Source organism: Podarcis cretensis, assembly GCF_951804945.1.
Source record: "Podarcis cretensis genome assembly, chromosome: 3".
Taxonomy (NCBI): domain Eukaryota; kingdom Metazoa; phylum Chordata; class Lepidosauria; order Squamata; family Lacertidae; genus Podarcis; species Podarcis cretensis.
The window spans coordinates 117,924,768-117,987,265 of NC_137172.1; the positions used below are offsets into that span (position 1 = coordinate 117,924,768).

The following is a 62,498-nucleotide window of genomic DNA, read 5'->3' on the forward strand; positions in this document are numbered from 1 at the left end:
GCTGGGCCCGGGGGTAACCAGAGCAACGCAGTCTAGGTCTGGTCCTGAATCCAAGGGTTCCGCAAGGAGTCAGTTCGACAGGGCCAAGGCAGGACACGAGGCAGGAAACCAGACAAGGTCAGGCACAGGATCACAGGCAGGTTCTGGCAAACAGCAACGTTGCTCCCGCAACCTGGGGCAGGGTCCAACAGCCTTTTATCTCTGTCAGGGTAACGGCCGGTCCTGATCCCCCGGTGACTCACCTCCCTGTCTCGCCCGAAGGCGAGCACTCCTCCTGTGAGTACTCAGGTCTCTCCTTCTCTCAGACCTCAGTCTCTGCAGCTCGGGAGATGTCGGTAGACCCAGGGGCCACCTCAGCCTCTCCTGACCCAACAGGTAGTGGAAGCAGCTGTAAGTGATTGCCCATGTTACAGATAAATCTAGGTATGAGGCTGCTCAGTCACCCAGCTCATCGGGCAGAGCCCACGGGTCCCTGCGGAATAAAGGAAGGATTCCAGCCAACTGGAGCAAATAGCTGTAGACCAAAGTTTATTGCGCAATAGGTTCAAAGAGGAAATTTGAACCCTGAGGATGGGGTGACAAAGACTTTTAAAACTTTCCCACCATATCCCAGAATACAGTTCATACAGCATCATTGCTACATCACTGACATGTCACAAAAGGGGAGGGGTTAACTTTGGCAAACATGTCCAGACAAGTCCTTGGTACAAGATTAGCATAAGCAGACATGGCAGGGGCAAGACTCAGGTATAAGATTAGCATAGACAAATATGTCTGAAGTACCCACCACCCAAAAGTACAATAGAACTTCCTTTGCATGTCTGGAGCCTGAGGCAAGTCAGGTGATGAGATTTGGCTTCCCTTGGCTAACAATGAGCCCAGCAATTGTCACCTCTGGGAACTTCCTGGAGTCCTTTTTCAAAGGGAAAATAGATTTGGAATGGAGAAAACTGGCAAAGGAGTTGATTTTATATTATTTTTAAAGCTAGGTAACTTCCCTAAGCTGTCAAGTTGAAAGGATACATTCAGGCATAATATTTGTATTATGTATTATGTGCAGGGACGCGGGTGGCGCTGTGGGTAAAACCTCAGCGCCTAGGGCTTGCCAATCGCATGGTCGGCAGATCGAATCCCCGTGGCGGGGTGAGCTCCCGTCTTTCGGTCCCAGCTCCTGCCCACCAGCAGTTCGAAAGCACTCGTAAGTGCAAGTAGATAAATAGGTACCGCTTTATAGCGGGAAGGTAAACGGCGTTTCCGTGTGCTGCGCTGGTGCAGGCTCGCCAGAGCAGCTTCGTCACGCTGGCCACGTGACCCGGAAGTGTCTGCGGACAGCGCTGGCTCCCGGCCTATAGAGTGAGATGAGCGCACAACCCTAGAGTCTGTCAAGACTGGCCCGTATGGGCAGGGGTACCTTTACCTTTTTTATGTATTATGTATTATGTATTATGTACTTTAAAGATGTGCCCCCCCCGTAATTTTCATAACACCCAGCTGGAGGCAACGAGGTAACCCCCGCATCTGGAGCCAGGGCAGGCTCAGGCCCCTGACTTGGCCCAGCTGGTGCTTGTTGCAGGGGAACCTGTGCAGACTGGGGATCTTCAGGATCAGGCCTCAGGCTTGGTTCAGACGCCACCTGAGGCAAAGGATCCGGTGCGGACTGAGAGTCCTCTGGCTCCAAGTCCAAGCCCGAGTCCCAGGCCATCACACTAGTGGTTATTCATTGATAGTCTCTAATCCCATCCCCGGTGCATTCTGAATTTCATTCTAACTTCCAGTTTCTCCCACTGCATACCTAATGCTGAAATGGACCAAACCAGTCAGGACTGGAACGGGCCACTGAAAGTAATAAGAGTTCAGTGTGGTTTCTTCACATGGAGGATTAATAATGGTTTTGTTTCCTTGACCCGGTGGTTTGGGACTAAAGTACTTTACATTCTGGCACATGAGGTTTTGATAGATGTTGCAGTGAAGTCTGGGTGACATCAGAATAAAAATGTCTGTGATTCCAGAAGAGGAAATCCCAGAAGACTTGTGATTTCCAAGAACTGTTCATTGCTTTGTAGCTATATCATAGCATCGTCAATCGGTATGAATTGTTCTTTGTATACTAGCTCTCTCAGATGAGAAAGAGAAAGTTTGGGGATCATGTTTCTTTAACCAAGTGGGGGGAAATGTAGTATCTGGCAAGCTCAGTGTGTGTGTGTGTGTGTGTGTGTGTGTGTGTGTGAGAGAGAGAGAGAGAGAGAGAGAGAGAGAGAGAGAGAGAGAGAGAATACAATGGAATAAGATAAGAGGAAAGAAATCTTTGGAAGAAATTTAAAGTGTAAACAGTCATTCACTTTGGGTTGGCTGATTTTCTTTTGATCCTTATTACACATATGGTCTTTCCAAACCACATTTAGATAACATTTTAAATCATTCAAACAATGAAATGCATGTTCCTCATTAGCAACCTATGTCCATGTAGACTCCAACTCTCATACAGCCTTGTTCCACATTTGGGTAGGGTCTTGGGCCATTAAAACCCTGCATGCTCCTCACCAGCATCCTAAATCCATGTGCAGCCCAACTCTCTGTCTGTCCGGGGCCTGGACTGCAGCAGGAGTCAGTGCAAAATGACAGTGAGGAGTCTCCTTTCACAAGATGAGAGCAAAATGTGCACCGAGGTTGTCTGTAGTATACAAAGCACTGAGCCCAACTATCAGAGACAATCTGTTAAGCTGGCTTTGCTAATAAGTAAACATCTTCAGCTTTGTTTATTAGGCATGTGTGTTTTTGAACACAGTTTTATTTTATGGCCAGCCTCCCATGCTCAGGCTGCTGTAAGGGATGTAATGGATCTGGATATCCTAGTCCACTTTATTCTCAACAATAGTGTTATCAGATAGCTGCAACCATCTCTCCGTTGCCATAGTACAGAAAACAAAACCCCTTCAGAAGCAGTTGAACTGCTGCCTGGTTTTGCAATGTGCTTATCCAGTATAGAGCTCAGCGGTGGAAATGCAGGGGGACCCTGGTTTCCTGGCATCTTTTAGTTTAGCCTTATGAAATCCTCATCTGTCTCTCATTACCTCTTAACAAAATGTGTTTTCCTTTATTCTTCATTTCTAAGGGTAGTTCAGTACCATGGTCAGCACAGTAAGCTGTGCAACCATTAAGGAGAACTAAAACATGTTAAGGAAAGATGTGACTGAAGAAATTGGTATGGTTTCATCATCTGCAATTGTCTGAAATAAACAGATAGATGTAAGTAGGCAGCTGTATCTGCAAGAAACTGGATTCTTAACTACAAAAGGGCACATGGCAAAGTGTTAGTTTCTGCTATATGCAAGAACCACGTATTGAATTGAGCCTCTATATGATCGATGGATGAGGTGAAGAAGAACCTGCTCCACGATGCTCAGGAAGATTCACGCAATATTTCACCCCAACTCCCGCAGGAGAAGCCTGTCCGATGGAATCCCTACTTTTGATGGCTCTGCAGTCCGGTTGATCCGTAGCACTTCTATGTATGTGCTTGGAGATGAGGATAACAAATTCAGTGAGCCTTTGAAAAAAAGCAAAAGTACCACCAGCCTGGATTCAGTTGCCTGCCTCCATCTGAAGGAAGAAGAACGGGCATGGATGTACTCAAAGACTCAAGACTGTTTGCAGTACTTGCAAGATTTGCTAGCTTTGAGGAAAAAATACATTGAGAGCATCAAAGATCTGAAGTCCAGTGACAGGGCATCTGATATTTCCTCCGTGTCTACAAAATCTTCCAAGACGAGACAAAAGTCACCAGCCACACCTCCACAAATACAGTCTTCCAAGGTAGGAGCTATTGTATCACATGGTTAAGAAAACATTGCTTATATGTATGATAAAATAAAGGCCCATAAAGGTTTAAAAATCATGTAATTAGAAAATCACTATATAACATTTGGATAAGATATAAACATCTCCTAGAAAGGAAAACACCCAGATAGCTTTCACCAATGAAAGCTAAGGCCCCAAAAAAGTTAAATATGGAGAATAAATGGTTGAGATACTCTGACCTTTTGCTTGAGGATAATGAAGGATTTAAATTAGGACCATTTGATCAAATCAAAGACAAGGTGGATTGGCTTCAAGATTATCAGATCAATGAATTATTTAAGCTTGACAAGAAAAATGGTTTTGCAACGGAAAAAACCAAATTGGAAACGGAGTTGTTAGATACCAATGTTAAAAATTTGTCTAAGATGTATAATTTACTGTTGGAATGGCATACAAAGGATGAACAAGTGAAATCTGTGATGATAGATTGGGCAAGAGATTTTGGTCACAATATAATGATGGAAGATTGGGAAAGGTTGTGGGAAGTATAATAATAATGTGCACAAGAGAAGCGAGACCCACAAATGTGATGTGTTTCTCTCTGTAATACCTTCATTGGGTCTATCCCCCGTTCAGTTTTTCACACACATCCATTACACAGAAGTATCAAATACAACTTACACTTCATTCACCCAACCCTAACCCTTTCCATCAATCTAGAGAGACGGCGACTGCTTGGTTTAAAAAACAAACAAAAGCAAAATTCTGAGCAGCCGAAATGAGAAACTTTCTCAGCAGGTGAGGCCATGACTGCAGGGAGTCTAATTTCAGGAAAGTGAAGCCATGCTTTTTTACAGCCAGTAGCTAAGGAGGCATCGACAACTATAGATTGTATTTAATGCCCTCTCCTTTGGAGAAGTTTCTCTCTTCCTGTTCTTCACTCGAAAAAAACACACCATTAGTTTTATGTAAATCAATGTGTTCCATGCTTTAATTTCTTTATTAGCATGGCAGCTGCTCTCAGATTGTTTTTTAAAAAGGCTTTCATTTCACAAGCAGGTATGTTATTAGGTGTGGTATTGAGTAGATTACTCCTTTGCAGCAGTGCCAATAGTGATTTAAAGTGCTATAGGCACACTAAACAGCATCCTAACAGGGTGATTACTATATTTGTTTACTCAGAAGTAAGTCCCACTATGGCCAATGGAACTCTTTTTTTTTTGAAAAGTTTTTGTTAAAATAATTCAACATTAATACACACATATTGCGAATATACAAGCATACAAACATACATTTCATACAATCCTTAAAAATATTCAAACATACCCACACTCAATCCCAGATAATTCCTTTTCCCATCACCATCTACCACCCCTCACCCCACCTTTGTGATAGACTTCCAATCTACTCAATTGCAATTTCTTTCCACTTCTATTACTTTCTTTCACACACCTTTAACCTAATTTCATGCTTCTATTACACATTGTTATCCATCTTATTTAGTATTTCAGTATTTAAAACGGAACTTGTTTATTCTAATAGGAGTTCTGATTTTTCAATATGGTTTTGCAAGTATCCTTTAAACACCTTCCAGTCCCTGTCTATCTTCTCTTTTGAGATCCTTCCAATTTCTCCCATTGTTTTGGATATATTGTAATACTCCAATAATTTGGCAAGCCACTCTATTTTTGTTGGTATAATACCACTTTTTCAATTTTTCGCAATCAATAGCCTTGCGGCTACTGTTGCGTACGAACATAATGTCTTGTCTTCTTCCTTTAGACTTCCTGGTACTATTCCCAATAGAAAAACTTCTGGTGTTTTCCTAAATGAGTATCTAAACATTTTCTTTCATTTTGTTATATATTGTTTCCCAAAATTGTTTGATGTTTAAACAATTCCACCACATATGTATCATAGTACCTTTTCCAGTGTTGCATCGCCAATGGAACTCACTGGTAAGTGTTTATAGGGTTTATAGGGTTGCTGCCCACATGTGGAAAAAACATGATGTAACCACTGAAACCCTTAAAATGTGCTCTTGCACTATTTAAAAAGGACAATACAGTACAGAACCACTATTTCTGGGTGCCTGAGCCTATCCAAGAGGCTCTCACTAATATATACATCTCACACACTTGCTTACACTCACTTGTCACCTTCAGTAATGCTTTGCATGTCACAGCCTGATAGGAAAAGGGAAAGGGAAATGCAGCCACAGAGATGGATATTCAACATGAATACTTCAGCCTGGAGCCAGCTGGAAAGGGGAAATGGTGCTTTTCCAGAAATATTGGGACCCTGCTGGCAATGGTGCATAGATGTGGCTACAAGTAATTTATACCATGCTCCCAGTGGGTAGCATGAATAAATCTGGTAAACTTTAGCAGTAATAGTTAGGAAACATTGTGTGTGTTTGTGTGTGTATGTGTGTCTCAAAGCTGTAATCTAATTCGAACATATGTGGGAGTAAGACCCATAGAACTGAATGGGTCTTACTTTGACAAAACAGGTATAGGATTGCATTGTAAACTGTGCATGATTAGTTATCCTTGAAACAGCCTATTAGGTAATTATTATTATTCACAGTTTACAGAAAACAAAGTGAGATTGGGCAGCAGTGGCTTCATTATGAGTTTCCCCAGCCACTCTGGACGGCTCCCAATCAAATGTTATAAACAGTACAGCATTAAATATTAAAAACGTCCCTGAACAGAGCTGCCTTCAGATGTATTTTAAAGATAGGATAGCTGCTTATTTCCTTCACATTTGAAGGGAGGGTGTTCCACAGGATGGGCGCCACTACCGAGAAGGCCCTCTGTCTGGTTCCCTGTAACCTCACTTCTCGCAGTGAGGGAACTGCCAGAAGGCCCTTGGTGCTGGATCTCAGTGTCCGGGCTGAACGATGGGGCTAGAGATGCTCCTTCTGGTATACAGGACCGAGGCCGTTTAGGGCTTTAAAGCTCAGCACCAACACATTGAATTGTGCTCGGAAACGTACTGGGAGCCAATGTAGGTCTTTCACTACACGGAGAACCTAAGTGGTTCTCCAAGCTCACATAGGTACTGTATGTACAGAAGGAATGAGAGTAGGCTCCAGGATTCCTGTTTTAAGTAATTATTTCTGCAGCTGTGCTCCTATATTCATTTCTTCATCTAATCCCCCTTCAAGTTGATCTACACAATCAAGCAGAACCACAATAGAGGGTCATTCAACATCAAGTGATCCAACTTTCTTACTTCATGTCATCCAATTTTCTGAATAGTTTGTTTATTTGTTGAATGCTCAAAACTAAGTTTAAATCTAAAATTTTAGCTTTTTATCTCATCCCATTTTTGAATTATGAGGGTTAGAATCTTTTTTTTAAAAAATGACAATTTTGGCCTTGTCACACTACACAAAAAGCTTAAAAGCTCAGCCCAGCATTGAGACATATCAAAACTAAAACCACCAATCTCTTCAGAACTTCATGGGCTTTAATATGATATGTCACAATAAGGACTTACTTTAAATTTTAAAGTTAAGTTACAAAATGCTGGGTTGAGCTTTTAAGGCCAAAATTGTTGTCTTTTTGAAAAGGTTTAACTAAAAGCTGTTGATTGTGATTCAGCAGGAAATGCTCTTCCCAAAATGGAAAAGTGGCGATGGGAAATCACTTAATGAATTTTTCCTGCAGTAATGCAGTTGTCAATAAGAGAGTCTGTGTACTGGTCCAGTAAACGCTTCCACTGCCCAACCAGCAACAGTTCTCTTTGCAGAGCATTGATTAAGTCCAGTGCAGAGATTCTTGTTGCAGTCCAAGCTTCAGAGTCTCAGCAGCAAAGAAATAATGACACAGGGAAGCCTGTCTTTCCAAAGACAGGTTTATTGCAGAAAGATAACAGAAACACCTCCGGAGCTTTCAGACATTTTTTTTTTCACGCCCCCACAGGCAGAGAAAACAAACACTCTTTATATAATGAGCAACTTAACAACTTAACGAGCTTGACTACTTAAAGTCACATGACATTGCTAACTTGCCAGCGTCTAAGGTTTCACACCCTAACACCCCCTCTCGCTGGCAATACAAAAACAAAATTACTTCAGACCCATTTCTTCACAAAAGTTTTCATGCCGCTGAAACCCAAGCGGTTTTGTAAAACCATCAGCTTGATTTTCATGACTGGGACAGTAATTTAATTTAACAATTCCTGCTTTTACCGTTTGACAAACATTTTGAAAGCGGATATCCAAATGTTTTGTACGACCTTTAAACTGCCCATTTTGTGCTAACTTAAGACACGGTTGATTATCACCCCATGCAGTGATTGGAGTGATGGCCTTTTCATACATCTCTTGTGCCAAGCATTTGTAAAATTCTAGATCTCTACATAACTCAGATAAGGCACAGAACTCAGCTTCTGTTGACGACAAAGCAATTAGGTTCTGTTTCTTGGATCTCCACCCAATCAGAGAGTTACCAAATTTTATTACACAGCCAGACACTGATTTTCTATCCTTTAAATTTGCCCAATCACTATCTGCCCAACAAGTAATCTGTGCTTGTCCTTCAGAAGATAATTCAAGGCAAAAATCTTTGGTGTATTGTAAATATCGTAACACTCTTTGAATTACTTTCCATGCATTTACACTAGGTTTTGAAGCTTCTCTGCTGAGTAAGTTAACAGCGTAAGCAATGTCTGGTCTACTCCATTGCGAAAGATGAAGTAAGCTTCCCAGTGCTGACTGAAAGATTTCAGCACGCTTGAATTCAGCACTATCCTTGAACTCATTGTCTTTTACAAAACCCATTTCCATTGGTGTTCTAACACCTACACACTCCGTCATGCCAAACCTTTTCAACATTTGCAATATCTTGCCTTTTTAATTCAGTAGAAAACTGTCATTTTTGGTCCTATCTATCTGAACACCAAGGTAGACCTTTACATCACCAAGATTCTTAACTTTGAAGTGTTTATTTAACTCTTTGGTTAGTTTTTTTACTTGTTCTTGTGTCTTTGAAATATAAATCAGGTCATCTACATAAACAAGCAAAGATTCTTGGGCATCTCCTGAACCTCTGAAATATAAGCAATTGTCAGCCTTGCTCCTGCTAAAACCAATGCCTACCAAAACGTCATTCAAACACTCATTCCAATTATGAGCAGATTGCTTGAGTCCATAAATAGATTTATGTAGTTTCCATACCTGATTTGATTTACCAACTTTCAATCCTGGCGGTAGCTCCATATAGAGCTCTTCAGCCAAGTCTGAATGAAGATAAGCTGTAGAGACATCAAATTGATTCACTTTGAACCCTTTCTGAGCAGCAACTGCTAATAGTGCCCGAAGGGTTTCACTCCTTGAAGTGGGTGCATAGACTTCGGAATAATGTAACCCCTTTCTTTGCGTAAAACCTCGAGCTACAAGCCCTGCTTTGTACTCTGGTTTCCCCATCGCTGTTGTCTTTATCCTGTACACCCACCTACAACTTACTGCCTTGGTACCTTCTGGCAGTTTGGTGATGGAAAACACACCCAGTTCTTTCATAGAATTCAACTCTTTTTGCATGGCCTCACGCCACCTACTGGCCTCCTCCTGGGGTAATTGCTCAACCTCCTCAAAACTTTCAGGTTCGCAATTTGCCAAACCAGCCCAAACACTAATAGCTTGGTACCTTTCAGGAGGTTTACCTTTGTTGGTACTCTTGGAACACCTTAACAGTTCCTGTGATGTTCCTTCAGTTTCCCCCTCTGACCCAGAATCACTAGTCGTCACCTGTTTGTCACTAGTAGTTGAAGAACTTTCTGATTCTGACTTTACACGTCTCTCTTGCTGTACGGGTGAACTTTTAGAGCTAGAAGATTCTGACTTTACAGACTTGGGTGAACTAGATGATTTCTCACCCTCGTCCTCAGACTCAAATTCCTCAGCCTGTTCTGGAACTAATACCTGCCCTGGGGCCTGAGTTTCATTGTTACTGTTCACCACATCAAATAGTATGTCAGGATTTCCATGAATTTTATTCCAACCATCCTGTTCACAAAATTCCGCACTTCTGCTGATTGTGATTTTTGTTTGATTGCCTTCTACATTCACAAATCTCCAACCTTTTGTGTTTGCTTGATAACCACAGAAAAACATTTCTTTAGATCTAGGATCGCCTTTCCTACGTTGTGCCCTAGGCACCAGCACATAAGCACGACATCCAAAAACTCTTAGATGATCAATTTTTGGTTTTTTCCCAAATAGCATGAAGTAAGGAGTGTTGCCTACTGTGCTATTGTACACTCTGTTAAAAGTATAATTCTCATACAGTGCAGTCTCAGCCCAAAACCGCTGTGGAAGTCCAGAATCAAACAGCAAAGCAGCAATGGCTTCCTGTAATGTTCGAAATTTTCTTTCGGCAACTGCATTCTCCTGTGGTGAATAGGGATTGGTAAGTCTATGAACTATACCTTTCCTTTTTAACCACGTCTCCAGCGTGTGGTTCACATATTCCCCACCACGATCTGATTGTATTTTACGCACTCTGGTGTCAAATTTACATTCAACTTCTTCAATCCAATCCATCAGGATGGAAGCTGCTTGTGATTTTTCTTTCAGAAAGAAAACCCAACTAGCCCTTGAAAAATCATCCACCAAAATTTGCATAAATCTCGCACCTCCAAGCGATTTGACTGGCATAGGGCCACACACGTCTGTGTACACAAGTTCAAAGGGTTTCTTGCTTACTCTATCAGATCTAGGATAGTTACATGTCTTAACCTTAGCATATTTACAAGCACAACAATCCAGAAAATTTGGACAGGGTTTAATGTTACACTCCTCAGCTAAATCTGGCATCTTGCCTACATACTTAAAGCATATCTGAGCTAACCTTCTGTGCAGTAGATGTGCACAACCTGTATGAGGAGCCTTATTTACACACTTAGCTTGCACTTCACCTGTTGAACATCTACCTGCTGCTAACTGCTCTTCATCCAAAACAAAAAGCCCATCCTCACAGGGAATTTTAACTAGCTCCTTCCCCTGTTTCAAAATGGTGCACACATCATTTTCAAACTCAACCTTAAAACCACTTTTTACCAGGCATGACACACTCAAAAGTCCATTCTTCATTCCTGGGAGAACGAAAACAGGAAGGTTAGTTTGCAAACAATTAACATAAATTGTGCCTTTAAGGTTCATTTCTCGTTTACTATTGTCTGCTATAGTCACAGTTTTTGCAACTGGCAATGTCTTGCAGTTCATCAAGCTGCCACTAGATGTCGCTGGAACTAAACTGTGACTTGCTCCACTGTCAATTATCCACTTCAAGGGTTTGTTGGCTCCTTTTAGGACTCTGTTGTGCTGCCATTGCAGATAGTCCCTTATCAGCACCTGCTCCCCCTCTGGATCGTTGATTCTTGTAGTTCTCACTTCATCTTCCCCTGCAGCTCCGGAAACTGACCTTGGACTGTTGAAATTCCTGTTGCTTTTCTGGACACTTTGCTATCAAATGAAACCTGCTGCCACATCGAAAACATGACTTGCTGGCCATAGCAGACACTTGTGAGGCTTCCTTACAGCTCTGCCTGCTAGTTCCCCCACGCTGGGAATTATCTGAACATCCAACCGTTGGGGTATTTGAATTATCAATACGTTTTCGATGATGTTGATATTCTTGCTCACACAATCTACCAGTCACATAATTCATATTCAGCTGGTCCTCTGGCAAAACTTGTAACATTAGTACTAAGTTTTCAAACCCTGCATGCAGACTGCTAAGCAGAGTATAAACTTTAATATTTTCAGGAAAATTCACACCTAGAGATGACAGTCGGTTGAAATACTCAGTCATCTGTGACGTGTGTTCAACCACACTATCCCCTGGCTTCAGTTTCAACTCATACGAAGCACGTATAATGTTCACCTTCTCTCCGGGCGTGGCTCTATGGTGAATTCGCCTAAGAGCTTCCAAAATTTCAAATGCAGACCTTAAATTTTCCACATGAGGTAATTGGGAATTGTCTATCGATACCATCAACATGCATCTAGCTTTAGTGTCCATTTTATCATGTTCCCTGTTCTGAGCATGTGCAGCAGCCTGTTGCTCTGCTGTGGCATCTGCTGCAAAAGCCACAAACAGCTTTCGCCTCTGGACATAGTCAGCCCACACTTCTTTGGCTTCCAACCAGACTTGAGCCCTCTTAGACCACTGCACATAATTAGCAGAGTTCAACTTTGTAAAGGAAATTTTCCACTGCCATTCTTGGGGTCGGCTGCTACTCCCTCTGTGTGCCCTTGCTTCTCTTTCCCCTTGGGATTTGATTTACTCACTTTTCAAATGCCTCCAGCCTCCTCTGAAGCCTTTTAAACTTTTTTCCCTCCGTCTCTTCACTAGCAACCTACCACCGTCCTCTGTTTTTATTAACAAAACAAAAACACAACGGGAGGTCAAGCTAGCCTTTTGCAGCTAATGAAGCTGTAAATCTTCACTTACGCAGCTCTCTCAACTTTCTGCAGCCTCTCAGTTCCTTTAAGAGCTGGATTTACGACCAAGCCGGTCTTCTCTCATCCGAAAGCTGCTTTCACTTTCTCTGCACACAATACAGCTGTAGAAACGTAGAAGGATCCATAACCTAAGAGAGTCTGTGTACTGGTCCAGTAAACGCTTCCACTGCGCAACCAGCAACAGTTCTCTTTGCAGAGCATTGATTAAGTCCAGTGCAGGGATTCTTGTTGCAGTCCAAGCTTCAGAGTCTCAGCAGCAAAGAAATAACGACACAGGGAAGCCTGTCTTTCCAAAGACAGGTTTATTGCAGAAAGATAACAGAAACACCTCCGGATCTTTCAGACATTTTTTTTTTCACGCCCCCACAGGCAGAGAAAACAAACACTCTTTATATAATGAGCAACTTAACAACTTAACAAGCTTGACTACTTAAAGTCACATGACATTGCTAACTTGCCAGCGTCTAAGGTTTCACACCCTAAAAGTCAAGAGTGCCAGGACTTTGGCAGAAAAATAGGTGGCAGCTGTAGATATGAAGCTGCATCGGTGCCTTGAGAAATGGTTCGTTAAAGCAACCCACATGGTGGTAGAACATTTGAGAATATAAGTGAACCCTGAACTCACAATTTCCATCACATTGGCGATCTGAGCCAGAGCACAGCATTATTTTGATGGAATCCAACTCCCCAAATTAAGCTTAAAAAACAACTTTAAAATGCAGGCCAAAGACAAATAAGTAGCAATGGGTTCAAAGAACAATTTAGCCATTGATCAGAGATTGTTTTGTTGAAGAACATTTGCAAGTCCGCTTCCACCATTTTGGTTGTGCGTTTTGTATCCTTGGATATTGGGTTGTTCTTTGCAACAGCAAAGTCTATTTGTTCAAACCAAACTCCTGTCATATTATTCTGTTCAACAGATCTCAGCAGAGAGAAAAGCCTCACAGCTCAATTCAGACGTAACCGAGGCAATAGCTTATTTTGACTCAATTATTGCCGAACTAGATGCAGAAAGGCATCGGAAAATTGTGGTGAGGGATCATCCGCCACACGCAGATGTTGATTTTGATGGTAAGTAGGCATACAATGCAGGGAGCTGCTGAGTGACCACAGACAAATGACACATGAAAATAAAATAAAATCTATCATCATAAAGCCATGCTGTTCATGAACAAATTTAAAGTTAAACCCCATATCGTAAAAGCTTTCAAAGCTGCTTGACTGGCAGAAATGTAACCGGTGTACTGTTTTACAAGCAACTAGCTCCTGCCAACCTAGCAGTTCAAAAGCACGTCAAAGTGGAAGTAGATAAATAGGTACCGCTCTGGCGGGAAGGTAAACAGCGTTTCCGTGTGCTGCTCTGGTTCTCCAGAAGCAGCTTAGTCATGCTGGCCACATGACCCGGAAGCTGTATGCCGGATCCCTCGGCCAGTAAAGCGAGATGAGCGCCGCAACCCCAGAGTCATCCAGGACTGGACCTAATGGTCAGGGTCCCTTTACCTTTACCTTTATGCTGGAGGAAAAGGAAGAAAGCTTGTTTGGCTTGGAGTATGCCAGGAGCAGCTGAAAAATTATGCAGCTGGCCATTATGTAAGTAACAAGAGTAACAGGTTATGTAAGTACAAGAGTAACAGGTTGGTGCTGCCAGAAGCAGGCCAAGGAAAACAAGGTGCTTTTTTCTTTGGTCAGCAAGACTTCCAGGGTCGTTCAACATACTATTGTTAAAAGAAATCTTGGCTTAATGTTGCAGGTGAACATGGCCAATGTTATGGGGTGATGTGAGCACCCTTCGAAAATGCTTTCAGAAAGATCTTTCTTTGTTAAAACTTTATGCTGCTGTGAAGGTGTATTCATTCCAACTTTGGTTCCCTCTTTAGTCATTGCGAGCTCACGGGAGCACAGCTTGCATTCCAACTGGATTCTACGTGCCCCTCGGAAATGTTCCCAAGAGACTGTCCAAGGAGGAAAGACGACAAGCCAATCGGAGAGAAACAGCCATGGAAGAACAATTTGCTCCAGAAAGAAACTAGAAAGATACCCAATATATCTACCTAAGGCTGTGGAGGGAGCATTCAATACTTTGAAGTTTAAACCCAAAGTGTGCCCCAAAGTACTGCTCTGATCTGGAAGTAAAATGAAATACCCAACGTGGAGTTCCTTACATATGAGGGCAGACTAAACAATCAAGGGCCTTTATGCATAATTGGGGTTTATTTTGCATGAAACACTTGACATAATAGCTATTTTTTGATGCATGTGGCTCACAGTTCTTCCCTTGAGATTGCACTTCAACGGAAGGGCACTGAACTTCCTAAATGCAGTATTTTATAGGCTGGAAACTGTGACATTTCATGCCCCCACCCCGCAAATCACACATCTGTTTCTAACTGTCCTTACCATGTAGAATTTAATAGTACAGGTGTCACGATGACCTCTTGGACCTTTCCGGTAATGTTGTGAGATATGGGCAAGACAACACCTCTTTCCTCGTGGTCATACAATTTTGTCAACTTTGTTTATATTGTGGTGTGTGTGTGTGTGTTTTAAAAAAATATTTGATGGCCAACCATGCAATACCCAGCTAAACAACCCTAAAACTGGAATACCCAGCTAGGATTTGTTTTTTTAAGTGGCAAAGAGCAGCCGGACTACCTGTATTCTTACAATGTTGTGAACCTCTTAAATAAATACTTTTTTATGTTAACATTTATAACCTGCTTTTCCTGATGATTGTTGGCCTTTTTTGTTGTATGCTCTCCCTTCTTCTGTTGGAGCACAAATGAAGATATTCATGAAGCAAATGCATGCCTATACATAAAGGTAAAGGGACCCCTGACCATTAGGTCCAGTCGTGACCGACTCTGGGGTTGCGGCGCTCATCTCGCTTTATTGGCCTATACATACCCATCCACTAGGTGTGGACAGGAGCCCAAATCCAAATAGGAAACATTAAATTTGTCCCAAGAACCCAAAAGGGCTTTAGGACACAGTCCTACATTCATTCATTTATTTCCCCCCAAATAATTTTTATTTGATTTAAGTGTAGAATTGTAACAGTACAAAATACATATCCATATTTAGAGATTTCCCACCTGGAATATAAAATATTCTGAGAGCTATTGTTCTGCCATCAAGATGCTTTCGTGATCCCCCCCCCCCGCATTGAGGTAAAAAAAAGTGAAAAATAAGTGAAAAATGTTTTTTCAAACATGCAAAAACAGAGAGAAGCAGACTTAAGCACTCTTCTTATCTTCTTCTATCATCACACACACAGATTTGTTTCAGGATATTTTACTACCTTGAAATACAATGGAATTTAACATGGAGTAGTCAAACATCCCAAAAATCAATTTTCCACATTCGTCTTATTATACAGGTGTTTTAAGTTTCTTATAAAATAACAAAGGCAGTAATTTCCTAATCCCCTTGTTAACCATATGAACATTTAAAAGAAAAGTTGAAAGTGATCTCCAAAAGTCAGAACAATCAATGCTCTTCAAAATGGGTCACATCTCTGATGATATCCTTTGGATTTTCCCAATGCTTTGCCCATCTGGCTCTCTGACTTAACCAAATTTCCAACTCACATCCTTCAACTTGGAATCAATGAATGGGTTTATAAAGATTTCAGAAGTGGCAAATCAGCAGAGAAGCAAATTCCACCAACAGCAGTAGCATCTAGCATATGGTGCAGAGAATCAGCACCCCCGGCTGTGGTAGCTTTTGCAGTTTCATCAAATGGCAAATAATAGCAGCCTTATTCTATTGCTTCCAATTGTTATGGTACTGCCTTGCAATTTAGGAGGGGAAAGAATGAACTAAATCCTATTAATAGATTTAAAGGTCCTTTGAGGGGAACAGCCATCAAAGCCACTGCTCTGTTTCTTAAATTTTCTAAAATTAAACAGTGTAATGGTGCTATAATAAGCAATTCCTTTCTTCACTCCTTTTCTTTGAAACAATCAATTTACCAGAGTATGCTTAGCTCAGTCAATTTCAAGTAGAGACCCTGCTGATTAATCAGTTGAAGGGCCGGACTTCAGAACACTGGTTACGACAGTGATGAGGAGTTAATATTTATTAGTGGGGAAAGTATTTATTAATGAAGGCAAATTTTATTCCCTTTTAAAGGATCTTGAAGAATCAAATGGTCACAAATCCTCTGGGGGCCACAAGGCAAAAGTCCAAAGCCAAAAACCTTATTATTTTGTAGGCATCTATGCATGTACAGTGGAACCTCGATTGTTGAACGTAATCCGTTCCGGAAGACTGTTCAACTTCTGAAACGTTCAACAACCAAGGCGCAATGGGTGGCTGGCAATTTCAATGGAGAAAATTGAAAAACATGCCCCAGAAGCTGTTTGACTCCCAGGGCGCGTTTGAAACGGAAGCAATTACTTCTGGGTTTTCGGCGCCTGAAAACCAAAACGTTTGGCTTCCGAGATGCTAAAAAACTGAGGTACTACTGTACACTGTTGCTTTTGCCCTTCTGCCGCATGCTGCCCTGGAGGGGGTGGGGACAGGGCTCCTTGGAAAGCAATCTAAATGAGCATTTAGTGAAGTCCTGTTTCTGATGCTCTGGAGAATCACATGATTCTCAACCCCCACCCTTATTTTATTCTCACAACCCAGAGCCAGATTTAATGTGTTCCCCTCAAATGTGCTGAGCAATAGATTTTCTAACGTTAAAACCTCTGTTTTATGCGCATGTGACAACAAATCAATAGAATCCCTTTATCATATCTTGTTTAATTGCCCCTTATACATTGTTCCCCGATCAAGGATTCTGAGTTCAATCATTCTGGAAATTGTTGCTAAACCACCTGAATTACATCTAGCTTATCTACTCCAGGACACTGACTATTATAGAACATTACAGGTTGCCAGATTCCTGATTTCAGTTCTTTCATATAAAAGACTTCATGGAATGCTGCATGACTATTAAAAATCTAGTAAACTCTATGCACCAGCTTTATCTTCAAGGCCTTAATACAGTACATCTAGAGATTGTAAGTAATGTGAAGGAGATTATGCATTGAAATATTTTAGTTGATATTTTAGATTGTAAAATGCTGTTTTATTTATTGAATTGTTTTACCTTGTGGGCTTATAGCCGAATAAAGTATTATCTATCTATCTATCTCACAACCCAGTGAGCATCATGGCTTGCTCCCGTTACTCAGTCCCTGCTCCTGCCAACCTAGCAGTTCAAAAGCACGTCAAAGTGCAAGTAGATAAATAGGTACCACTCCGGCGGGAAGGTAAACGGCATTTCCATGCGCTGCTCTGGTTCGCCAGAAGCGGCTTAGTCATGCTGGCCACATGACCCGGAAGCTGTACGCTGGCTCCCTTGGCCAAGAAAGCGAGATGAGTGCCACAACCCCAGAGTCGTCCACGACTGGACCTAATGGTCAGGGGTCCCTTTACCCCCTATTCCTAGACCAACATTCTAACCAAAATACCACCCTGACTCCCCAGTATTCCCTTTAAGGCAGGGATAGGGGACCTGTGACCCCCCAGAAGTTGTTAAGACTACAGTGCCCATCATCCCTATTGGCAATACCGGCTGTGGCTGATGGAAGTTGCAGCCCAACAATATCTGGAGGGATACAGGTTCTCCCTCTTGCTTTTTGGTCCCTTTCAATGCAATGTGGGCCAAAGAGGAAAACCACCAAAATAAGATCTAGCCCACAATCTCGTAGTCAAGTGAAAGCTTCCCCACCTGACCAGCAACATCATACATGGAATATTTTGTATTTTTCTCTTGTGAATCACCCCAAGATCTTTTGATGAATGGTGGCAAGTTAATAAGCAAATAACTAAGTACATACATACATACCCACCCACATAGCTAGAGATGATTTTCCATCATTTGGAACTATCTTCAGATTATTTATCATGTTTTCAAGTTTCCACTTTCTTCTTAAGTCTGGACATGGCTGAAGGCCATCATCCTGTCACTGTAATTCTGCTGACTTCACTTCTAAGTTAACTGCAGTTCTAATTTGGTTTTGTCCTGGTTGTCAGTTTTTTTGTTATTTTTTTACATAATGTAATAGTGTACAATAAGGTGAAGGCAAACTGGTCAGCTGTAACCAGAAAGTGCATTTTGTTCTTCAGAGATGCTCCAGAAGCAAAAAGAGGGGAAGTCTCCTACAACTAGAAGGAATGTCATAGGTGAACATGAGAGAACAGCAGACCTGGGAGCGTCTCATGTGCAGCAGGGACTGGGAACACACAGAGGAGTGGATTGCTCTTTGTGCTGAAACCAAAATTACGGCTTTGGGAACCCTCTAGAAAACAAGATCTGTTAGATCATTAAGATGGAAAAGCTCACAGTATCATCACAGCATAAATGAACACATATGTCACAAAGACACCACCCTCTCTGGGGACCTTTATTCCAAGGGCACCACCCTCAAGGTTTGTGCTGAAACACCTGAAATCTTTCACTGCTGAGATTGGCGGGGAGAGGTGGAATAATATATCTGCAAAATCAAAGCTTGTTTAATCATTTCCTTCATTAACATATATCCATACAGAACAGCACCTACTTGACTACAGGCAGAGACCACTTTGCACAGGGGTTCCCTTCCTGTCCCCCACACGGATCAGCAGAGTGCTGTAAGCCTGACCCACCTTGTGTTCTACCCTCTTCCTGTCCAAAAGGGCCTGTGCATCAGCGGCCGTGCGTCAATTGGCCACATGCAAAATGGTCGCTGCTTGAACTTTCTATCAGGAGTAAGCAACATGGCCAATGATCAAGTATGATGGGAGTACAGCAACACTTAAAGGGCACCTCACTGACTACCCCTGCTCTGTATGGGTCCATCTCCATGGCAGCACTCACATCCTACCGTTAGGTCAATCCACTCATTAGTTAAAATGTTAAATCAGAAGGGTAAACCTCAGGGGAATCTTGTTTATTTAATACAGTTATATAACATCCTCAAACCCTGGAGCATTCTCAGGACAACTAACAATTAAAGAAAAATAATAACAGAGCCATTTTTCTTTCTCCCTCTTGTTCGCAAAATTATATGAAGGAGAACTATCTGCAGGATGCTATCAAGTGCTCTGTGCAATTGGTTGCCCAAGTTTCTTTGGGGAGGACCTACTGATTACAAAAGAGGCACATTATCCCTAGTTTGGATGATGTTATTGTGTGAACAAAATGTTGATATTGGGATTGCTCTGCAACACTCTTTCCTCAACTTGGAAAAAGTCATTAAAATGAAAAGACTGACTCTCTTGCCCTTAACAGCTGTGCAAAACACTCTTCTGGAATCTAAAAAATGTACTGCTGCAGTGAGGGGTGAAAAGTTGCTGCCACTCGGCTGTTTACCTGGGGGAATTGCTATTTGCCCAGGGCTAGTGGCAATATTGATTTATTTACTTTTCAAAAAGACTTTCATGTTCAATATCTACACAGCATATTTAAATGTAAATCAGTGTTTTTACAGACAAACCTGTACCTCAGGTTCCATTGCAAAGCCAAGTCACCTGGGATTTATGTTTCAGAGTAAAGAAGCAGAGTGTCGTAGTATTGTACAACCACTTTTAGAAGAACAAAAATACTGGAAGGAGATTAGGGACATAATTGCTTTCATCATAAATTTATAAATATTATTCTGAAATACAGAGAGAAAACAAATGCAGTTTGTAGTATTAGCTGGAATATGAAAGACAGCGATTGTTTACAACCTGGTTACCAGTTTGGCAGCTAATGAACCAAATTCCAACTTGGTTTAACTGTCCATCTAAAACTGTCATGATCTACCATATATGATGATTACGTATATGCAACATAATGTTCCCTTTATTTAACATGAAGATGAACTTTAGTAATGTAAATAAAAACTTCCTAGTTTAAGCCTCAACGCCGTATGTGGCACAGTACATCAGGCATCAAAATCAGTAGTGTTAAGTGTTACAACTCAAGATACATGACTTTCTCTCAGACATTACCAGCTGTGAAGAAACAGCATTTAAGATTTACATAAATTAAGTATACATGAGTGCAAAATTTAAGAGATGATTTCGAGGTAAAGGCTCATCTAAACCACTATTCTTAGAGGGGAAATTACCACTCAACTGGCACTATTAAGACAGATTTAAATGCTTTCATCCCCTTCACACTAATCGGGTTGGAGTAACCTCTCTCAACCTGATCAATATATTTTTCTTCATTAAACAATCTATTTGGTCTCAATATCTTGAGATATAAATTGGTATCAATAAATTATTATGACTGTCTTCCAAATTGCCTCTTGTCTTCTTAAATGCAAGGGACAGAATCAAGAGAACATTTATGCCAACTTGATTTAAGGGTTAAAGTGAACCATTTAAACCAAATTGAATTCAGGACGTTTCATGTATTTCAACTGAATTGTGCACTACATTTGCAAAGCATGTACAACTACTTATTGCTTTTAACAATCTTCTGTGCTTCTTTCAGAAGTGTGGCAACATCTTCATTATCCTTGTCTTCAAAATCTGGCTCCCAGTCAGAGTCTTCATCAGTAGGGTCACACTCTTCTTCCTCTTCGTCATCATCATCTATAAAGCTGTCATTCAAGTTGTATTCATTGGGCTCACCGTCATTATCACTATCATCATCCAAAACACTTCTTCCTGTAGAGTAAAAAAGTCAACACCCTTAAAAGAAGATTAAAAACTAGAATGATAGTGGTGTAATACCACAATATTATTTAATATTTGAAATGTATCAACTAAATCATATCACTTAACATTTGATCTTCCCAGTACAAGTTACTTTACAGTTAAATCTGCTTTACGAGTGTATATAGATGCTACATTTTCGTCAATATGAGCAACAATATGAAAATTTGTCCAAAATTTGTAAATCAAGGTCATTATGAGCCAAGCCTACAATTCCACTCAAATCTGGGCCCAACTGGTGCTGGGCCTGTCGCAGGTCCAGCAATTCTGCTGCTGACAAACACTCTCTACTGCCCTTTGCTAAAATTTATCCTGATGGCATGGTGGTAGGGATTACAGCAGCATCTTTAAATCCTGGATGCTTGCATGGTGTGGACATCCATTAATGTCAGAGAGCCTAGGAACTGGGAGTTTCCCAGTGATAGCAGAACCTTCTATGCAGTGAGTGGCAAAAACTCCTAGCTACATGAACACATGGGCTGGAGCAGGTAGATGCCTCTGTTTTTTTCTAACACTAACCTCCTTCACTAGAGTGAATTTTAGGAAAGGTAAGGGGACCTTCTGCTAACTCACTATTACCCATTATAGACTGAAAAAGAAAGAAGCGTAGCTGAAAAGTTGTAAGGAAGATATTCAGGAAAGGGGCCTTACAAGAACTATTTCCCATGCTAAACTGGTGGTCCTTTTCAATGCAAGGTACACACGGCTAACCGATTTTCACATGTCTTGCACTACAATTTCATATACTTGAACTGTCAATGTTAACAAACAAATGTCCAGGAATCAGCACATTTCTCACAGATAACCTGATACAGCTGTCAAGTGTCCTTTAGAGATCAAATTCTCTTTGTTACTTTAGGAACATAAACTGTATTATGTATTACTTGGTTTGCCATTAAAAGATCATGTTTGGCATATTAAAAGTATGGCTTATTCAGACTAGAAGTACAAACTGAACTGACTTTTTAAACTGTTATTGTGACAAATGGAGCTGCAAGCTTCTACAAGCTGATAAATCGTAAGGAATCTGGTATCTCATTTTAGCAGTTTATGAGCAGGCAAACCAATAAAAACAGGAGAAATAATCAATATTATAGTACAAAAGAAGGAAAAGTATTATATCCTGTGGATACTATCTTCCCCAGTGCTCCAGTATTAAGCAGACATAAAGCAATCATTTCCAATAAAAAGAACTGAGAAAATGCAACAGGAGAGATCAAGACTCTATGAATACTACTTTAAATTTAAGTAGCCTTATTTTCTCAGCTATTGATTTCTGCTTCTTTGTGGTTTTCATATTTATCATGGATTTCTAAAAATGGAAGGTTTGCCTGGATTGAAACTTGCTTCTATATCCTTTTACATGTCATAGTTCAAAAGTTTCCAGGCTGGAGGAGGAGGCTTTAGAAAAAATAGTGGAAATCTTTTTGTGTGCATGTGGTTTTCCCCTCTTGGGCCTTCACATTTCTAAGTAAAGATGTACAGTGGTACCTCGGGTTACATACGCTTCAGGTTACAGACTCTGCTAACCCAGAAATAGTACCTCGGGTTAAGAACTTGGCTTCAGGATGAGAACAGAAATTGTGCTCCAGCGGTGCGGCGACAGCAGGAGGCCCCATTAGCTAAAGTAGTGCTTCAGGTTAAGAACAGTTTCAGGTTAAGAACGGACCTCCGGAACGAATCAAGTACTTAACCCGAGGTACCACTGTACTCAGGTTTTAACCTGAATGGCCATCAGTCTCTATTCTGCCTTGCAAAGCAGAAGCCTTCTAACTGTTGAAAGTCAATAGATTTTGCCAGGTTTTCTGTAGGCCTGCAAAAATATTTGAAATACCCTAATCATATTATTTTGACCAAGCTGCGGGAGGCAGTGGAAGACAGGACACTTACCTTTTAAAAAAATTGCTTAATTTATGAAGTGCTTCACATGAAATATTCCAAAGTTATTCAAAATAATAAATAAAAACCATATACAAGTTAAATTCCCAGGTAAATACAGATAAAGACTATGATTAAAAAAATCTACTTAAAAGACTTGTTGGAAAAGGGTGGTCTTCAAGAGGCACAGAAAAGAAAGTGATATATAATGGGGGGAGTTCAAATGGGTAGGTGCTGCTACATCACATGAACCAACTTCCTGATGAGATTGTAACTACTGGAGGCCCTCTCCTGCAGAGCACAGCGATCAGTTGGGTATGTAAGAGGTGACACCTCCCCTTCCCAGTGAGATGATTCACAGGGAAATATGAACTTTGGTTCGTTGTGTATTGCAGAGTGTAATAAAGGTTAATGGAATGGAACTCTATGTGGCTGCAAGATGAAGAACACACAGATGCCATTCATCTATTCTAACCTTCAACAAGTTTTAAGTCTTGGGAGAAGTCACAGGAACCAACAGGCAGGTTTGCCAGATCCGCCCCATTTTGTCTCCATGCTCCCACTGTGCCTCTCCTTCTCCATCTTGGCAATAACTGCCTAGGAGGCAAGGGCTAGCAAGCAAGGACATCGTGTGATTGAAGGACCAGTCATTACCTTATGCAGACTTCATTATTTTAATGGGAGTGTGTGTGGAGGGGGATAAACTCTCCTTCTAAAATTAATTGAGCTACTGGGCCACCCATATCTACACTAAGAATTCTAAATGGCTATCAAGAAAGGAGTGCCCAAATCAGAAACCATTCGGATTTGTAAGCAAATTTGCTATTGTATGCATTTTAACTTTTCTAGATGAGAAAATTTCAGGGAGCACGGGGGCATGTGGAGGTGGGGAAGCTCCTTTGTGGAAGTGGAAGTCCTTATGCAGGGCTTCTGATGGGACTCATTAGCTGAATCCCACCCCATGTCTTTGTATGTGAATTCAGTAGGGACCCACTGTTCCTTTACAAAGCTTTTTTAAGTCAAGCTTGTTGTATTAATCATATAGAATATTTGAATATTAGGATTAGCACTGTGGAGACCCAGCAATATACAAATGAATGATAAGAAGAGCTCCACTCTTCTTTAAATGCAGGAGAGGTCCTAGCTAGGGCAGTTCTGGGTTTCAGCAGTGGCTGACTCCATGGAGACCACCAGCAAACACCCTCAAGTTCCATGATTGAAGAAAGGTGGGCTTTAAAAGCAAATCCATAATTTGTTCCTGTATATTTTCTTATTAATATTGTTCAAAGTAAATCTTATTTCAAAGAGAAACCAAACCTCTGCAAGTTGTCTGCTTACAGAAAGTACATGAGAAGTTACTCAGAGCTATTTATCTTGTACCATTTGGAAATACACAGTACCCTAACCTTTTTTAATAGCCTTCGGTCTTGTCTGCCTCCTCTCAGGTTCTAAAGAAACAAAAAAAATACCATTACCAAGGCAACAATAGAAATGAACCGTTCCATATTTTAATAGTATCTGAGAGCCAAACTACACAGGAAGTTCTTGGAAGTGGGTAATTTTCAATGAGACCACAGTGCATGGGGAGATGCTTAGTCACCAGTGTGGTGTAGTAGTTAAGAGCGGCAGTCTCGTAATCTGGTGAACCGGGTTCGTGTCTCCGCTCCTCCACATGCAGCTGCTGGGTGACCTTGGGCTAGTCGCACTTCTCTGAAGTCTCTCAGCCCCACTCACCTCACAGAGTGTTTGTTGTGGGGGAGGAAGGGAAAGGAGAATGTTAGCCGCTTTGAGACTCCTTAGGGTAGTGATAAAGCGGGATATCAAATCCAAACTCTTCTTCTTCTTCTCTTCTCAGCTGCAATCCCAATGAACACGCCCCCAGTTGCTATTAGCCTCTGTAAAAAAAATCAAACAAACCCTAAACCCGTCCTTTGACACCAATAGGGGCTTTCTTCCTTAGCTAATGGCAGTGTGTGTATGTGATTTTCATCCAAGGCCCCATCTGCAAAACACATTTAAAGCAGTATCATACCAGTTTAAATAGTCATGGCTTTCCCCCAAGGCTTTTGAGAGGTACAGGGGGTGGCAAAGGGGAAGAAGAGGCAAGAAAGTCCTGAGCAGGGAATTTGCATCTTCTGCACATTTAATACACAATATTTAAACCATATGTGGTTAAACGTGGGCTGAAGAGAGGAAGGATGGGAGGTGGGAGGAAGCTGGAAAACCTAAGCAGATCCAGTGTGAAAAGCACCAGGTCTGCTTGGGGCTTCCAGCTTCATCCCACCTCTGATCTCCACCCCACCCTCACTAGCTGCCATATAAAAGATGGTCTGGCTGGCCACGAGGCGGCTCCAAATGTAATTTTGGCTATATGAGATTTTTGGGTGCACATATACCGTATTTTTCGCCCTATAGGACACACTTTTCCCCCTCCAAAAATGAAGGGGAAATGTGTGTGCGTCCTATGGGGCGAATGCAGGCTTCAGGAAGCTATCTGCAAGCCTGCGGAGCCCAGGGGAACTCCCGCGGGCTCCGAAGGCTTGCGGATAGCTGCCTGCAGCCTGAAGTCCAGGGAGCGCGGCACTGTGCACCCCGGGCTTAGGGCAGCTATCCGTAAGCCTGCAGAGCCCGGCAGGAGTTCCCGCCGGGCGCCGCAGGCTTGCGGATAGCTGTCCGAAGCCCGGGGTGTGAAGCAGGCTACAGCGCCGTGCTCCCCGGGCTTCGGATAGCAGCAAGCTCCGGGAGCGATGGCGAGGTTGAGTGCAACCTTGCCATCGCTCTCGGACCCGTTCCGGGGTCGGGGGAAGCTCGGGCTTCCCCCGCCCCCAGCCCCGCAAGCTCCGGGAGCAATGGCGAAGTTGAGCGCAACCTCGCCTTCGCTCCCGGACCCCCAGCACCGAGGCTAAAAACGTAGCCAAGACAGCTAGCGGGATCCAGCCCGCTCACTGTCATGGCTTCTTTGCTCTTTGGGGCTTGGGGGGGGGGAAATAAATTTTTTTTCTTTATCCCCCCCCCCCAAAATATAAGTGCGTCCTATGGGCCGGTGCGCCCTATAGGGCGAAAAATATGGTAACCCTTTGAACCAAGTCCCCATGTATGATGCCTGTACTGTGAGCATGGACACTGCTCCATTCACAGAACTGAATTATTACTTATGCAAGGTGCTTGCAATAGCCCTATGGGATTTTTTCTTTTTTTATTTGAACAATAGGCATGTACCACATTTGCCATGCCGTTGGCTGTCTTTGAAAGCAGACTTTCAAAAGCAGTTTGCCTAAAAGCCTGGGGGAAGAAGGTCCAAGACTGCTATCTGAGCACATTTACTGAGGAGCAAGTAACCTCCTCTGATGGACTTATTTCAAAGTAAATGTGCATAGGATCACACTGTAAGACTTCAACCCTACGTACACATAAGGGGGTACATCCCACCAAACACAGTAGGACTTACTTCTGAGTGAACATGCAAAGGACTGCGCTGCAAACCCATTTAGACTCTGAGAAATAGTTACGTTACTGCATATAGGTATGGACAGGTTCTTGTATCTCAGCTGCAATACATCTGCATTATATTTGTCCCATTTGAGCATTTGATTTTGTTGGCTAGTTTAATTTTTAGCTTGAAAATCTTAACAACGAAAAGCATCCCTTTTTATGAGCATGCTGAGCACCAGCTAGGCCCACTGTTCGGTCCTCCTCACTCAGTTGTATTAACAGATATAGATTCTACATTTCCTATATAATGAAACCAAAGCACTTTACCTGGTGCTACAGTGTGTTTGTATTCCAGCTTGTGCTGTGGATTTTTCCTGCAAAGAAAAGGCAGGGTGGGGGCAAAGAGATGAAACCTGATCTTCCCATTGTAGAGTCTTCGTAACTTTAATAATATTTTCTAACCACTGAAACCTACAACCACAATGCTCCAGGGGGTTGTGTTTAAGAGGGAGGAGGAATCAGTCATTTTGTGTACTGTAACTTCAGAGTGTTTAACTGATCCTTTCAGGGAGAGAAAGAAAAAAGGCAGGCAAAATAAATGCTTTTCATCTTTGTTAAAAAGGGAGGACAAGTACAATGTTGCTTAATCAAACTGGAGGTTTGTTTTTTCACTTCCAGATGAATAAGATTTCAATCTGAGCCCTTAGTTTAAGTTTTTATTGTTGGACAATCTAAATGTATTGAAGAATGATGTACATATCTATCAAAAATGGAAAGATTAAGAGGGTAAACAGTACAAAGTATTGAGTATTTAGAAAACAGGAAAATTAAATTACTTTTAAGAGGCCTTGAATGTAAACCAATCAACTATGTGGTTTTACTGTATGTGTTTTTTTAATATCAATGTATTGTGTAATTTGCACATGCAAAACAAAATTATATCTACTGGTTGCAGAAGGCAATTCAGACTACTATTTTTTTTCTTCCCCAAGCCTCCTTCTCCTCTGCAGCCCTGAAAATCTTCTCCAGAGGCTTAGGAAGGGCTCCTGAACTGTGTGGGATTTGTTGTACAGGGCTGTAGTGTGCTTGAGTGTGGAGGGGGTGGGGGAAATCTCCTGAAATGGGGCAGAGGAACCTTGTGCAAGTGGTAGTGGGAAGGGAAGAGAAAGATAGGTTGCAGGTCATGCAACCACCAGATACAACCCATAATCTCCCCCCCACCCTAATCTCCCCTCGCCCTAGAGTTGCTTTTTTAGAGTTACATGTGGTTCTTCGAAAGTGGTGTACCAAGTCTCATTTTCTGGGTACATCTTTCTGGTGCTGCCAAGTCAAACTTTTCTGAGAACCTACACTCATCTTCTGTTGGGTCTAGTCAACTCAGGAAATGGTGCCCCAGTTGTGGAAAGTGATTACTGTACTTCTATTCAGTGCTATTTTTTTAGAAAACTAGGTGCCAGAACTCACAATGAACTCCTTCCTTGTTCTCTTATAATGGCAATGGCACCCACCTGTCAGGTGCCAGAACTGAGTTCCAGCAAGTTCAGGTTGAAAAAAAGCCCTGCTTCTATCACTTTGTATAAGGCACTTTGTAAAAGAGATGTGGGTGGCACTGTGGTCTAAACCACGGAGGCTCTTGGGCTTGCCAATCAGTAGGTCAGCGGTTCAAATCTGTGTGATGGGGTGATCTCCTGTTGCTCTGTCCCTGCTCCAACCTAGCACATCAAAAGCACACCAGTGCAAGTAGATAAATAGGTACTACTGTGTACTGGGACGCAGGTGGCGCTGTGGGTTAAAGCCTCAGTGCCTAGGACTTGCCGATCGAAAGGTCGGCGGTTTGAATCCCTGCAGCGGGGTGTGCTCCCGCTGCTCGGTCCCAGCGCCTGCCAACCTAGCAGTTCGAAAGTAGATAAATAGGTACTACTGTGTACTGGGACGCAGGTGGCGCTGTGGGTTAAAGCCTCAGTGCCTAGGACTTGCCGATCGAAAGGTCGGCGGTTCGAATCCCTGCAGCGGGGTGCGCTCCCGCTGCTCGGTCCCAGCGCCTGCCAACCTAGCAGTTCGAAAGCTCCTCCGGGTGCAAGTAGATAAATAGGGACCGCTTACCAGCGGGAAGGTAAACGGCGTTTCCGTGTGCGGCTCTGGCTCTGGCTCTGGCCAGAGCAGCGATGTCACGCTGGCCACGTGACCCGGAAGTGTCTCCGGACAGCGCTGGCCCCTGGCCTCTTAAGTGAGATGGGCGCACAACCCCAGAGTCTGTCAAGACTGGCCCGTACGGGCAGGGGTACCTTTACCTTTACCTTTACTGTGGCGTGAAGGTAAATGGCATTTCCATGTGCTCTGGCACTCATCACAGTGTTCCATTATGCCAAAAACGGTTTAGTCATGCTGGCCACATGACCCAGAAAACTGTCAGTGGAAAAACACCGGCTCCCTCGCCTTGGCTGGACTTAACCATCCAGGGGTCCTTTACCTATAAGGCACTGGACTTCAATTTGCTACCCCTGTATTTTTTGTAGTTGTGCAGGGGAGAGAAATTCAACAAGCTTCTCACCCATACAAAACCAGCTGTGCCTGCTAAATTTTTCTTTTCTATACAGCTGATACAGCCCTTTCATTCTCTGAATTTGATTGAGCTGGGAGAATGGGGAGCAATGGACACACATGATAACATTTTTAAAGTGGCTCCCATGTTATAAATTGGAGCTGACAATGGGACATTCTGCTCTGAAGAGTCCTCCAACAGTTACCCAAAACCCAGAAAGGAAATCTGGAGTATTTCATTGGAGAGGACATTCCACAGTTTCAGTGCCATTATCAAAAAGACCTCTATTGTATTCACCCATCTGATCTCAAGTGAAACAGAGCAAATACCCTGTTTGAAGCAAGCCAAAACTGTCCAGTGTAGACACAACACTTAACCATGGTTTGTCGCTCAAACTTGGTCAAGAAACAGTCTCCAACATTGCAAAACCATCCAGAACTGTTATCTATGGTTTGCCATGGTTTCACAGCCCTTAACAACAGTTTAGACAAAGCTGTAATTTAAAATTTTATCTGCAAAGGTAATATATTCACCAGGTGTTTTTAAGCTTATCATTATAAGGCAAATTTGACACATCAAATGTCAGGATAGGTTTGAAATATTTAATTATCACAATTTAAAATAAAATTCCAGAGATATAAGTACATGCCCTCTCTTAAAATATTAAAAGTAATAATTTGTAGTAGGCAAAATTTCTAACCTGTAGCAAGCAGTTCCATAAGGGCACTCAGGTCTGTTATCATTGTCAGCTTGAGTTACAGATTCCGTATCATGATAATCACTATCTCCGGGGTGACTGAACTGCTGAAAATGTATAGGATTTTTCCTGGGAAATTAAAAAGACACCATAAGCTATACTGAAAATATGTAGTTCATATAAACAGAGCTAGAAAAATGCCATGCCATGCAACAAACTAAATCAAGCATGTATCTTCTAAATGCAGCCCCCTGGTTATGGTGATCTACAGGACAGAACACTAATATCCTGTTCTTTCTTCCCCTGAAAAGTATAGCTATTTCAGTAATTCTTCAGCATGCCATTCCTTCTTGCTTCCGATCCACTTTTATCACAGGAGTGCATCCAGATTGGATTTCCTTTCATTATTACTTATAGAATGTTGAGGAATAACAGATAATACATCCATTGTTACAAATACCTCAGATATGTCTCTGTCTACTCAAAGAGGACTTTCCCCAGCATTATCCAACTGTATATAAAATGTTCAGAGCACTTGCAGTCCCTGGTGCATGTTACATGATAGCCATTACGAGTTAAGCAAACAGTACATCCTGGCAGATGGTTGATAAGCTCTGTTCCAATATTCATTTTACTTGCAATGCAAGAACATTTTCCAGATTTGCGGATCTGCCCACTAAACTCAATAGACCCTATCTAAGTGCAGAAGTTTAGCACAATGTTTGTTAAACTTTATCTTCCACACCAAAACTTCAGTACAATTTTTTAAAGGCTATTCATAGTACAAGCTACAATGCTATTATTGCCTTGTAGAATTCTGTTTCTATTTCCTGGAGGAAATTGTTTTTTATTTACCTAAACTGCATATTGCTTAACAGAGCATCACACTCTTTATCTATCTATCTCAATAAAATCCCCTAGATTCACTTCTCATCTGCCACTCATCTGCTCACTCTAGCTTAATTAAGGCAGGCTTTTAACCTAAGAGCTGGCAGTATAAGATCTCCATTGCCCACAGACTACATTACTATATAAAAGGTAAAGGGACCCCTGATCATTAGGTCCAGTCGTGACCAACTCTGGGGTTGTGGCGCTCATCTCGCTTTATTGGCCGAGGCAGCTGGCGTTTGTCCGCAGACAGCTTCCGGGTCATGTGGCCAGCATGACTAAGCCGCTTCTGACGAACCAGAGCAGCACACGGAAACGCTGTTTACCTTCCCGCCGGAGCGGTACCTATTTATCTACTTGCACTTTGATGTGCTTTCGAACTGCTAGGTTGGCAGGAGCAGGGACCGAGCAACGAGAGCTCACCCCGTCGTGGGGATTCGAACCGCCGACCTTCTGATCGGCAAGTCCTAGGCTCTGTGGTTTAACCCAAAGTGCCACCCGCGTCCCACATTACTATATAGCAGGAGGTTATCTGAATCAGTTCACTTAGAAGATTTACAATTTGATTTTACCTGTAGCAGCTTCTCCCATAGAGGCAAGCTGTCCTCTGGTGTCCGGTTTTGTTAGTGTTTTGTGGTACATCCTGACTTCCAGTTACATTAGAATTGCCAGTCTCGGTAGACGGATTGAGAGGAAGCTCTTGACTCTCACCCTGGTGAACTGGAGTTTGTGACATGTCCTGATGAAATTGCTCAGGATTACATTTAACATTCTCCAAACTGTTTTCATTTTTATGAGTTGTATCTGTTTCAGCAGGCTGGCAAGCGAGTCCATCTGTGTTGAGCTGTAACTCTTCATTATGAAGTTGACGATTACATTGCCCTGTAGGACTTACAGCTCTTTGGGGTAACTTTTTGCTTTCATTCTTTTCCATTTTTCTCACAATAGGTTCAGCAGATAGATGTTTTATATCCTGTGGAAATAAGTGTGAAATTATTCATGAAACAGATTTCAGTCCACAACACTGCAGAAGAATAGTGCCTAGTGAAGTTGGATTAATCCATCAACGTACATGGCATTTTATAGAGCAAAAGCATAACAAGTCCCTGCCCCCACTGAGCTATTAATATAAATAAACTATTAGGAAAACAACAGAAGGTAGGAAGAAGAGTCAAGGGGAGCCTATAGTTATATGTATTTAACCTTGGTCACAATTATGGCTGCAATCCTATGCACGCTAACTTGAAATGAAGCCACAGACCTGAAAGAAGGGATTTGATGAAGGGTTTGAATGGAGATGTGGAGAGCAGGGGGCACTACCTCCATATTTAGAGAAAGCAACATTTACAGCATTAAGAATCTGAATTGGGAAAGATGAAGTTGGCTTGAAACATTACTGAAAGAGACCATGCATGCCTCTGTGCTTGATAGAGTAGAAGGGCAAACACAGTTCCAAAGCTATCCTGAGCAACTTAGCTTTTCACCTGTGTCTTCAAAGACAGCCTCCATTGTATGCTTTAACACACCTGACTGAAAAATGTCCAATTAGTATTGCAGGAAGAGTTTCAAGAATAATTTCCACTACTGTGCCAAGAAAATACTGGGATTTGAAGTTACCAACATTAAACATATGTGTATCTTCAAAGCAGATGTTGAAGGATTGGACATGAGCATCTCTCTTGTGACTAGCTTTCGTTAGTGTGAACTGAAAACATCCAATTCTTCTAATAGAATCTCTCTTGGCTAATACACAGAAGTACAAAAGCTAATGTGGCTTTGCCAGCCAATTTTAGTTCTGCAGTTCCCAAATCCCACACAAAATTTTGTGATAGTTCTATCCACTAACTCAAGCTATAACTTCGGTTGCCCTCTGGTTGAAATTCTAAGCAAATTTATTTGGAAATAAGACCAATTAAAATCTATGTGATATACGTACTTCCAAGGAAGTGTAATTAAAATCAAGCTGTTTGGCTCTACTCCAACTTCAAGAATCAAAGCCACAAAAAATATTTGCCACCTACATTTGTCCGTGTATCATGAAGTCATTTGAACTGGAAGGAATTCTCTCTTTCCTGGCAACTGGCTTTCCAGGAGGCTACTCTATACCCATAACTCAGTGCACTTGCACTTGAACTGCACACCCAATGATAACCATTTGGAACTGGCTGTTCGAATTTGTCTGACTCTTGCAACAGAACGGAAAACAGTGCGTTAACTGCAAAGGGACACGGAGAAAGATAGTCTTCAGTGTAACAGAATTCATGTCGTTCTTTTGTTAAGCTTTCATGACAGAGCTTCCAAATATGGAACAAATTTAGTACTCTAACGAGATGGTTGGACAGTGTTCTCGAAGCTACGAACATGAGTTTGACCAAGGTGCGGGAGGCAGTGGAAGACAGGAGTGCCTGGTGTGCTCTGGTCCATGGGGTCACGAAGAGTCGGACACGACTAAATGACTAAACAACAACAACAACAAAACAACACCAGATAAGGCACAGTGCACATATTATGGGAGAGGGGAGCCTCTCTTCTATTGACTGCTAGTCCTGATACACAAAAAGGGTTTGCATAGGGTATAGAAACACAATACAAACAGTAGTTATAAATATCTGCAACTAAGAGCAGGTCTGTTTACAACACCTGTGTAGCAAGGGCAGCATCTTCGTTTTCAGTCCTTTTTCGCTTTTTCCCTGGACTTTGTTTTATTTCTCCACTATTTCCTATGAAAAATTGCAAATGACATTAGTTATCAGAAATGGTGAAGAAACTCTGAAGAACTGCACATGTTGTAATATTTTACAATGCAATAATACAATACAATTAAAAAAAAAAAGACAACAATGCATCACAGTTCTGCTATTTAAAATCAATTATATTAGAATCACAGATTGTAGAGCTAGAAGGAACCACGAGGGTCATCTAGCTCAACCCTCTGAAATGCAGAAATCCTTTGCCCAACATGGGGCTTGGACCCATGACCCTGAGATCAAGAGTCTCATGCTCTACCAACTGAGCTATCCAAGTTTGTATAATGCTGATTTGTAAGGATCTTCACAAAACTGAGTACCATCCTCAACATGAGCAACACAAAATTAGACAGTATAATTTAAGTAGCCTGTAGCAATTGGTGAACACCTCACTCCAATCTCTGTGATGCGGGACAGAAGAAAATGGACTCTTCAACTCCAGTCAGTGGATTGAGACTTGGTCCAGATATGCACTCACCTGCCAAGAGTACTGTAAAAATGCTTATACTTCTGAAGAGTTGGGTTCTTTGCAATTGTTTTCAGCTTCCAACCAGCAACTCCAGGAACCTCCTTCACTAAACAGAGTCATGTGGGCCGGATTCCTGCACTGCAAGTGGTTGGACTAGATGACCCTTGGGGTCCCTTCCAACTCTACAATTCTGTAACTGGATTATTCTATATCATCTATATGCTAGGTCTTCTACAAAATTTTTAGTCCTATTCTTACTGATCATAGAACTGAGTGACAGAATTGTAAAGGTGGAAGGGACCCGGAGGGTCATTCCCTACAATGCAGGAATCTTTACCCAGACTGCATGTATACCCATTAGGCCACCTAATGATCCTTCAATATTTTATTCATAAAACAATTAAAATAATTAAGACAGCTGAGGTCACAATAACTAAACCCATTTTGCTATTCTGCATTTCCGGTCAAATACTTTGCCTGTATAACATATTCATATTTTTATGCTTAAATTCTATGTTCCATTGTGTGTGTCCCATACACACACAAAATGAAGAATGGATATGGACCATAACAATACTTTTAGGTGCTATTATATTAAAGAATTGGTTTCTTTGTACTTTTTATCAGAAAAACTTCATTATGTATATAAGGATGGCTAGAATATTTTCAGTAAGCATATCTCCTCAAATGTATTTTCCTTCAGGTGAAGCAACCTAGCTGACAATGGGTCTGCTATCTTCAACTGGGGATACAACCAATCAGTTTGGTCAGGAGCATCCAATTCTCCCTTTATCAAGGCTTTCAGAATCAATAATGTGGAGGGGGGCACCATAAAGTCTTGCAGGGTTTCATGGTCGAGAGACTAAGAAGTGGAAACAACACAGTATTATCAAACTGATAACATGTGCAGACTTTGTATAGTTGTGTTAACCACATTTTTAAGAAGACAGAATGCAATGAAGACAAGAGTAAAGTCTCCCTGAATAACTGTTGCATAATAAGTGAATTGCACACTCACCTCTTCCTGAACCTGAGGCTGATGAACTTTGGACTATTATGTCTGCTTGCAGCATCCATGCTGGAAGCACTCTTTTCCTTTGAGGAAAAATGCTAGCAGAAAACTGAAAAATATGACATTAATTTGTGAAATAAATGAGTGGAATTCAGTGCTAGTCCTACACAAGAGTCCTACTCAGGACACTGACATTAACTGACAGATTATGTTAGGTCCATTAATTTCAATAGGACTTGGATACACATAATATATATTGGATTCAATTACCATCATTAGGATTTCCATAACTGGATTTGTGCAACTATGTCAGTAACTTGTGCTATTCCTTGTTAAGCAATGTTTCATCTACTCAAGGCTGAAAGGCAAGAGGCTACAGTGCTAAGAGACAGGCTCTTCCCTCCCACCAAGGTACTGGTGACATCCATTCTTACTTCATTCTCCCCAGCTAAACACTGGAAAGCAGGAAGAGACCACCCACAATATCTTGAAAGTGGAAAGACCTGTTATTTGATGCATGTATTCTGCCACACATACTGCCACAGAGCCCACATCGCAAGACAGAAACCTTGTTAAAATGAAAATTGGTGATTCACCAAACACATGTCACTGTTTAGCGTAGCAGGCACTGGCATAATATCTAAAGAAGGAACTAAGGAAATGTATCCTAGATCATTTTGGGTACATTTTGTATTACATTTCCTTCACAAGGAAAATAGTTCCATGTTGACCAGATGCAACATTAAGTCTCCTTTGTGGAGTGGTACAGCTGGTTTTAGTCAGTCTGCCTCATGCAACTTGGAAAACAAGTCTAACACATAAGACAGGGCTGCTAGATTTAATTTGAGAAAGGAACAAGCAATATTATTCAGAAACAGAACCTTTGAAATGGTCTATTCCATGCCATCATGCTCAATATGTATCCATACCAGTCATCCCATAAAGTTCCATCAACTTGTCCATAACAAAAACACAATCTATTCACGTCTGCTATAATAATAATAATAATAATAATAATAATAATAATAATAATAATTTATTTGTACCCGCCCATCTGGCTGGGTCTCCCCAGCCACTCTGGGCGGCTTCCATAAAAACCAAAAATACACTAAAATATCACAGATTAAAAACTTCCCTAAACAGGGCTGCCTTAAGATGTCTTCTGAATGTCAGGTAGTTATTTATCGCTTTGACATCTGATGGGAGGGCGTTCCACAGGGCAGGCGCCACGACCGAGAAGGCCCTCTGCCTGGTTCCCTGTAGCTTTGCTTCTCGCAATGAAGGAACCGCCAGGAGGCCCTCGGCGCTGGACCTCTGCGTCCGGGCAGAACGATGGGGGTGGAGACGCTCCTTCAGGTATACTGGGCCGAGGCCGTTTAGGGCTTTAAAGGTCAACACCAGCACTTTGAATTGTGCTCGGAAACGTACTGGGAGCCAATGTAGGTTTTTCAAGACCGGTGTTATGTGGTCTCGGCGGCCTCCCCCAGTCACCAGTCTAGCTGCCGCATTCTGGATTAGTTGTAGTTTCCGAGTCACCTTCAAAGGTAGCCCCACGTAGAGCGCATTGCAGTAGTCCAAGCGGGAGATAACTAGAGCATGCACCACTCTGGCGAGACAGTCTGCAGGCAGGTAGGGTCTCAGCCTGCGTACCAGGTGGAGTTGGTAGACAGCTGCCCTGGATACAGAATTGACCTGCGCCTCCATGGACAGCTGTGAGTCCAAAATGACTCCCAGGCTGCGCACCTGGTCCTTCAGGGGCACAGTTACCCTATTCAGGACCAGGGAGTCCTCCACACCAGCCCGCCCCCTGTCCCCCAAAAACAGTACTTCTGTCTTGTCAGGATTCAACCTCAATCCATTAGCCGCCATCCATCCTCCAACCGCCTCCAGGCACTCACACAGGACCTTCACCGCCTTCACTGGTTCTGATTTGAAAGAGAGGTAGAGCTGGGTATCATCTGCATATTGATGGACACCCAGCCCAAACCCCCTGATGATCTCTCCCAGCGGCTTCATATAGATGTTAAAAAGCATGGGGGAGAGGACGGATCCTTGAGGCACTCCACAAGTGAGGGCCCAGGGATCTGAACACTCATCCCCCATCACCACTTTCTGAACACGGCCCAGGAGGAAGGAGCGAAACCACTGTATAACAGTGCCCCCAGCTCCCAGCCCCTCTAGACGGTCCAGAAGGATGTTATGGTCGATTGTATCAAAGGCCGCTGAGAGATCCAGCAGAACTAGGAAACAACTCTCACCTTTGTCCCTAGCTCGCCGGAGATCATCAACCAGCGCGACCAAGGCAGTTTCAGTCCCATGATGAGGCCTGAATCCCGATTGGAAGGGATCCAAATGGTCCGCATCCTCCAGGCGTGCCTGGAGTTGTTCAGCAACCACGCGCTCAATCACCTTGCCCAAGAAAGGAAGATTTGAGACTGGGCGATAGTTGGCCATACTGGCCGGGTCTAAAGATGGTTTTTTAAGAAGCGGTTTAATGACCGCCTCTTTCAGCGGATCTGGGAATGTTCCCTCACAGAGGGAAGCATTCACCACCCCGCAGAGCCCATCGCCCAGCCCTTCCCGGCTTGCTTTTATTAGCCAGGATGGGCAAGGATCCAGGAGACAGGTGGTTGGTTTCACGCGTCCAAGCAGCCTGTCCACATCCTCGGGGCTAACGGATTGAAATCGATTCCATGCAACTTGACCAGACAGAGCTCTAGCACTCTCCCGCCGCGGCACTGCTCCCACGGTAGTGTCTAGTTCCTTCCGAATATGAGTGATTTTATCTGCAAAAAACTTTGCAAAATCGTTGCAGGAGATCTTGGGGTCTTTACAAGGCCCCGGTGGTAAAGGTGGTTCCGTTAAATTACGAACCACCTGAAAGAGTCTCCTGCTACTATTTTCTGCAGATGCAATAGAGGCGGTGAAGAAAGTCTTCTTCGCCGTCGCTATCGCCACTTGGTAGGCTCGACGTTGAGCTCTAACCTGTGTCCGGTCAGATTCGGAGTGAGTTTTTTGCCACCGACGCTCTAGCCGTCTCAGCGATTGTTTCATCGTCCTCAGCTCCGAAGAAAACCACGGAGCTGTCCGGGCTCCATGCAATCGGAGAGGGCGCTTCGGAGCCAGACAGTCGATAGCCCTGGTTAACTCCGCATTCCAGCGGGCCACCAGGGAATCAGCTGAAAGGCCATCAACATGGGATAAAGCATCCCCTACCACTCTCTGGAAACCATTTGGATCCATTAAGTGGCGGGGGCGGACCATCCGAATTGGTCCCACCTCCCTGCAGAGGGGAAGGGTCGCGGAGAAGTCCAGTTGCACCAGGAAGTGATCTGACCATGGCACTGCTTTTGTTTCACTTTTACTTAGTGTCAGATCACCCACGTCACTAGAGGTGAACACCAGGTCTAAGGCATGTCCATGACTATGAGTTGGGCCAAACTTATTCAGGGACAGCCCCATGGAGGCCATGCTTTCCACGAAGTCCCGAGCAGCCCCTTGTAAGGTCATGTCGGCATGGATGTTAAAATCTCCTAGGACAACCAAACTAGGTGTCTCCAGGAGAAAATCCGCCACGACCTGAAGCAGCTCAGACCGGGAATCCTTGGTGCAGCGGGGAGGTCGGTACACCAAAAGGAATCCTGTACTGCCCCTATTGCCCAACTTCCAGAACATGCACTCAGAAAACTGGATCTTCCCAGTAGGACGCCTGGTGCAAGCTAGTGACTTCCTAAAAATCACTGCAACCCCCCCTCCCCGCCCACATGACCTGGGTTGCTGTGCGTAAGAGAAACCTGGTGGGCAAGCAGCGGCAAGGACAGGCCCATCTGCTTCCTCCAACCAGGTCTCTGTCACACATGCCAGGTCAAATCCTCCATCCACAATCAGGTCGTGGATGGCAGTGGTTTTATTCATCATTGACCTGGCATTACACAGCAACACCTTCAGGTCATGTAGGTTTCCCCTGTTGATTCCAGTATCCATCTGGTCAAGGCCAGGCCCGGAGGCAGGGATAGTCTTCAAACAACGACTAAACCTGCCTCCTCGGTAATGACATGGTCTGGTCTTAGCGTAACTCCGCCTCCTGCCCATGATCACCGAGATCGGATGTCCCAGTGCTTCTCCCCCTGTGGAACTTGTCCCAGCCATCGTGTTGGCTGGGGCCCCACTCCCAGGCAGCCCTGATCCCGCCCCTTAAAAACAAAACACAAACTATACAGAACCAATAAAACAACAACAACAAAAAGAAACAGAACAATTATACTAAAATTAATCCCCAACTAAATATCCATCCCACCCACCCCAACAATGGAAAAAAGGAAAAAAAAAATTTAAATTTATGCACCCTAATGGTTATAAGTTACCTTCTTTGGGATTTCAGCTGCTTCTTCTAATTGTGAATTTACTTCCAAAAGTTGGCTCTTGTTGGAGGATGTTGTTTGCTGGGATGAAGGCTGTCTGCGAGGCATCTTGGTTTGCTGAAGTGATGAGGTAGCTTGATTTGGTATGTCTTCTACACAGAGGTTCCCATTTTTCCTATTGCGTGACACAAAGGCTCTTCGTAAAATAATCATGGTGTATCACTAATCAGTTATGTCACATCTTGCCTGTAGAGCTGGCAGACTCTTACCCTTTCTCTGACACCCTCCCTTGTGGAGTGTTTTCTCAGCCTCTCCTTGAGAGTCCTTCAGGCAGCTACTGCTGCTGCCCTGGTCTCTGAGTCCCCCCCCCCCTGCACCCCAAAGAGATGCCTCCTCGCACTGCCCCATAGGGGCCTGGGACTTATCTGTCCATTCCCAACAGCAAGGGCTGGTAGACTGGCTGGCTTGCTTACTTACTCCGAGGCCACCTCAGCTCCTGGCAATCAGCACCCCCTGACCAGCCCCAGAGGCACCATCCGCCTGCTGAGCTTGTAGCCAGGGCTGCTGCAACAAACAGCTGTACAAGCCTCAGGAAGCAGAGATGCAAGAAGACATCAGAGGAGGGAGGAAAGCAAAGAGGGACAGAGGCCAGTGTTGCCCATGGCACCCCTGACATCATTCAAGGCACCCCAGGATGCCATGGCACACGGGTTGAAAGCCACTGAACTACACTGTTCTGTAAGCAGAAAGAAGAGTCAGCAATGCTACTTCTTTCCATTTATCATTAACACTTGATAAAAAAAAGCAATTTTCTCTCTCTTGGATACTACAGGAAAAAAATTCTACTGTCACTGCGATGTTGCACGTTTGCACTTAATTTTCTGGCATAGCAACTCTTATTATGTTTTCTCTTCTCGGGAAAATATTCTTTTTTCTATCTTCTAACATCATAGGAGGATTAGACATTTAAGATAATATATACTAGTATGACTGTACCATAATCTTCAAACAACATTGTGCACATTAATAGCCTTTTACACCATCTTAATTTTTCCATGAAATAAATGGCACAGCTTAGTAGTGCTAAACAACCAACAAGATAAATAATATATTTTGCTAATGGCTATTACCTTGACTCAAACAGATAGCATTACCTTAGCAGACTTTCCCCTTCTGAAGAAATGAAGAGAACCCTGAAGATATATTTGTCTACTAGCAGGGAAAATCCGTCACCTGGACTCAGCTGATGCCATCTATCAGTATCCATTGGCAATAGTTGGTCATTTTCAGTTGACTGATAAAAACAGGGGTTTACATGGACCTGCCAATTAAGAAGAGACTCTTACTACAGATGATATAGCCTAATTACAGAGTCAGGCCTAATTACCTTATTTTGGAACAGACTACCATTTTTATCCCAATCTCTGTTTGGAGCATTAAAGACATGTAAAATCAGAACCTCCAAGACTGATTTTTATTATTTTTATTGTACTGAGGAATAGGAAACAGTTACCGGTTTGATGCTAAGCTGGTCACCAACTACCTTCAGAATAGCGTGTTTCCTGGATACTCTTTTATCTGTAATCTGTAAAGACACAAAACCGACAGATGTCAACAGTGGGGGCATAAAACCCACTAATAAAGATATCTAAAAATAATAAAGCTACTATATAGTTTTTACTGTGATAACAAAATTTGTTAGCTTCACTTTTTAGTATAAAAATATTGTTCACTTTGTTGACAAGTTAAATGCTAAAACTTTCATCAAAGCCAAGAAAAGAAAAATAGAAATCTGAGTTTTATCAAAATAAGAAGCTACCTTCTATTTATACCTGTGAGTTTCAACTGAATGCAGACAGAGGAAGGAGAGGTGCTTGTTTTTTGTTTTTTTATTTTAAAAAAACCCTTCTAAAACCTTCCTCTATTTAGATAACTCATTCTAGGGAAAATTGGTAATTCCAGACAATGGTGTTTAGAATACTTTGTATAGTTGCAACATTAAAGTTACTTATTAAGCTCTTATAGAGATACTTGGAGCGTCAATATAAAGTAGGATATTTGTTGGTTATAGGAATATATTAAGGGTGGGGTGTTTTTTTTTTAACTATAAAGGACATCTACAAGGAAAAGTTCACTCTCCAAATTCATGCCTTATGAATAAATTCTATCTGGCCTACAAAGGGAAGAGTAGCAGAAATTAATAAACTAGAACTACAACTAGTGTAGGGTAGTAATTAAAAGCACCAATATAAAACCAAGTGTAACACAAGAAACTAATACAACACAAGAAACTAATACAACTAAGAGGAAAAGTAATTAAAGCAATTATAATTGAATTTAGAGAAGTCACTTCCCAAGAACATCCTCTGAGTACTTCCAAATGGGTTAACTAACATACTCTATGGGCTTCAAAAAGTATAGTGAGGGGGATATATTCACAGTATCAGTGGATTGTGACCTCTAGTGTGTAATACAGTTAGTGCACTTGACCAGAAAGATAACACAACTCAGGAGAAAGTGGGGGGAATGGGGAAAAGGCCCCTCTCCCCTCACAGTGCTTTCTTCACCCTGTGTTCTCCACCAGCTGCTAAGAATATTCCCAGCAACAGACAGCAGCAACTGGAACTACTTCCGGACTTGTGGGCAGAGAATTGTGTGTAATTATGAGGGTTTACACAACCCACCTCGAGCTTTGAGAACACTGGTCATTTTAGCTAGCCCCTTTGTTCAGATGGCACATTCAGCCATATGAAGTAGCTCTATGTACATAGAACTCCATTTTGGACCAATGTGGATCCTCCTTCACGTGGAGGTGGCCTATGGGGCCAGCACAGATATCATAATCTGGGTAGGGCTGCTAACTAGAAAACTAGGATACTAACTGGGATCCCACAACCCCACCATATACACTTCTAATGTGTGAGGGACTCGTGCAAACTTCCCTAACACATCAGATGAAGAAACAGCAACAGTTTGCTCAGCTTCAGCCAATGCAAGGAACTGCTGGGCAACAGGAAGACTATCCTCATGTTCCATGGCCTTGTAAACAGCAAGACTACTTTCAGCAGTGATTTGTACAGTGGTACCTTGGGTTAAGGGGACGCAGGTGGCGAGGGGACGCAGGTGGCGCTGTGGGTTAAAGCCTCAGCGCCTAGGGCTTGCCGATCGAAAGGTCGGCGGTTCGAATCCCTGCGGCGGGGTGCGCTCCCGCTGCTCGGTCCCAGCGCCTGCCAACCTAGCAGTTCGAAAGCACCTCCGGGTGCAAGTAGATAAATAGGGACCGCTTACCAGCGGGAAGGTAAACGGCGTTTCCGTGTGCGGCTCTGGCTCTGGCTCTGGCCAGAGCAGCAATGTCACGCTGGCCACGTGACCCGGAAGTGTCTCCGGACAGCACTGGCCCCTGGCCTCTTAAGTGAGATGGGCGCACAACCCCAGAGTCTGTCAAGACTGGCCCGTACGGGCAGGGGTACCTTTACCTTTACCTTTTACCTTGGGTTAAGAACTTAATTTGTTCCGGAGGTCTGTTCTTAACCTGAAACTGTTCTTAACTGGAGTTACTTTAGCTAATGGGGCCTCCTGCTGCTGCTGGCGCGCTATTTCTGTTCTCATCCTGAAGCAAAGTTCTTAACCCGAGGTACTATTTCTGGGTTAGCGGAATCTGTAACCTGAAGCGTCTGTAACCTGAAGCGTCTGTAACCCAAGGTACCACTGTACACCCTTAAGAGTGCAATTCACACACACCAATAACACAAGGTGGAAAAGAGAGCCTCTCAGTATGCCTTTAGCTAATTTTGCTTTGTGTCCTTGCATGTGTATAAACCTGGTTTTCCAACCAGAAGACTGTCTCTTTGCACACCAGATTATGCAGTGCAAAAATGCATTGGGAGCTACAAGACTAAATATACTGGATAGAATTCCTAGGATTGTACTGTACAATTGTAGGATAGAATTCCTAGGATTGTACTGTCCTGGTGCAACTGGACTTCTCCGCGACACTTCCCCTCTGCAGGGAGGTGGGACCAATTCGGATGGTCCGCCCCCGCCACTTAATGGATCCAAATGGTTTCCAGGGAGTGGTAGGGGATGCTTTATCCCATGTTGATGGCCTTTCAGCCGATTCCCTGGTGGCCCGCTGGAATGTGGAGTTAACCAGGGCTATTGACTGTCTGGCTCCGAAGCACCCTCTCTGATTGCATGGAGCCCGGACAGCCCCGAGGTTTTCTTCGGAACTGAGGGCGATGAAACAATCGCTGAGACGGCTAGAGCACCGGTGGCAGAAAACTCACTCCGAATCTGACCGGACACAGGTTAGAGCTCAACGTCGAGCCTACCAAGTGGCGATAGCGACGGCGAAGAAGACTTTCTTCACCGCCTCTATTGCATCTGCAGAAAATAGTAGCAGGAAACTCTTTCAGGTGGTTCGCAATTTATCGGAACCACCTTTACCACTGGGGCCTTGTAAAGACCCCAAGATCTCCTGCAACAATTTTGCAAAGTTTTTTGCAGATAAAATCACTCATATTCGGAAGGAGCTAGACACCACCGTGGGAGCAGGGCTGGGGCGGGAGAGTGCTAGAGCTGTCTGGTCAAGTTGCATGGAATCAATTTCAATCTGTTACCCCCAAGGATGTGGACAGGCTGCTTGGACGCGTGAAACCAACCACCTGTCTCCTTGATCCTTGCCCATCCTGGCTAATAAAAGCAAGCCGGGAAGGGCTGGGCGATGGGCTCTGCGGGGTGGTGAATGCTTCCCTCTGTGAGGGAACATTCCCAGATCCGCTGAAAGAGGCAGTCATTAAACCGCTGGACCGTCTAGAGGGGCTGGGAGCACTATTACAGTGTTTCCCAACCTTGGGCCTCCAGCTGTTTTTGAACTACAACTCCCATCATCCCTGACTAGCAAGACCAGTGGCAAGGGATGATGGGAATTGTAGTCCAAAAACAGCTGGAGGCCCAAGGTTGGGAAACACTGCACTATTATACAGTGGTTTCGCTCCTTCCTCCTGGGCCGTGTTCAGAAAGTGGTGGTGGGGGATGAGTGTTCAGACCCCTGGGCCCTCACTTGTGGGGTGCCTCAGGGTTCCGTCCTCTCCCCCATGCTTTTTAACATCTATATGAAGCTGCTGGGAGAGATCATCAGGGGGTTTGGACTGGGTGTCCATCAATATGCAGATGATACCCAGCTCTACCTCTCTTTCAAATCAGAACCAGTGAAGGTGGTGAAGGTCCTGTGTGAGTGCCTGGAGGCGGTTGGAGGATGGATGGCGGCGAATGGATTGAGGTTGAATCCTGACAAGACAGAAGTACTGTTTTTGGGGGACAGGGGGCGGGCTGGTGTGGAGGATTCCCTGGTACTGAATAGGGTAACTGTGCCCCTGAAGGACCAGGCGCGCAGCCTGGGAGTCATTTTGGACTCACAGCTGTCCATGGAGGCGCAGGTCAATTCTGTATCCAGGGCAGCTGTCTACCAACTCCACCTGGTATGCAGGCTGAGACCCTATCTGCCCGCGGACTGTCTCGCCAGAGTGGTGCATGCTCTAGTTATCTCCCGCTTGGACTACTGCAATGCGCTCTACGTGGGGCTACCTTTGAAGGTGACTCGGAAACTACAACTAATCCAGAATGCGGCAGCTAGATTGGTGACTGGGGGAGGCCGCCGAGACCACATAACACCGGTCTTGAAAGACCTACATTGGCTCCCAGTACGTTTCCGAGCACAATTCAAAGTGCTGGTGTTGACCTTTAAAGCCCTAAACGGCCTCGGCCCAGTATAACTGAAGGAGCGTCTCCACACCCATTGTTCTGCCCGGACGCTGAGGTCCAGTGCCTAGGGCCTTCTGGCGGTTCCCTCATTACGAGAAGCAAAGCTACAGGGAACCAGGCAGAGGGCCTTCTCGGTAGTGGTGCCCGCCCTGTGGAACACCCTCCCATCAGATGTCAAAGCGATAAATAACTACCTGACATTCAGAAGACATCTTAAGGCACCCCTGTTCAGGGAAGTTTTTAATCTGTGATATTTTAGTGTATTTTTGGTTTCTATGGAAGCTGCCCAGAGTGGCTGGGGAAACCCAGCCAGATGGGCGGGGTACAAATAATAAATTATTATTATTATTATTATATTACAAAGATTGCATCTAGTTGTGTATTCTGTTATAGCATGTTTGGTCATTAATACAATAATATTAAAACATCCAGTTTAAACCTAGTTGACTCTAGGGAAAAAGCAGCTTCCACTGCAAGTCTCCCAGTCTCTCACCTAAAAGTGGAGATTCCAAGACACATTATTAAGAGAGTAACCCAAGCCCAGATCTATGGAGAGCCACTGCAGTAGGAGAAACACAGAAAGCTGCCTTATACCACTGGTCCCTCTAGCTCAGTTATTGTCTGCACAAACTGGCATCAATAGCTCTCTGGAATTTCAGATAGGGAGCCTCTCCCTCTCCCAGGCCAGTCTGGAGATGCCACTCAGGAGGTTGAATTGAGGACGTTCTGCATGCCATGCAGGCTCCCTGCCACCACCAACTGGAGTAGCTGCTTTTTTTCCTCTGGGAGAGATGCTGCGAAAGAGTTGCAGCCAAAAAGTTGGAAAGCCTTCCCCCCCAGCCAGATTTGGAACATACCGGGCCAGCTGGACCAACGGTCTCATTTTGGGGGGGGGGGGAATCACGAATTTAAGCTGCAAATATTTGTGCAATTGGTCAGTGCGTCTTGCTGTTAACCGGAAGGTCGGTGGTTCGAGCCCACCCTGGGGGCAGGGTTGCAGCATGGCTGAGGACTGGACTAGATGACCCATGTGGTCCCCTCCAACAAAATAATAATAATAATAATAATATATTTATATCCCGCCCATCTGGCTGAGTTTCCCCAGCCACTCTGGGCAGCTCCCAACTGAGTGTTAAAAACAATACAGCATTAAATATTAAAAACTTCCCTAAACAGGGCTGCCTTCAGATGTCTTTTAAAGATAGGATAGCTGCTTATTTCCTTCACATCTGAAGGGAAGGCGTTCCACAGGGTGGGTGCCACCACCGAAAAGGCCCTCTGTCTGGTTCCCTGTAACCTCACTTCTCGCAGTGAGGGAACAGCCAGAAGGTCCTCGGCGCTGGATCTCAGAGTCCGGGCCGAACGATGGGGGTGGAGATGCTCCTTCAGATATCCAGACCAACATTACAGTCCTATGATCTAAGATCTCCGCCAGTACCCGCACCGTCTTCTTCCTCTTACGCCAACTCCACCCCGACCCACCCGCCTACCCCAGACGCCTCTGGAGCGCCGCCGGGGGGGGGCACTTACTCCCAGCAGGGCACCTCTTCCTATCACTGTCTCCCCAGGCGGCAGCACCACGGGGCAACCCCCGTCCGCCGGCGCCAACTCAAACCCTGGCATGAAGGTCCAGCAGGGCCTCCCCGCCGCAGGGCTTCTCCCAGGGAGGGGGACGCAAAACACGGGCGGACCGCCTCGCCACTTCCGCTCCGCTCCCGCCTCTCCCCTGAAACTGAGGTAAAAAGTTCCGGCCTGCGATGATAATAATAATAATAATAATAATAATAATAATAACCGCTCAGTTGACGTAATCACAGAGGCTCTGAGGAGAAGCTGCCGTCGCCGAAGTGCGTTGTGGGGGATGTAGTTTGATAAAGAACTGGGGACTTTCTTCTTTTTCTTCTTCTTCTTCTATTATTCTTATTCTTATTCTTATTCTTATTCTTATTCTTATTAATAATAATAACAATAATAATAATAATAATAATAATAATAATAATAATAATAATAATAGAAGAAGAAGAAGAAGAAGAAGAAGAAAAAGAAAAAGAAGAAGAAAGTCCCCAGTTCTTTATCAAACTACATCCCCCACAACGCACTTCGGCGACGGCAGCTTCTCCTCAGAGCCTCTGTGATTACGTCAACTGAGCGGTTGGGGGAACGAATGGCGTTCGAATGGAGAAACCGTTTGGGCCGTTAACGGACGCAGGTGAGTGGCAGGCGCTTCGGCGAGTGGCGAGGCGGCCCCGCGTGGCCGAGTGGTGACGGCGGTGCCGCGAGCGCTCGAGACATCCAATCCAGAGAGGAGGGGAGGGGGCGCAACTGGAAGCCGGTTTAGCGATTGGGGGCGTGGTGGCAGAGTATCCCGAGGCTCCCATTGGCCACAGCTGGCCGTGTAAACAAACTTTGCCTGAGCTTGGCCGAGTCAATTCGCCTCAATCCTCTCAAAACTTACCAGGAAAAACACATACAAAATATTTCCCTCAAAACACTTGCATTCTCGATAAACTGACCCAAAGTAACTAGCACCTTCTGGTGCTCACAGTCCATACAAATTTAATTACTTACTTAATAATAAGAATAAGGCCTAGCTGCCCAAATACTCACAGAAATTCAGAGCAGTTGCATAGCCACCAATTGCACGTGGCCCTTTTTAAATTTGAGTCAATTAAATACATTTTTTATTTGACTCCAATTTAATTTTTTTTTTTTTTAGGGACGCAGGTGGCGCTGTGTGTTAAAGCCTCAGCGCCTAGGGCTTGCCGATCGAAAGGTCGGCGGTTCGAATCCCCGCGGCGGGGTGCGCTCCCGCTGCTCAGTCCCAGCGCCTGCCAACCTAGCAGTTCGAAAGCACCTCCGGGTGCAAGTAGATAAATAGGGACAGCTTACTGGCGGGAAGGTAAACGGCGTTTCCGTGTGCGGCTCTGGCTCGCCAGAGCAGCGATGTCACGCTGGCCACGTGACCCGGAAGTGTCTCCGGACAGCGCTGGCCCCTGGCCTCTTAAGTGAGATGGGCGCACAACCCCAGAGTCTGTCAAGACTGGCCCGTACGGGCAGGGGTACTTTTACCTTTTAAATACATTTTTTAACTCGGGTGATTGGGGGGAGGGAGAGAAACAAATACATTTTAAACTCGGAGGGGGGACCAAACCAGAAAATCTAATGGCTCTTTATGTTAGATGCAACTCACAGCTACATTCATATGTTTTTACAGTAGTTATTTCCCCTTCCTCAAATCCAAACAGTTCTGTGTTTGCCTTTTGTTTCATTTCCACTTTTAACAGGCTTGTCCACACTCAGCTTGTCCAGTGGCTAGAAAGCACAGGTCGAAGATGTTTTCCTCTTGCCGGGGGCTTTCTAGTAACGGGTCAAAGCAGTTTTCCGTTTGCCCTGTTGCTTTCCTTGGGGAAACCCACTCTTTTCTGCCGGATTGGCACAAACATCAGTCTGTGAAAAACCTGACCAGTGTTTGCTCCAGTTCCACAGTAAAGAGCAGGTTTAAAAGCGGTGGGACAAGCAGAAGCGTGGATGATCCCAAATGGATTGATACATATTATGAAAACCTGGGGGGAAATAGTGTCAAGAGAAGAAGTCCCATAGAATCATACAATTGTAAAGTTGGAAGGGATCCTGGGGGTCATCTTGTCGAACCCCCTGCAAAGCAGGAATCTCAACTAAAGCATCCATGACAGATAGCCATCTAACCTCTGCTTAAAAACCTCCAGAGAAGGAGAGTCCACAACCTTTCCAGGGTCAAACAGCTGAAAGAAAGTTCTTCTTGGTGTTTAGTCAAAATCTCTCTTCCTGTAACTGGAAGCCATTGGTTTAGGTGCTTCCCTCTGGAGCAGGAGAAATGAACTTGCTCCATCTTCCATGTTACAGCCCTTAAGATATTTGAAGACAGTTACCAAATCTCTCAGTCTCCTTTTTCAGCAGGCTAAAGAGCAATGCTGTTTTGCAGCCCAAGCAAGGACTGCTGTGCATTTTTGCATTTATTAAGGCAGCCTTGCCACTTGTCCAGGCCCCACATGCAGTCTCATACCATTTTAAAGCTTCCCCCGTGCCAATATCCTGAGAACTGTAATTTGTCAGTGTGCTGAGAGCTTTTAGGAAACCCCTATTCCCCTTACAGAGCTACACTTCCCACGGAACTCTTGGAAATGTAGTTCTGTGTAGGGAATAGGAATATCCTAACAACTCTCAGCACACATAACAGGCTACGGTCCCTGGGATTCTTTGGGGTAATCATGAGTGTTTAATGTGGTATGATACAGCTTCAGATGTGTAGTGCAGATGGGGCCCAACATAATCAGTTTAGTGTTTCTAAGCAGAATTGATGTTACAAGTTCCACATCAGTTAACACAACATTCATTGATAATTCTACTTTTTCCATAAAGGGTGGTTGGTATTTTAACAATATCTGAATTATGAAGAAAGTCTCTAAGCAGACAACTTCCAGAAGAAACAAGCAGACTGTTACCAGTACTACGTGTAAGAAATTGTCCATTCAACCCTCTGAGCAGAAGATAAAAACATGCCAAAGAGATTTTGTGCAGCTGTTCCCGCTAGAAGTCAGCTTAAAAGTTTTTAGTGAACTTGACATTCAGAGTTTATGCAATGCTGCAGTGACATGCAAAAGCTGGAATCAGACCATTGAGAACTGTGATGATTTATGGAAACATCATTGCTTGACTGTAAGGGCTGTCTGTCAGCGAGAGATTGACGACGACAGAGGAAACGGTTATTCATGGAAGGTAAACATTTGACTGTTGAAACTGTGGTGGTGAATGAAGATCTTGCATTCGGATTTTCAGTCCAAGCACAATAGCACCCAAGTTGTTAGGCTCAATTGCCATTTGGTAGGGCCGTTCATCTCAAGTACCATTCCCATTTAACAAGGTGGTTTGACACACCAGGGACGTGGGTGGTGCTGTGGGTTAAACCACAGAGCCTAGGACTTGCCGATCAGAAGGTCAGCAGTTTGAATCCCCGTTGCTCGGTCCCTGCTCCTGCCAACCTAGCAGTTCAAAAGCACGTCAAAGTGCAAGTAGATAAATAGGTACCGCTCCAGCGGGAAGGTAAACGGCGTTTCCGTGCGCTGCTCTGGTTCACCAGAAGCGGCTTAGTCAGGCTGGCCTCATGACCCGGAAGCTGTACGCCAGCTCCCTCGGCCAATAAAGCGAGATGAGCGCCGCAACCCCAGAGTCGGCCACAACTGGACCTGATGGTCAGGGTTCCCTTTACCTTTACCTTGATACAGCAACATAATAGTACAGAAAAACATAGCTTAGCTTCCCCCCTTTTAATCAATAAAAACAATATGTAAAAGAGAACAATGCATTCTCAAGGCTTCTGAAAATAATCATCTTTGATTATTTCTGAAAATAATCATCTCCTAACCATACATTGGACATAATAGCCCTTTGGCTAGCACAGTTGCAGCACATGTCTGGTGCCACAGTAATTACTGAATTGCTTTGCTTGTTAGGCTCTTAATCTTACATTGCACTGCTATAAAACAAGGATATCCAACATGGTACACACATCAATATATTTTGGTTTATAACTTTCACCAGCCCCCACAACATGGCTAATGGTCAGATATGATAGGAGTTCAAAGGCTTGCAAAATCTAGACAATACCACATTGCCTAGCCTTAAGGTAAATGTTTCCATAGTCCACTAGTGGGCAGTAGTAAACTAGTGGGCAGTAGTAAATCTTGAGAAAATAAAAAAATTCCTTCCAGTAGCACCTTAAAGACCAACTAAGTTAGTTCTTGGTATGAGCTTTCGTGTGCATGCACGAAAGTTCTTGGTATGAGCTTTCGTGTGCATGAGCTTTCGTGTGCATGCACACGAAAGCTCATACCAAGAACTAACTTAGTTGGTCTTTAAGGTGCTACTGGAAGGAATTTTTTTATTTTGTTTTGACTATGGCAGACCAACACGGCTACCTATCTGTAACTATATCTTGAGAGTTCATTTTAACTTGCAAATACAGTGGTACCTTGGGTTACATACGCTTCAGGTTACATACACTTCAGGTTACACACTCCGTTAACCCAGAAATAGTGCTTCAGGTTAAGAACTTTGCTTCAGAATAAGAACAGAAATCGGGCTCCAGAGGCGCAGCGGCAGCAGGAGGCCCCATTAGCTAAAGTGGTGCTTCAGGTTAAGAATAGTTTCAAGTTAAGAACGGACCTCCAGAACGAATTAAGTTCTTAACCCGAGGTACCACTGTACATTTTTCTGGTGTAAGTCATTCTCAGTTTTAGGGTGTTTCCATATATAATGCTTGAATAGATCAGCAGAGCAAACGTTAAACCTATAATGGCTAGAATGTAGTCTCATTTATTTATTTTACCTTCTCTTGTGCATTAGCAGTATTTTAACATCGTACAACCTGCATGAAAAAAAGTTCCAATGTGTCACATTTAGCAACAGGAATAAGCAGTCCTTAGTTCTATTTATGAAATGATTTGCAAACAGTGGTTACTTGTGCCCTTAAGAGGAGGGCCAGTTTAATTCATTGCTCATGCCTTTCTCATATTCCCACCCTCAGGTCACGCTCCTGAGAAACTATTGGAAAAGCAAGGTGAAGTATGAATGGCTGAGTGGGAAATATAGCAATATTCATTCCCGTGTTGCCTTGCCAGAAAAGAGCATGTATCCCATGGATGTGGACACCTGGGGAGAAATCCTGGAAGCCGAACTGGAAAGATAAGACGCCCAAAGAAGGATGTTACACAGAAGGAACTAGAAATGAACTCATCTGCAGGAAAGAGTGTTCTATATACAATTGTGGCAGCTCTATACATTGCTGTTGTTTTGTTTTGCACTTTCAGAGCTGCTGTTATTTAATTGTTTATTTTAAAGTTTGAAAAACAGTGTGTGTGTGAATTTCTCTTCCTGGACTACTCTCTCAAAATGTACTTTGCAAATTATGTCAAAACATGTTTGAAAGCTGGAATGTTATTATATTCTGCCTTAACCTGTTGCAGGAATTAGTTGGAAGGGAAGCTTAGGATGACATAGTAATGAAAAGAAAAGGAACATGCCTGCTGCATGAATAAAGTCATCAGAAGGATTTTGATATACATCTGGAATAAGAGAAAGAACATTTGTAATTCATTGTCTGTTTCCATGCAGTTTTCTGGTTCACATTATTATCCGGTATGCTGGGCCAGAGGAAAAGGTAACAGAGCAATCCTATACCTGATAGCTGGTAGTTAATGGTTTGTAGGACTTGCTGGAAGCCCTGCCATACTGCATGAACTTGAGCTACACTTCTAGCACAAAAGATACACCAGCAGAATATCCAAGACAGGCCAGTGGAACTGCTAGCATGGCTAAAATGGTATGGAGAGGTGGGTGTGATGGATGGCACAGAGGAGGTGCACACTTACGCTGTACAGTGGTGCCCCGCCAGACGAATGCCTCGCAAGACGGAAAACCCGCTAGACGAAAGGGTTTTCCGTTTTGGAGGCGCTTCGCAAAACGAATTTCCCTATGGGCTTGCTTCGCAAGACGAAAATGTCTTGCGAGTTCCTGCGGGTTTTTTCCCCTCCCCCCCTTTTCTAAGCCGCTAAGCCGCTTATCAGCTGATCCGATAAGCCAATAAAAGCCGCTAATAGCGCTAATCCGCCAAGCCGTCAATGGGCTTGCTTTGCAAGACGAAAAAACCGCTAGACGAAGAGACTTGCGGAACAGATTAATTTTGTCTTGCGAGGCACCACTGTATCTTAAACTATGACAGACCATGATCACATCGCAGCTATGGTGCATCTTTGCAGCAGCTAAGAACATAAGATCCAAACAAGACCCTGCTGGATCAGGCCCATCTAGTCCAGCATCCTGTTTTCACCAATCAGATACTTATTTTGGGCTAAGCAGATGCTCGTGGGAAACCAAGGAGAAGAACATGAGCACAAGATCACCTCTCATGGTTTCCAGCAACTGATATTCAGAAGCATTGCTGCCTCCAGATATATTACAAAGAATTTTCATCTCGTTGACTTCAGTGTGGGGCAGTGAGAGGGGGAGAAGGATTTTTAAAAGGGGCCTTGTATCAGCAACCCCTGTGTCCATGGGTTGTCATCCCAGTGCTAAGGTTCCCTCAGCACAAGGATTTTCTTTGCACAACAGAACCCTCTCTCCCTCTCCTTCCCTATGCGCTTCCTAAATCTGTTCTGGGGTTTTCCCCAACCTTTCAGAGCAGATTTGGAGACAGGACAGTGCATGTAGAGGAAGAGAAGGGGGAATCCCTATTGCGCTAGTGGAAATATTTTTTTGTGGCGGCTTCCACTAGCACAACCACAGTGGTACCTCGGGTGAAGTACTTAATTCGTTCCGAAGGTCTGTTCTTAACCTGAAACTGTTCTTAACCTGAAGCACCACTTTAGTTAATGGGGCCTCCCACTGCCGCTGCACAATTTCTGTTCTCATCCTGAAGCAAAGTTCTTAACCTGAGGTAATATTTCTGGGTTAGCAGAGTCTGTAACCTGAAGCGTATTTAACCTGAAGTGTATGTAACCTGAAGTGTATGTAACCCGAGGTACCACTGTATTTAGTTGCATACAACCCCAGGTTACCATGACAGAACAGAGGATATGCTGTAACAATACCACCAGTATATGTGCCCCACATACCAGTAGATCCAAACCGTACATTTAAAGCGCATGCATTTAAAGCACACGACTTCTCCCAAAGACTCCTGGGAATGGTAGTTTGTTAAGGTTGCTGGGAATTTGTAGTTCTGTGTTTAAATGTGTGTGTCGGGGGGAGGTGTCCTTTATCTCTCTGCCCTCAATGTGTAAACCCTTAGAGCTCACGAGCGAGCTCTGGTTGTAGACAAAAGGGAGAAAAGAGAATATAGAAAGCTGCCTTATACCAAAGCAGGCCACTGGTCTATCAAGCTCAGTATTCAGTGATTGGCAGAAGTGCTCCAAATGCATAGGGAACAGACACTTTCCAAAAATATGTGGAAAATTAATAATAACTGTACCCAGTAACCTGGGAGTAATACCCATGTAACTCAATGGAACATTTCTGAGTAGACATGCATTGTATTGTACCTTTTTATTTCTAAATGTTTTCATTTATTTTCATGGTAAAGGGACCCTTGATCATTAGGTCCAGTCGTGACCGACTCTGGGGTTGCGACGCTCATCTCGCTTTACTGGCCGAGGGAGCCGGCATACAGCTTCCGGGTCATGTGGCCAGCATGACTAAGCCGCTTCTGGCGAACCAGAGCAGCGCACGGAAACGCCGTTTACCTTCCCGCTGGAAGGTAATTTATCTACTTGCACTTGACATGCTTTTGAACTGCTAGGTTGGCAGGAGCTGGGACCGAGCAACAGGAGCTCACCCCGTCGCAGGGATTCGAATCGCCGACCTTCTGATTGGCAAGTCCTACGCTCTTGTGGTTTAACCCACAGCGCCACCTGCATCCCATTTTCATGGTACAGAGGATAAATTTTGAGAAAACAATTGTTACAACAGTAAACAACAAATAACTTGACAGAATTACAGACTTTTATCATGCCATATGTTCAAATTTCATTTGATTACTCTAGGAGATCACCAGGTAACTAGGAGGTAAAATAATATAGAGTGGCTTACGGTGGTTTGGAATGCAATCCTATACCCCAGGGATAGGAAACCTTTTTCAGCCTGGGGGTTGCAACCTCATCTGAGCTACCTTCCAGGGAACATGCCAGTAGTGAATGTTGCCTGGTGCAAAAGTAGGCAGAAGAACAAATGTGAATTTTACCTTTGTACAGTAGTCTAGTTTTGACACACTCACAAACAACTGCATCTTCCATCAAGGCAAGTAAGGAGTGTTATACTAGAGTTTAAGGACATATTCCAGCCTGGCCAGTTTGATTACTATCCCAAGTAATCAAATGATTGCAGCACTTTGTAGAGAGCAAGGTTTCTGTAGAGCAAGAGGCCTTTAGTACAACTTCTGCCATACTTATAAGGTATTCTTGTCTCAATCTCATGCTACAATCACGAATGATTTGAGGTTGTTTCTGTGAAAAACTCTGGAGGAAGAGAGAGATAAGCACTAGCTGTGAGCTGCGTAGGCCTTGTATGATGCAGGTATCTCTCTGGGGATCTGATGTGGGGCAGCGTATCTATCGGCTGCTGTGCTGCTTCCTTCCACCTCTGTTCCACTTGTGCATCTGTAAGTAAATCAAATATTGCAAAAGCAGCAAAAGCGGACCCTCCAAGTGTCGCTGTTTTCTGGAGTTACTCCTCTAATATTAACCATCTTTGACCTTGTGGTGGTGGGGGGAGGCGTCTTGCTAATGCTGCTCTTGGGTCGGTGCTGCCCAGATGGCATTAACATCTCAGATAACTACAATCAGCAGAGGAGGCCCTGTTGGTGATGCTGCTGGATGCTGCCCAGTTGGCATGAACCTGCGACAGGGCATACTTGGTGATGGTTCCACTCTTCCTGGTGAAGCATGTCTGTCTCCTTCATTAATGTTCAGATATCCGATGGTTGAAAGACACTGTTCCTGGCAACCTTGAAATTATTAGCTGTGATGACTACTTTGAGATGTTCTTAATGTTCTTAAGTACATTCAATAATATTTTGCTAATTTGTTCTTTACCACCCTGTGCTCATTTGGGAAGAAGGGCAAGGTAAACATTTAATAAATAATGCAAATAATTTTAAATGGAAGCCAAACCAGATAATGGGATTTATGATGACAGATAATGGGAAAATGAGGAATACAAAGTGAGGTTGCAGGGAACCAGGCAGAGGGCCTTCTCGGTAGTGGCACCCACCCTGTGGAACGCCCTCCCATCAGATGTCAAGGAAAATAAACAACTATCTGACTTTTAGAAGACATCTGAAGGCAACCCTGTTTAGGGAAGTTTTTAACGTTTCATGTTTTATCATGTTTTTAATATTCTGTTGGGAGCTGCCCAGATGGGCGGGGTATAAATAAATAAATAAATAAATAAATAAATAAATAGTAATAGTAATAGAAACACAGACAGTGGTGTAGAGTTTGCACAGCCTCAGTGACCTTTTTATAACTCTGAGACCGACACATCATATTGTAGTACAAAAAATAGGATGAGTTCCGGTTTCCTTGGTTTGCAACACTACAGCATATTTTTAGAGGTAAGAGCCTGGGTGGTAGGAACCACACAGCAATTATCATGAAGACATTAGCTAAATGAGCAAGCTTTATCTTCCTCCTTTCTCTTCCCTTTTCATTGTGGAACCACTGACACATCTGTAGTCCTGTCAGCATTGATGACTTACAGGAAAGGCTAGCAATGAGTAGTTTCCCCTTAAAACATTAATTTTTAGAACTCAGAAATAATGATGAAACATGTACATGATTAAGGGTTGAGGCATGGTGTACGTGAAACTGACCACTTTCCCCATTTAAAAAAAAAAAGTTCTTGCTGCTGCTGTTGTAATCATTCCTTGAGTCCAAAATGAGAAATTTGTTCAGGGACATGAAATTATACATGAAATTATGTAAGGTTGTGGCGTTGAGAGGCACTGTGCAGTGATGACCTCCAGTTCCACACTTTATGAAATTGTCAGAATTTCATATTTGCGGACATTAACTATTTACCAGTACTGGAAAGCTTTAGTGCTCACTTGTTTTAATGTTTTGCCCTCTGTTCTTCTAACTGCCCAATTTAATAAGATTCTGCTTAAGTTAAAGATTTTGTCTTTGTGGAACTGGAATGATGAATCTGTTGGTCCCATCTCCTTTTTACACTACAGGGAGGCCAGAGAGAGGCTGATTCTTCCAGAAATTTAGTACTCTTCCCAGATATTTTGATATTGTCTGTTCATTTGATGATTCTGGCTACGTTACTGATAAGGGAACTGAATTCAGTGAGCTAGTCATCAGTACAAATTAGGAAGCAGATAATAAAGTCAGAACTTCCTTTTGCTCCCTTTATAAATTCGTCTGGTTTCTTTTTATGCTTTTGAATTATGGTGTTGGAGGAGACTCTTGAGAGTCCCATGGACTGCAAGAAGATCAAACCGATCCATTCTGAAGGAAATCAGCCCTGAGTGCTCACTGGAAGGACAGATCCTGAAGCTGAGGCTCCAATACTTTGGCCACCTCATGAGAAGAGAAGACTCCCTGGAAAAGACCCTGATGTTGGGAAAGATGGAGGGCACAAGGAGAAGGGGGTGACAGAGGACGAGGTGGTTGGACAGTGTTCTCGAAGCTACCAGTATGAGTTTGACCAAACTGCGGGAGGCAGAGGAAGACAGGAGTGCCAGGAGTGCTCTGGTCCAGGGGGTCACAAAGAGTCGGACACGACTAAATGACTAACAGCAACAATTCTGTTTGTAACACATTTCATTGTTCTTTGGCATAATGTATTTATGCATTCATTCAAGTATGTCACACAGCTTTACTAAGTTTTGGGGTACACTACACTATATCAATCCCACTTTTAACAAAGAATTTCCTCACTCACTGTGGGGAAAGAAACCAGAGAATCTTGATTTCTATCATTCTGTCTGTGCATTATCATGCTCTTTTTAGCAGCAGTGTGTGCACACATTTTCAAGCTTACCTACTACAAGCAAAGTGGCTGATATACTCAGAAAGGTACTTCTGGATCAGGTACTACATTCTGTGGGCCAGTGGCGTAGCGTGGGGGGTGCAGGGGGGGCCGGCTGCACTGGGCGTAACATCTGGGGGTTAGGGTTAGGGGGCGCAAATCCACGGGTTAGGGGGCGCAAATCCACGGGTTAGGGGGCGCAAATCCACGGGTTAGGGGGCGCAAATCCACGGGTTAGGGGGCGCAAATTACTTGCCTTGCCCCGGGTGCTGACAACCCACGCTATGCCACTGCTGTGGGCCATCTGTGTTGTGGTTTTCATCTTGACACACTCAGTCCTGCCCTTTAGCATACATTCATTCTGTTACACCCCAAGGTCCATGAGCAGTGCGAGATTCCAGGCCCTTCCCAGGGTTGTCTCCATTGGAAAGAGCAAGGGACAGCAGAGCCTAGTGTCTTTAAGAAATAGGTTATATTGTAGCCTTATGAGGCTTTGCCCTCGGGTGAGAAAAATATTGCGCCTGGGAAAGGGAAGTGGGAGTCAAAAGACACTCAAGGAATAGTTTCGGAGAAAAGGCTTTTATTTCTACCATTCATGAACTGGTAGAAGGAGCAAGTGTGATAGTTCACAAAAGCATGCACCAGTTCACAATCATGTGAACAAGCATATATACCCCTTCCAGATCCCTCCTCCTTCTTCCAGAGTCCTGCCCCATGAGTTCCTCTGAGCATGAACAGAAAGCTGTCTTGGGACTCTTGGGCCCTTGGTGCCCTTCCCAGGAAAGGGGGGGGGGTGAATTTCAGAGTGTTCAGATATGTTTCAATCTCTTGTTCTGGCATGGTTCCCGGACAGAAAGCAAGTTGCAATGTGGTTCTTTAGCAAGGCCAGAAAGCATGAGAAAGGCCTGAGAAACAATGGACTGTGTTCCCTACCTTTGTTACAGCAGAGCGGAATGTTTCTGATGCTTACCAGCTGAGAAAATGATTTTGAAAAGCCTTGAGAAGCTTTGAGCCTGCTTTGGTGGGGGGTGACTTCGGGCCTAGGTGGGGTCCCTTGTCTTCACCTTCCTTCACTATTAGCACATATTTATACCTGGAAATCTGCAATGGAGGGGGTGCAGAACCCCAAGTGTCTCCTGTTGCTCCTGTCATAGCTTCAGCAAGCTGGGGTTCAAAGCAGCAGTCAGACATGGCTCCCAGTATCTGTGTTGCAGCACCTCCAGTCAATCAGTCAGTCAGTTTTATTGCACATAGCCAAAGGCTGCCGCAATGTGCAATGTACAATGCACCTCCAGTCAGTAAAAGGCAAAGGTCAAAAGGCCAAGGACCCCTGAACGGTTAAGTCCAGTCAAAGGCGACTATGGGGTTGCGGCGCTCATCTTGCTTTCAGGATGAGAGAGCCAGCGTTTGTCCACAGACAGCTTTCCGGGTCATGTGGCCAGCATGACTAAACCGCTTCTGGTGCAACGGGACTCCGTGATGGAAACCAGAGCGCACGGAAACCCTGTTTACCTTCCCACCTCAGCGGTACCTATTTATCTACTTGCACTTTGACATGCTTTCGAACTGCTAGGTTGGCAGGAGCAGGGACAGAGCAACGGGAACTCACCCCGGCGCAGGAATTCAAACCGTCAACCTTCCAATCGGCAAGTCCAAGAGGCTCAGTGGTCAGTAGCCAATATAGCTCTGACCTCCAGCCCCTGTGTGGACTTCTGGCCTGCCCAGCAGTTTTTGGAGGCCTGGCCTTTGTCCTCCTCCTCCTTCCCAGCACACCACTTTCTCTTGTCAGCTCACAGTCCTCCGCGTCACCTTGGCAACCCCTGTTTTGCACAGACCTGTGAACTTTCTGTGTAAGTACCTGGCCATTGTTTCATAAGGGTTTGCATTCAAGCAGCCCAGCCAGGAATTCCTTTTCTGGCACATTTCTGTACCTTGCATTTTCCTTTCCTCGCTAGATTCTGACATTCATTACTTTATTGGGTTCAGAGGTGCACCCCCAAAAAAACTTATAACAATACCTTGGCGACATCGTTCCTATCAATCAGGTGGCACTGTAGGGGTCTATATTAGATGGCACAAGTCAAAGAGGGGATGCAATGCATCCATACCAGTGGCAGCAGAACCCGTTGTGCTGCCCTAAATCTGCTTCTATCAACAGCCCCTGCAACCAGCCTTGACCTACTTACTATTCAAGCTCATCCAAACCAGATTGAAGTGATAGATACTGCAGTGCATTTTCTAAACCAGGCTTCCTCAACCTCGGCCCTCCAGATGTTTTTGGCTTACAACTCCCATGATCCCTAGCTAGCAGGAGCAGTGGGAATTGTAGTCTCAAAACATCTGGAGGGCTGAAGTTGAGGAAGCCTGTTCTAAACCATGGTTAGCAAACCTAAGGTTTCTCCAGGTGGTGTTGGGACTCCTGTTCCCATCAGCCCTCGCCAGCATGACCAATGGCCAGGGATGATGGAAGTTGCAGTCCAGTGACATCTGGAGGCCCACAGATCACCCAGGAACAGCTGTTATAGACAACAAGAGACCAGGAGCAATGAGGCTTCCCCTTCTCCTTTAAGGGTTAGTGTCGAAGATGTGAGGGAGAAAAATAGATTCAATGGAACTTCCATCATCATCTACTGCACAATTTATTTGATTCTCATAACTCCTTATCAATGATTCAGTCTTTTCACAGACTGGATGTTATTCAGAGCAAATCCTGTCCATTTTATGGCCAAGACCAAAAAAGAAGATCTGCTTATCTCAGCATTAACCATTTCTTTCTATCTGGTGATTAAGCTACTTCATGAGATAGGAGTTGTGAAATTCAAACTAATGAGTATTGAACTCATTTCACTTTCACACAGCTTACATAAGTTCATTCGTCTATCCTTTTTGCACAAGATGTGTGTGGTATCTGTTTCATTTTTTAAGTGGAGCTCATTATAAGTATGTAGAAGCGTCTATGAGTTGGGCTTGTACTGGGAGACCCAGGTTTGTGTTCTGGCTCAACCATGAAGTTCATTGGGTATCCCTGAGCCAGTCACTACCTCTCATTTTATTTTATTATAAGGTGCTTTGAAATTATTCTGTGAAAACTGAAAATTCAGAAATTGTTTGCTTGTGCAAAAACAAAGATAAAATAAAATGTTTCCAATGATAAAACTGGAAATATGTAAATATATGCATAATGTACATAATTTGAAGTTAGCAGCAGTGTTGTAGAACAGTGTTGTAGCCAAATGAATCAACTTGGGGGCCAGTCCTAAGGGTTTTAAATCCTAATTAAACACATGCTTTGTTGCCTTCTCCTACTCCAAACCACTTGTTTAATTGGGGTTTTAAAACCTTAATTAAACATATGGGATGGAGGCAAGCAGTAGTGAAGTCGCAAGATTGGCCCCACTACTGTGTCTGCACCACGTGAAGTTCCCCTTGGCCTCCCCCCTCCCCCTCTCCCTCTCAGTAACCAGCAGCGATGTGTAGCATTGGGAAACCAGGTAACAATGCTGCCCTGCCCATGCCACCTTGTTGATCACTTTGGAAAAGTACGGCGAGGGAAGGAAAGAAGGGGAAGAGATTTCTAAGACAATAGCTTGTACAGTGTGCTTTAAGAAAGCCAGACAGCCTGTCTTCAAAGTGTTGCAAAGCACCACCATATTGGGGGAATGCTGTGGTAGCTAGACATGAGTTGAGCTTTGCTCAGTGACAGCTCCAGCTTCCAATCCAGGACTAGAATCCAGTCACAGTGCTTGGGGAGGAGGGATAGTGAATTGTTAAAGCTAGTTAGTTGGAAGTCACCTTTTCTTTTAATCATTTTTTTATTTTCTTTTTATTTTCTCTTTTTCCTTTTTCTTAGGAGAGTATAGTGCTTATATTTTTTATTGCAGTTTATGTCATTATGTTTGTACAGTGGTACCTCTGGAATGCAACGGGATCTGTTCCGGAGCCCCATTCACATCCAGAGCAGAATGCAACCCGTGTCTGCGCATCTCCGCGTGCGTGGGTCGTGATTCGCCGCTTCTGCGTATGTGCATGACGTCATTTTGAGCGTCTGCGCATGCGCGAGCGGCGAAACCCGGAAGTAATGCATACCGTTACTTCCGGGTCGCCGCGGAGCACAACCTGAAAACGCTCAACCTGAAGCGACTTTAAGCCGAGGTATGACTGTATCTATGTATTTCTGGCTTTATTCTGTTTATTTGTATGATTTGTATTTTTTCTGTTTAATTATATGATGCATAAGTATAAATAAAGTAAAAAAGACTCCAAAAGAAAAAGAAAAAAGCAGGAAAAACCCAGAGTGGAAGGTTCCGGAAAGCTGGAAGGGGCAGCAGATCCTGCCTCCGTGAGCCTGATATTCCTATCCATGCTCTAACCCAGCAGCCTTGACAAACGAAAGTTCTGGGTGGGTGCCATTTTCTTGTTCACCTCAGGCAGCAAGGTGTCTTGGGCCAGCCCTAGTTCCCCATCATAACTTTGGGTTACAGCTTTGGCTTAAAGTTACAAGCCATACTCGTATCTAGAATAGCGGCCTGAAGCCTGTGGCTTATTCAGTGACCACAGCAGTGCTGGCTGTGTGGATGTGGGTGCGTATGAGACAGAGCGTGTGTATTTTTATACATGTATGTACCATATTTTTCGCTCTATAACACGCACCCGACCATAACACGCACATAGTTTTTAGAGGAGGAAAACAAGAAAAAAAATATTCTAAACAAAACAGTGGATGCATGATTTTTGTGGTTCCTGCTGTGGCCACAGACATGTGATCTGACAGTGAGTTTGGAGTAGCCCAATGCAAAAATCCTGAGGATCCATGTGGATCCATGCTTTGTAACCACGTTTTTGCACCACTGCGGCCCCAGGCAACAGTGGGTGCGTGAATTTTTTGGTGCAAGATGTAGCCATGGACATGCTATATGATCTGATGGTGAATTTGGCGTGACCCAGTGCAAAAATCCTGAGGATCCATGTGGATCCGTGCTTTGCAACCACGTTTTAAGTGGGGAGGGAAGGAAAAACACTCAAGGGGCAAGGAGCACGTGTGGGGTGTGTGGAGAAGGATGCTGCTAATAATGCAGGAGAGGGGTTTAAGGGGAGAAGAAGCACGCATGGGGTGGGTGGAGAAGGATGCTGCTAATAATGCAGGAGAGGGGTTTAAGGGGAGAAGAAGCACGCGTGGGGTGGGTGGAGAA

General features: G+C 43.8%; 3 protein-coding genes across 6 annotated transcripts; 2 read left to right on the forward strand and 1 right to left on the reverse strand.

The window, feature by feature from the left end:
- Positions 1 to 1,970: 1,970 nt before the first annotated feature.
- On the forward strand, positions 1,971 to 14,918 carry LOC307213234 (uncharacterized protein C13orf42). 2 transcript variants are annotated; one of them, XM_079970999.1, is made up of 4 exons: positions 1,971 to 2,086; positions 3,113 to 3,813; positions 13,195 to 13,345; positions 14,152 to 14,918. In XM_079970999.1, exons 2-4 carry the CDS (start codon positions 3,397 to 3,399, stop codon positions 14,394 to 14,396), a joined length of 813 nt encoding a protein of 270 aa, XP_079827125.1. In that variant the 5' UTR covers positions 1,971 to 2,086; positions 3,113 to 3,396; the 3' UTR covers positions 14,397 to 14,918. The 2 variants fall into 2 exon arrangements, with proteins under 2 accessions (XP_079827125.1, XP_079827126.1); XM_079971000.1 differs by having other exon boundaries at positions 1,973 to 2,086; positions 3,118 to 3,813.
- Positions 14,919 to 19,874: 4,956 nt separating this feature from the next.
- Positions 19,875 to 46,961, reverse strand: APLF (aprataxin and PNKP like factor). Of its 3 annotated transcripts, none has more exons than XM_079969930.1 (11): positions 46,845 to 46,961; positions 40,496 to 40,567; positions 40,137 to 40,303; positions 38,986 to 39,157; positions 34,628 to 34,730; positions 33,034 to 33,113; positions 30,966 to 31,366; positions 29,509 to 29,634; positions 26,594 to 26,640; positions 24,241 to 24,282; positions 19,875 to 20,908 (listed from the first exon to the last, which is right to left on the reverse strand). In XM_079969930.1, exons 3-11 carry the CDS (start codon positions 40,247 to 40,249, stop codon positions 20,694 to 20,696), a joined length of 1,299 nt encoding a protein of 432 aa, XP_079826056.1. In that variant the 5' UTR covers positions 40,250 to 40,303; positions 40,496 to 40,567; positions 46,845 to 46,961; the 3' UTR covers positions 19,875 to 20,693. The 3 variants fall into 3 exon arrangements, with proteins under 3 accessions (XP_079826056.1, XP_079826054.1, XP_079826055.1); XM_079969928.1 differs by lacking the exon at positions 46,845 to 46,961 and adding an exon at positions 46,276 to 46,453; XM_079969929.1 differs by lacking the exon at positions 46,845 to 46,961 and adding an exon at positions 46,276 to 46,455 and having other exon boundaries at positions 20,765 to 20,908; positions 24,215 to 24,282.
- Positions 46,962 to 49,139: 2,178 nt separating this feature from the next.
- On the forward strand, positions 49,140 to 51,842 carry FBXO48 (F-box protein 48). Its single transcript, XM_079970193.1, has 2 exons — positions 49,140 to 49,500; positions 51,308 to 51,842. Exons 1-2 carry the CDS (start codon positions 49,174 to 49,176, stop codon positions 51,467 to 51,469), a joined length of 489 nt encoding a protein of 162 aa, XP_079826319.1. The 5' UTR covers positions 49,140 to 49,173; the 3' UTR covers positions 51,470 to 51,842.
- The last annotated feature ends 10,656 nt before the right edge of the window (positions 51,843 to 62,498 follow it).

Excerpts from the sequence above, each read along its gene's own strand:
- FBXO48 (XM_079970193.1), top strand. The coding sequence starts at position 49,174 with ATGAAGAAAGTCTCTAAGCAGACAACTTCCAGAAGAAACAAGCAGACT. Across the intron at positions 49,501-51,307 it reads GAAACGGTTATTCATGGAAG|GTCACGCTCCTGAGAAACTA; the intron begins GTAAACATTTGA and ends TCCCACCCTCAG.
- APLF (XM_079969928.1), bottom strand. The coding sequence starts at position 46,368 with ATGCCAGGGTTTGAGTTGGCGCCGGCGGACGGGGGTTGCCCCGTGGTG. Across the intron at positions 40,304-40,495 it reads ACCAGCTTAGCATCAAACCG|GTCCATGTAAACCCCTGTTT; the intron begins GTAACTGTTTCC and ends CTTAATTGGCAG. Across the intron at positions 39,158-40,136 it reads GAAGGGGAAAGTCTGCTAAG|GAAAAATGGGAACCTCTGTG; the intron begins GTAATGCTATCT and ends GTCACGCAATAG.
- LOC307213234 (XM_079970999.1), top strand. The coding sequence starts at position 3,397 with ATGCTCAGGAAGATTCACGCAATATTTCACCCCAACTCCCGCAGGAGA. Across the intron at positions 3,814-13,194 it reads CACAAATACAGTCTTCCAAG|ATCTCAGCAGAGAGAAAAGC; the intron begins GTAGGAGCTATT and ends TCTGTTCAACAG. Across the intron at positions 13,346-14,151 it reads CGCAGATGTTGATTTTGATG|TCATTGCGAGCTCACGGGAG; the intron begins GTAAGTAGGCAT and ends TTCCCTCTTTAG.